General features: G+C 39.3%; 1 protein-coding gene across 7 annotated transcripts; it reads left to right on the top strand.

Moving 5' to 3' along the window:
- Positions 1–20,349: 20,349 nt before the first annotated feature.
- Positions 20,350–64,266, top strand: CTNNB1 (catenin beta 1). 7 transcript variants are annotated; one of them, XM_058184162.1, is made up of 17 exons: positions 20,352–20,505; positions 45,818–45,916; positions 46,433–46,490; positions 47,283–47,510; positions 47,587–47,840; positions 47,948–48,186; positions 48,273–48,474; positions 49,107–49,251; positions 50,152–50,255; positions 54,947–55,285; positions 55,448–55,606; positions 58,559–58,678; positions 59,831–59,981; positions 60,057–60,178; positions 61,000–61,060; positions 63,138–63,359; positions 63,519–64,266. In XM_058184162.1, exons 3-16 carry the CDS (start codon positions 46,478–46,480, stop codon positions 63,344–63,346), a joined length of 2,346 nt encoding a protein of 781 aa, XP_058040145.1. In that variant the 5' UTR covers positions 20,352–20,505; positions 45,818–45,916; positions 46,433–46,477; the 3' UTR covers positions 63,347–63,359; positions 63,519–64,266. The 7 variants fall into 7 exon arrangements, with proteins under 7 accessions (XP_058040144.1, XP_058040142.1, XP_058040145.1 ...); XM_058184160.1 differs by having other exon boundaries at positions 47,280–47,510; XM_058184161.1 differs by lacking the exon at positions 45,818–45,916 and having other exon boundaries at positions 20,350–20,505.
- The last annotated feature ends 7,823 nt before the right edge of the window (positions 64,267–72,089 follow it).

Below are 72,089 nucleotides of genomic sequence, written 5' to 3'. Positions count from 1 at the left end.
GATTAATGTTAGTTTTACAACAAAGAATTCATACTGATCAATCTGGTTTTATAAAAGGGAGGCAGATGAGGAATAATGTTAGACAGATTATTAATATATTGGAATATTTGGAAAAGAAGAATACTTCAGCGGCACTTATTTTTTTGGATGCAGAGAAAGCCTTTGATCGATTGCATTGGGATTTTTTATTTAAATTAATAGAGAAAATGCAATTTGGAGACTGTTTTATTAGAATAATTAAAGCGATTTATGGAGAGCAAACAGCACAGATTATAGTAAATGGTAGTTTGACAGAAGTTATTAAGATTGCGAAAGGAACAAGACAGGGATGTCCCTTATCACCATTATTGTTTGTTTTGACTCTGGAACCATTATTAGATAAAATACGAGAATTAATGAAAATAGAGGAATTAAGATTAGACAATATGAGTACAAAGTTAGAGCTTTTGCAGATGATGTAGTGGTTACGTTAACGAATCCTATAAATTCAAGTAGATTTTTGTTGGAAGTAATTGAAAAATATGGAAAGGTATCAGGATTTAAAATAAATCAGAATAAAACAAAAGTGATAATTAAAAATATGTCTATACAACAGAAACAAAAACTAGAGGAAATGACAGGATTTGAGGTAGTAAAAAAGGTTAAATATTTAGGGTCTATATTAGCTCATCGAACAAGAAACTTTATAAGAATAATTATGACTTGCTATGGCAAAAAGTTCAGAATGATATGAGTGGCTGGAAGAAATTGCAGTTATCCCTATTGGGAAGGATTGCGGCTATTAAAATGAATGTGTTACCTAGATTTTGTTTCTGTTCCAGATGATACCTATAATTAAAAAGGATAAAAATTTGGAAGATTGGCAGAGTGGGATTAATAAATTTATATGGCAGGGTAAAAGGCGAGGTTAAAATGAAAATAATACAGGATTCACGGGAAAGAGGTGGTTTAAGAATGCCTAACTTTAAACTATATTATGAAGCAGTAACCCTTTCAGTAATAAGTGACTGGTTTAACTTAACAGAGGAAAGAATTTTGAATATAGAAGGTTATGACTTGTTATATGGATGGCATGCGTACTTATTTTATGGAAAAAAGTGGATAGGGCTTTTAAGAATCATGTGTTGAGAAGTGCTCTTTTGGTCTGGAATAAATATTCCTATAAATTAGATTACAAGATTCCTATATGGGCGAGCCCTAGACATGCAATAGAGAATATAAATATAGAACAGAAACAGGAAATGATTACATATAAAGAACTTTTGTATGCTGAAGGAGGTAGATTGCAATTAAAATCATTACAGGTATTAAATGAAGAAGGGAGGAATTATACTTGGTTTCAATATGGGCAAATAAGTGCTAGATGGAAAGAAGATCAAAAAATTGGTATAATGCAAAGGGAGGAAAATTTAATAAAGCAAATTAGAAATCAGACCCAGGAGCATATAAAGAGATTGTATAATGTGTTGCTTGAAATAGATTCGGAAAAGGATTTGGTAAAGGATTGTATGATAAAATGGGCACAGAATATTCAGGAACCAATAATGTTGGAAACATGGGAGAAAATCTGGGTTAGAAATGTTAAGTTTACACAAGCACAGAATTTAAGGAAAATTTTTATAAGATGTTTTATAGATGGCATTTAGATCCCAAAAAATTATCATGTATGTATCCTAATATCCAAGCGAAATGTTGGAGGTGTGATTGTGATGATGCTACATATTTTCATATTTGGTGGACTTGCAAGAAAATTAAGGTCTTTTGGATAAGAATTTGGTGGATTATTCAAAATGTACTGAAGAAGAAGATAAAGTTCCTGCCACAATTTTTCCTTTTGGGAATTATAATGGATTGTACAGGGATTGAGACTAAATTGATTTTGAACTTAATAACAGCAGCAAGACTGTTGATTGGACAATACTGGAAGAAAGAAGAGATACCTACAATAGAAGAATGGATATTGAAAGTTATTAATTTGGCTGAGATGGCTAAAATCTCAGCGTTTTAAAAGACAATACGCAGGAAAGATATTTAATTGAATGGAAAAATGGATTGATTATCTACAAAACAGATATCAGATTAAGAAATATCAGATTGCCTTTGAATAATTAGAAAGTTATTTTATGTAATGGGGAGGGGGTTGGGAGACGAAAAGCTTTGGATGTGGTTATTTGGATTGGAAGGGAAAATTTTATTCTATGTTTGGTTTATGTATAACTTTACCTTGTGATTGACCCGGGAAGCCGAGGGGTGGGGGAGGGAGGGGGGTGTTTTGTTTTTTTTTTGGGAGGGAGGGGGAAAAAAGGGGGAAAAATGTTTTTGTTTTTTTTAAAAACTCTTTCAATAAAAAAATAAAAAAAACAACCCCATCTGATTACGATGGCCCCACTTCACAAGGAGGGATTCACAGCCAGCTATCTGAGGAACAGTGGACTCCCTTGGCTCCAGACTCTCTCTAATCACAACCGCCACCCCGCCACCCCTACCCCTACTTTCAACCCAGCACACATGACTCTGCAACCTGTGTAAGCAGAGCACATGGATCCAGATACTTCCTCCAGAGGAGATCTTCCATCTGTTTGAGCCAGTAATTGGGTTTGAGTCCAGCCTCAACTGAAAGTCATCAAAGCAACCAGAGTGGAGCAGATCTTTTCAAGCCTGACTGACCAGCCTTACCACCAAGCATGCCACCCAGAAGACATGAAAGAAGACATGAAAGTACAGAGATGTACAAGTAAAGGCTAAAAGACTCTTTTCAATCCCCAGAAGATAGCTGGAAAGACTATGGGAGAGGGTGGGAATTCATTGTAAGTTATTTTTTTCTTGTCTCATTTATACTGTAATCAGTTTAATGTACTCATGTAAGGATTATATTTGAGAATGGCTGGCACAGCAAGTTCTGTACACCTTTGATTTCTGTCTGGTAGGGAGGGAAATTGTCTAAAATGTTTGTATTGCCTGTATTGTAAAAGTAGCTGCATAAACAGGCACACCCACAGAGAGACATCATTCAGAATTAGACTGAAACTATTTCCTTCACAAGGCTTCTCTTAGGTTGATTTTTGCTCTGTGGCACTGAAAGCCCAAGGAGTCATATCTCCCTGGGGGAGGAGCATCCTGCTCAGGCAATTCCCTCACTTGAAGAGATAGCAGAAAAAGTGATATCCAAAACCTAAGCCCTGACTGTGACTCACAAATGATGCTGCCCAGTTGTCCAGTAAAGCAAGATATGTTGCGCTGCGATCTCATGAGTAAAAGTCCCAGGGTTCATTGTGTGTAATTTTAAAAAATACTAAAAAAAGAAAGGAAAAAAGAAAGGAAAAAGCCTGGATTGCACACTGACTAACCTCAATTTGGACTAACAAATCCTGGGTGCACTAAAGTAAGGGATACGGCAGATTCAAGTAACCATCCCTTGGAAATGGGCAGCCTGTAATTTAAAGGAAAACCATGGCTGCGAAAAATTTGGGATGTGTGCTTGCTTGAAACCTTCTGAAAGCTCACAGAAAGTGACACCAAACATCAGAAATTAATTGGCATAGAAAATCGGATACTGTAAAATTCCTGCCAGAACTTTTCCCCTGGCTGCTAAACCTTCATGGTTGAAAGCTTTTGGGAGCCACTGAAGGAATCCTTTTCTGTTGCCTCTATCAATGCCTTCCCCTTGGCATCATAACAATTAAAAGCACCCATCAAGTCTCCTTGATCTGATCAGCTTTAATCTTTTGCCAAGAATATGTGTGTCCCACTCACATCTTTAAAAAAAATGGAGGGACTGTGGGAAGTTAGTACCCACTCCTCTCCTAGAAGAATGAAATACTTTAGGAAATATTAAAAAGGCAGCATATATTTCCCTGGATGAGAAATGGAGAAACATGTTTTAAAGACAAAGCCGCTCCCATCTTCCTGTCTCCCCCACATCTTTGTCAAAGGGCCAGAGGCAGAAACCCAACCCCCCCACCTTTGTCAATGGACCATCATCTGCAACACAATAGGACCCATCTAGCAACAGAAACACACTACATGGCACTTGGGAAGATTACATCAGCCAGCAAGGCTAGCTAAGACCCCCACCCCCTGGGAGTCTGAAAACCAATCAGGATACTCTTCCTGTGCCCCAGGAAGTTCAAAGCTCAGAGAGGGCATGAAACCAAGGCATGATCAGCATCTCGCCCCTTTTCTGTTCAGGAACTCAAACCATGTGATCCTGTCCACCATTAAACCATTTTTCCAAGCAGTCTCCATTTTTCCAATATCTTTTTCCCCACTTGGAACTGAACCCAGATGGACATTTCTTCCAACACAAGGAAGATTCAAGTTATAGTTATCCATATAGAAAAAACAATTAATCTTCTTGACAGATCTAATAATTTTACTTGTAAGTACTTTTTCTTTTCAAAATACCAAGTCTTACTTTCTGCTTAAGAATTGGTTTTTGTAGCTACAGCTCAAATGGCACTGAAAATCCATAAGGCTTTCTATTCAGAAGTTGCATCAGAACAAAAATCCAAGATCTGGATAAACTATAACTAATGACGTATACTGTTCAGTATACTCTGAAAGTATATTGCAGCATCTTCATCTGTCTGAAACAAATCAGTAAGACATAAAAGAATATCCTTTAGTTCCTTTAGTTTGGTTTTATTCTCTTTCACTCCACAGTAAACTTCATTAACAGAAGAGGGGTTCAACAAATATTGAAAAGCAGAAGAGACATAAGAAGTCAATACAAATCAAATACAATACTGGGAAAATAGGCTTTATAATAAAATTAGCTTTTCTACAATTATTCTTTATTGAAGGAACTACCATATAAATTATAACAGCTCCATAATAACAAAATGGGTATTTTTTTCTAATTAATTGCAAAGCCACTTAAGACTCTGAATGATAAAGACAGAGAATCAACAGAGATACAACCCAACATGTATGTATTATGTATGTATTTTTATATAAACTCTAATTCATAAGAAGAAGAAAATTCCAGCAGCATTTCTAATGTGCTGGAACCACAGAATGGTTTCTTTCCTTGCAATAAATGGGAGACTTATTATTCATGAAGATACAATAAAGCAAACTGTTACAAATATTACTCCAGTGATGCAGCTGTGGGGAGTGGACTGACAGTTGTTATCCAGACAAAAGAACTACTGACATCAATGGAAGTTTGGTCAGATTAAGGGTTTAAGGATTAGTCTGGCAGAATGGCACAAAAAAACAGATGAAATACAAAAAGAACAATGACATGTAAAGAGCTAGCTTTAAAGTGGAGAGGGAAATGGAGATCCCATCCTACTGGAGAGTCATACGTATAGCAAGATGCACAGCCTGGAATAGAGATAAAATGGGAGGGATTTGGAATTTCCTGTTAATAAATTGAAAATCCACAAAGATTTCTTTAGGATCAGAAAAGAGCAACACACCTTTCTTGGTACAGAGAAAGTATGAATGAACCAGGGGAACAGAAAAATATACTTTTCCAAGTGCTACAAATATAATAGCCACATGTGAATTTTTGAAAAAATAACATTGTTTATTCTAATTTTTACTACCTTATTTTCAGTGAGCATACCATTAATTTGTAAATGGCTTCCTAAGCACCTATCCATTTCTTTCATTTATATGTTTAGACAGAATATGCTAGCTAGGCAATTTTTTAAAACCTTCGTTGTCAGTACTTTTCTCATTAGATTTTCCCTAATATGAAGACAGAGCTGATGCTACTGTAACACTGGAAAGTTTTTCAATGGAATATTGTTACACTTAAAAATGCTAGTAGCACTTTTGAGAAAGAGATGTATAATCCATGACAGCATTTTTTACTTCAAAATGTTAAATAATTTTTTAAGTTAAAAAATTACTTTTTAACTATTTTTTTAACTTTAAAATTTTGTTTCCATACTGCATATGTAGACAATTGATGAAATTAATGGGACTTCATCCATGAATGTATTTGTTATGTTCTTCTGGTTTTATTTAGTTTATTGTCAGGGCAAGTAGATTTCAGACATAAGTAAATAGGATCGCAACTACTCTTAACTTTAATAAATATATTATGCACATTCAGAATTTTAGACTTTTATTTTAGATAATTATCAGATGAAATCAGTCTAAAATAAATTCTGAATGTGCATAATATATTAAAGTTAAGAGTAGTTGTGATCCTATTTACTTAGCCACATTCTATTTATTTACCAGAAGTTATTATTGAATTATCCTATGATAAATACTCCTAAAAGCACTTTTCTTTGGCTGGAAGTAAAATCAGGAAGAAGTGTTATTAATATATTGCTTTGTTCCATTCTTCTGGCACTTGCTGCATGTTACAAGTAATGTTATACAGAAAGTCTGAAGTCTATTCTCCATTTCTATACTGTTCTGTATATTTTTTCCATGTACAATCATTCCAACAAAGTTCAACTCCAAAATCAGGTATGAGACAGACTTCAGGGGTAAAAGAAGTAAAAATATATGGACCTTCACAAGTAGCTGAAAATGCAGAGAAATTCATTGCAGTTTTGGAAGAACCTGATGTTAACTTTCACTTTAAATCAGGGGTGAAATTCAGCAGGTTCTGGAGAACCAGTAGCAGAAATTTAGAGTACTTTGGACAACCTGCAAATGCCACCTCTGGCTGGCCCCAAAGTGGGGTGGGAATGGAGATTTTGCAATATCCTTTCCCCAGGAGTGGGAAAGGAATGGGGATTTTGTAGTATCCTTCCCCAGGAGTGGGGTGAGAATGGAGATTTTGCAATATCCTTCCCCTTCCACGCCCACCAAGCCACACCCACAGAACTGGTAGTATAAAAAATTGAAATCCACCACTGCTTTAAATATAAATCTCTCAACACAATTAAAAAAAGAGGCTGAGAAAAAAGTCAAATTTGAAACTTTTTCTTTAAGGATATTAACAAGATTGAGGATTCCGTGATCAAAAGAGATGTTTATAACTGCTTGATAAAAACTTACAGAGAAGAAAAATATTTTACTCCCTGAAGATAATCTGGAAGAGTGACTTAAAGTTAATGAATTAACTGTAATTAGGATGGCTCTTTCTTTGTTTGATATGTGTAACTGAAAGAAAGGCTTAATCCAAAATTTGAAAATGTAATTACTTGTATGTATGTATTTATGTATATTTGTATGTATGTATGTATATGTGTACGTGTACGTGTGTGTGTGTGTGTGTTTTAAGTTTAGCACTTAAAAAAAGGTGAAAAAAAGTGGGATTTTTTCCAGTAAGGTCAAAGAATTTAAAAGAATACAATGAATTTTGTTAATAACAATGGTGACAGTTCACAAAGATTATTAGGTACAAATCGAAATATATACTATTTCCATAGCAGGGAAGATAAAGCAGGAATGGTTAAATTGATTGTTTTATTCAAAGTAGGGAAAAAATTCATTTGCATATTACTTCTGGATTTTGTGCTTGTGATTAAAAAAATGAAACTATGAGTTTGGTTTTGTTGATCAGAAAGATTTGTCATTATAGAAATAGCTAGTTATATATTAGTGTATAAAAGCAAAAAGTTGAGGTTAAGAACTATGTTAAGAGTCGGAAGTCAATGCCTTTTCCCCCCCTCCCCCCCTTGTTATTTCATACCCCCTTTCCCCTGTTCCTTTTCCTTCCTTTAATTTCCTATTTCTACTTTTTTTTCTTTCTATTTTATATAATAAAAATAAAAAATTTGGAAAAAAACATGGAGCTTCATTTAGTCTCATCTACAAGTTTCTTTTTCCTATCATAAGTTGGAGTAGGCCCACATTTCAAAAGGGGATACTGTGTTTTTTGTGTACCTTGTGTTTTATTCATTTTTTTCATTAGAATAGAATAGAATAGAATAGAATTTTATTGGCCAAGTGTGATTGGACACACAAGGAATTTGTCTTGGTGCATATGCTCTCAGTGTACATAAAAGAAAAGATACGTTCATCAAGGTACAACATTTACAACACAATTGATGATCAATATATCAATATAAATCATAAGGATTGCCAGCAACAAGTTATAGTCATACAGTCATAAGTGGAAAGAGATTGGTGATGGGAACTATGAAACGATTAATAGTAGTGCAGATTCAGTAAATAGTCTGACAGTGTTGAGGGAATTATTTGTTTAGCAGAGTGATGGCCTTCGGGAAAAAACTGTTCTTGTGTCTAGTTGTTCTGGTGTGCAGTGCTCTATAGCGTCGTTTTGAGGGTAGGAGTTGAAACAGTTTATGTCCAGGATGCGAGGGATCTGCAAATATTTTCACGGCTCTCTTCTTGATTCGTGCAGTATACAGGTCCTCAATGGAAGGCAAGTTGGTAGCAATTATTTTTTCTGCAGTTCTAATTATCCTCTGAAGTCTGTGTTTTCTTGTTGGGTTGCAGAACCGAACCAGACAGTTATAGAGGTGCAAATGACAGACTCAATAATTCCTCTGTAGAACTGGATCAGCAGCTCCTTGGGCAGTTTGAGCTTACTGAGTTGGCGCAGAAAGAACATTCTTTGTTGTCCTTTTTTAATGATGTTTTGATGTTAGCTGTCCATTTGAGATCTTGCGATATGATAGAACCCAGAAATTTGAAGGTTTCTACTGTTGATACTGTGTTGTCAAGTATTGTGAGAGGTGGAAGTATGGAAGGGTTTTCCTAAAATCTACCACCATTTCTACGGTTTTGAGTGTGTTCAGTTCCAGATTGTTTTGGTTGCACCACAAGGCTAGTCGTTCGACCTCTCGTCTATATGCGGATTCGTCATTGTCTCGAATGAGACCAATCACTGTTGTGTCATCTGCGAACTTCAGTAGCGTAACAAATGGATCATTGGAGATGCAGTCATTGGTATACAGAGAGAAGAGAAGTGGGGAGAGCACACAGCCTTGGGGGGCCCCTGTGCTAATTGTACAGGTATTTGATGTGATCTTGCTTAGCTTCACCTGCTGCTTCCTGTTTGTTAGGAAGCTTGTGATCCACTTACAAGTCTGTTCCGGTACCTGTAGCTGGTTTAGCTTAGTTAGGAGAATGTCTGGAATGATGGTATTGAATGCTGAACTAAAGTCTACAAAGAGGACCCTTGCATAGGTCTTTGGAGACTCAAGATGTTGTAGTATGTAGTGCAGAGCCATATTAACAGCATCATCTGTTGATCTATTTGCTCGGTATGCAAATTGCAAGGGGTCTAAAAGCGGATTCGTGATGGTTTTAATTATATAATTCATTCATTCACTCATTGATCTCATTAAACATGATTCAAGACAGCATATAGCCAATAATAAAAACAATATTATATCTCCTAAAATACTCTTTAAAATAAATAAAACAAGATAAATTATAGAGAACACCCATATAAACATAATACAACTATAAGACAGGTTCCCTATGGAATCACCAACATTGCTGGAAGAAAATTTTCAGACCCTTCTGGAAAGCTACAGGAATGGGGCTAATTCAATGGGGGGGGTTATTTCCAGAGAGCAGGAGCCACAGAAGAAACGTTGATCTGGGTCCAGGGGTGAAATGCTACCGGTTCGGACCAGTTCTGCCATCTGGGCAGGGAAAATTTTGATTGGTTCGGAGAACCAGTAAGGAAAATTTTGATTGGCCCTGCCCATCTGACCTGCCCATCCTCTCACCTCTCCTATATTGTTATTAGCTCAGCTGATTCATCTGTCTGAAACAAAAAGCAATTGCCACCACAGCTGAGCTAAGAAACAGCAAATGAGTCTTAGTCTCATTTGCCCTCAGCTAGAATAATAAAGGGAAACTTTCTGCGGTTTTCTTTCCTCCTCACCCCCTCAAAGCAGGGAAATGAATATTAGCTTTAATGAGATGTCTGGGTGTTCAGCCAAGAGCAATTATCACCTACTTACAATGTTGCAAACCTGCAAACCACCTTGTCTGAATTGAGTAACTGCCTCAAAAGAAACTGCCTTTTGCTTCCTCAGGAGCAACAGCAGAGCGCCTCTTCCAGGGAAGATTTCTCTGTCTTCTATTCTTCTTCCACAGCAGAACAAAAAGCCTCTTCCTGCGAAGGCTTTTCCAGTTCTTTATTCTGATTTTCTTCTGGAGCAAAAGAAAGCCCTTTCTAGTGAAGCAGTTCCATTGGTTAATTGTTCTCACTGTCAGGAAATTTTTTCTTAGTTTTAGGTTGCTTCTCTGTTTCTTCAGTTTCCATCCATTGCTTGTTGTTTTGCCTTCTGGTGCTCTGGAAAATACATTGCCTCCCCCCCTCTTTCTGGCAGCCCCTTAAAAGCCTGTTGCCTATCACATTCTTAAGCAAAGCATGTGAGCCATTTCCTCCTTTCAGTGGTCCATGAAAGTACATCTATAGTATGTAGATAATAAAGTTGAAAAAAGGTGAACAACATTTTTACAGAACTATACATATGTTGAGGCTGGGTGTAACTAGGAATGGCTGGGAGGGGAGGGGAGGGGCCAGGAGAGGCACCCCTTGATGTGAGTGACATTGAGTTGGCCTCATCCACCTGGTCACATGACCACCAAGCCACACCCACCAAGCCACACCCACAGAACTGGTAGGGAAAATTTTTAGATTTCATCACTGTCTGGGTCCCATCAGATGAAGCTCTTTAGCCAACAGGACTCCCTACCCATCCAATCTGATGGGAAGGATATACTAGGAAGAGGGAGAACATAGTAGTTCTTCCTGATTTTGTTTAATTCAGACCAAAGTTCCTCAAATAATCTGTATTCGTGCCAAATAGAACTTTAAAGATCAAAACCAGTGCCTTGATTGCACCTGGAAACAAATTGGCAGCCAATTCAGCTCGTAGAACAGAGAACATTTGCCATCCTAAAGTTTCAAGGGCAGCTCATTTTCATTACACTAATTGTCTCTGGAAGTAAGGAGAACATGTGATTTTCTGCGTAGTCTATGGTCCAGGAATATAATTTAGTTATGTAAATAATCAGCCAATTATTTAATCCATTTTTTATTTACACATGTATGGATGGCTTTGACTGAAACCCGTTGGGAAACTAAATATATGATTAAACACACTAAAACACCAATGCTCAGGAAGAGACTGGTTGGGACAAGGCCAATGACCTTCAGAGAAAAATAGATTCTTTTAAGACTGCAGCCTCCATTTCTATAACCACATTCAATAAGATTGCTCATGATAAAAGATAAGAGTAATGTGGCTTCATGACAATACAAATATAAGATTATAAGAATTTCCTGATACCCAGATCATCAGAAATCAAAATAATGAAGTCTATTAGATTAGACGAAGTCTAATCAATACATTACTAATCAATACTTCAAAATAACGAAGTCTAATCAATACATTAAGTGTGTAACAACATTAACAAGAGGTGAATGCACAGCACTTTAGTTTTTTGAAAATTTTAAAAATCCAAGTCATTGTGGGAAGCAGAGTAAGCTCTTTTAGGAAGTATAAGCCCATTTATTATTTTCAGCCCCTCTTTGAAATATAACGTTGTGGCTAATAAGATGCAGAACTTATAAACAACATTCACTAGAATAAACAACAGCTGTACAGGTTCCCTGTGGGATCCTTGTACAGGATCCCACTAGAATAAAACAACAGCATTTGCAAGAATGCACTTCCAACCAATTTGAAGTCAGAGATATTCTTGCCCTCTGACAGGACTTTATGTCATCTCAACTGGCTGAGCTCTCAAGCCCTGAACTACATTGCAATTATATAATCATCAGATGATGGAAACAGGAATCAAGAATAGATACATACAGCCCTACCTAAAAGGGCCATGTTCAGAGGGTTGTGAGTCCCAATGAATTCAACAAATCTTCTATATTTGGCCCCCTAGTTCATACTGCAGCCCTATTTCTTTTTGTCTTCCAATGAAAGATGCAATATTTCCTCATCTGAATTAATAGCTTCTGGGCAGTGATCATCAGCATTTCTCATATGTACATGTACATGCCCTTCTTGTGCTTCAGTGCATTTTCACTACCAATCAAGCTTAGAGGTATTTCTTATTCAAGGTTAGGTATATCATCCAATTTTTAAAAATACTTTTAAAATCTGCTAACTGCTTTTCCTGGGAGTTGAGCCTCCCCTTCTTTTGTTCTTATCAATGATTACAATATTCAGGAGAGATGGATATCAACAAGAAGCAGGGAAAAACAGCCAGATACCACACTTCACATTCCATTTTTATTTTGTTTATTTTTGGTTGGCACATGAGTGGGGAGCACAATTATATTCAAACAGGAAACAGCTTGGATTATGTAGTTCAGATCTCACACACCTGCAGCAAATTAATTTGTTGTACCACATTAATTATCTCATAGCTTCTATTTAGGCTGCAGCTGTTGCTATTATGTTAATATTTTCAGTACTACTGTCTACAACAGGTATATGGCAGCCTTAGACAATTTCTGGGTGGGTCTGCTTCCTGCTGCATGTGGAAATTGAGAAAAGCATGTTTATTTTCTCCAGCATTTTTGCTTTTTATTTATTAAGAGATTTGAAAGACTTTGAGCAACTGAATTCAGAAAAGGGTAACAATGAACAAAGATGGCGCGTGCAGAACTTGCAAGGGGGGAGAGAGGGGGCAGGGAAAAGAAGAAAATACTGAATACTGCAGTGTTGGGGTGATGAGTGTTCGGGGGGGGATGGAGAAAATGCCGCAGTTTCCATGAAATAATAAGGTGAAGAAGGAGAGGCACACAAAGAGTAGGTTTTTCATTGTCTGTAAAATATAAACACAGATGAATTCTGTCTTTGGTTTGTTCATGCTTTTCACTCTGCACAGCAGGGATGTTCTTAAGAAGTTGCCCTCTGCGAAATTTCACTAAATGGAAACCATGGACCTTGCATGATGTGATTATAATCACACCAGCTATTCTTTTAGCATAGTTTTATTTGAAATTCAGTAAACCATCTTGTTTCTTTTAACACCACACACACACATACACACATTTATATGGAACACCTCCACTTAATATTTTCTTGCTTTTTAAAACATCTCTATCATATATTTTTTTTGTATCTTATATGTCCTCTGTAGGGAAAGTCAAACTCAATATAATAATTTTGAGCTGATGTGAAGATATCCATTGCTGGAAATCACTGCAATAGCTCACCATGTTGCCTACTAACAGAAAGATTTTTAAAAAATCAATTTCATGGCATAGTGTGCCCAGGGTAGAAAAACTATTCTAAAATCTGCATTATTCAAGAAATGAAATAAGAAAAAAAGCATTAGGAAAAAGTTTTAGAATGCTTTGGAATGTAAAATGGTTTTATGTTTTAATCTTATCAATAATTTACTATTATTTGTAGCAGTTGGGGTCCAGAAAAGATTTTGACTTTGTAAACAAATGAATTCAGGATTTTGCCGCAGTGTACATCTGCAGTCCCAGAATCCTCTGGAAGATAATTCTCTTTGAGAAAGGGAAACCCCTTTAACCTTTCGTGAATAATAATATAAAAATGTACCACCATTTTGAAATTTAAGAAGGGAGGGGAAGACTGATGAATTCTAAGAGTTAATGATACTGACTCTACATTGAAATAAAAACTAAAATGAAAATATACTATAGATATTCTGTCTTTTGTTTTTCTGATTGCTAACTTCATTACTGCTCTTCCATTGATGGATGCCACCCCAAGACACTTCTAGCATCAATAATCATCACCATCTTGCATATGACTAAGAAATTAAAAACTAACAACTGAAATCTATGCAATCTATACACCACTGAATTGCAAAAATATGCATAATCTTGCACATTTGCTCAGAAATAAATTTCACAGACCTGAGATTTGCTCTTAATCTGACTAGAATTGCTGTTGTAGTAACAATATAGATCTAATTCAGACACTTCCTCCCCTTTACTGTCACACTGACACATTTTATTCTTTTATAGTTGATTTTAGAGCAGTATCTAGCAATGAGAATAAGCAATTGTTCTAACATTGGGTGGCATCCAAAATGAATTTATAGCAGTTTACCCTTTTCTGTTGTGGAATTACAATAATTATGAAAAAATAAGTTGGCCAATAAATTACATGAAGACTTCATATATGAAGCTCAGAATCTCCTGATTGTAGGTTAATGAAATCAAAATTTAAAAAATAACATTTTGTTATGTAGGATGCATCTGATGGAAGGAATCTGTAACTGTTAACCAAGAAAGAACTGAAGGAACAGAAAGAATCGAAACATTATTTTCAAACTTTCATTCATTATTCTTCTTTGCTCAACTTCTTTATCTATACCAGGTCTTGATATTTAAAGAGCAATCTATTTTAAAACAATAGAATGAAGTAATTGAATTAGTGAAATAAAATGTTGCTGCTTTTTGTGGTATTTGATTGAAGTCAGGTTTTTTTCTCTGCAATGCTGACTAACTACAGGAATTCCAAAATGATTTAAATAAAAAGGAGATATATATATATATATATATATATATATATATATATATATATATATATATATATATATATATATATAATGCAAAAATATTTTTCATTTTGAGATTTTGAAATGCTTGAAGGAAGAGTTCTAGCAGCATCACTTCGTAACTAGGATGTAAATGTACAAGAATCATTTACAATGCCATCAATACATCATCATAAAAGTTCCTAAAATTGCCCCCTCCTCAGTTAAGATACAATAAGCATTTTAAAGGTCTAACCAGTATTTATATTTATCTGCAAATATTACATTTTTTCTGTTTATTTCATAATATTAAATCATCTTACATTACAATGATCACTCCAAAATTAAAATACATAACTTCTAAAATACCCCATATAAAAAATTAAAAATCTTATATTTATATTTTTAAAATTGATGCACACACACATGAACACAAACATTTCCAATCTACAATATTCCAAAAGCATATTCTAGTTCTTGTTAACAATGGTTCTTGTTAAAGAACCATTATTTTTCACATTAGGCTATTAGATTGTATTCACTGCAACATGGTTGGAGACTATAATTTTCAGTGACAAATGCTGATATTCTATGGATATTTTTGAATTGTTTGAAAATAAATATATGCTTTCTTCCTTTTCTCTAGGTTTCCAGACACACAGAGAAATTATCTGGGGTTTTTAATATTCACATCAGATTAGCAATCATCTGAGTATATTTTAGATGCATGCATGTTTATATTTTGAACATTTCAAATGTAATAGCTTATGTATTCATCTCAAGTGTGATTTTTTTCAAAGAAGCTCAATACTGATCATGCAATTTATTATCCAAAAGAAAAGAACTCCTAGTAATCAAATCTCCCATCTACCTACCTGTCATCCATCTATCTATCTATCTATCTATCTATCTATCTATCTATCTATCTATCTATCTATCTATCTATCTATCTGATGATTTACTTGTACGCCAAGCTTCTACCTTATGCTCAAATATATTTCCAAACTAAGAACAAAGCTATTTTGGTTATTTGTATATGGCAAGCAAAATGTTGAAGTTCTAAAAATTTCTTTGTTGCTGAGTTTACTTCTATTTTTCATATACCATCAAAGAAAGCAATTCATGCCACCTCTTAGAATGTTGTTTTTATAGATGTGGAACTATTTTGAACCCAGAAGAGACAATTGGATCCCCAAAAAAGCTGCATTCTTATTCTATTTACAATATTTTTTTCTCAAATATGTAATATTCGACGTTAATGATACATATTTTTAAAAGCTCATTCCCAGGTATTTCTGTATTTGGAATCTGTTTTTCTTATTAGAATCACCAATTCAGTGTCTTCCTGAAATATGCATAGCTATAATTTAATATTTTCAGTCTAATAAACAAATTATGTTTATCTTAATCATAATTTTTCTGTATTTTAGCTATTGGCTTCTTGAATTTAAACAAAACTAATTTCAATAAATAAAAACAGATCAACATCTTAAGAAAAACACTTATGTTTTATTTCCTCAAAAGAATAAAAAGGTCAGTTCCTTACAAGGTATATTTCTTATTGTAAAGCTAGATTATAACAGTGTCAGAAAGAGGCTTGACACTTTTATGGGGCAAAGCTGGAGGGAAAGTAAATCTGTGCAGGGTTAAATCCACTCAACACCACAAACCTATCAAACTCTAATCCCTGAGGAAACGTCAAACAGCATTCTTATGAATACATTTTGAAAGTCATAGTTACTCATTTTTAGATACATGTGAATTTAAGCCTAATTTGCAAAAAGAAAACATAATGAATGATCTTAATTTATGTATGAATTATATTATGAATGAGGAATTATTATTTCAATTGTAAAGAGCAGTACGAATTCAGAGCAGTACGCAGGGCTACTTCCAATATTTTTATTCCCCAAATTTACCAGCCTGATCTCTATAAAACAAACAATAAAAAGCCCTAATCCAACATTTAAAAGTAATTTATAAAACAAAAGAAACACCTATTTCATAACATACACATTGTTTACATGTTAAAGTGTCCTGAAGACTATACAAAAAGATGCAGAAGCAATGATAAAAATATAAAAGGAAAGAGGGAAACGTGCCTACCGTTCCTGTCCTATTGTTTTTCTTTTTATATATATATGCTTATACCTCCTAATATTTACTCATATATATGTTTATATACTATATAATATTTTTATATGATACTTATATATATTTTTGTGACAAAATAAATAAATAAATAAGTGGAATTACTTACTGACAATGTGATAGTAATACTGCTAATGGAAGCAATATTTCTAACTGAATATCTCATATCTTTGTCCAAAGACCCCAAAAATGGATCCCTCAGCACCTCTTTTTAATGAAGTTGAAAAATGGGCCTAAGATTGCAAAGCTAAATCAGTTTACTTTTGCTCATTCAGTAGCACAATGGTAAAGCAGCCAAGGATATATTGATGCTTTTAATAAACCATCAACAGCCATTAAGGTTGAGAATTCAGAGCTGAAAGAAGTGGACAACATCCGGGGGAAATCTGATCTAGACATTTTGAGTTTCATCCTGTGTATTGCAAAATATTGGTGGTAGTTCCACACAAACGTTCCCAAAGGAGGCTTTCATCCCAATTTTTTTCCCATCCTAAGGTACTCAAATGGTTATTTGGAAGTATTAGAAAAATATGGCATATTCTTATATATATATATATATATATATATATATATATATATACACACACTTTATTGAACTTTTTACATTAAAAGCATAGAAAAAAAGGAAAAAGAAAAGATTATATCACTTAACAGCTAAAAATATGACATATTCATACAGCTATTAAAATCCAAGATAAATGACTAGTAAATTGCATTTAAAATGAGTTACTTCTCTGTTATTATTTCTAAAGCACAGTGCCTTGTTTATGTCTTCCCTTATATGATTTTTTGTTTCATGAGCGCATGCTGAAGATAACTTTGCAGAAAGTGTAGAAAGAATGGACTAGAATGGTCCCTGGCTGTCCCCATTTTGGAATATGTTCCTTTACATTCAAAAGAAATGATAAAAACATCTTAAACAGGATTTGATGCACTCTGTTGGAGGCACTGCTGTAATTGTTCTTGTACTATGTGTTTGTGGGTTTTGACACAAAACTTGCATGCCTCCTTTAAAGTGTGGGTCGATGCTCAGAACCTTAGAGTTAGGCAGTAGAAAAGTATTGCGATAGATAATATAATGGTTAGGGTACCCATTCTTGAAATGTGCTGTTTTCCAACCAAGTATGTTGATGGACAGTGATTCCCTAACACAAGTAGAAACATATTCATGTTACCAATCACCATAATCTATTTCCCATTTTTAAGTCTTAAACAATCCAGCTACAGCAGCTTTTTAATTTACAATATATTATAATAAGTCAATGGGTCTCCCAAATATATGTATTTGGGATTTCTGCACCAATTGCACTCCATCCCCGAGCTGTCTACACAAATATTAAATTTTCTTTTAATACATGCATTAAAGTTTGAACAGTTATTGGAAAACAGTTTCAAGGAAGAAATAGTTTGAGTAAATCTATTGCAAGATGTGCAAGCATTATCTCAAACTAATCAAAACAATCCCCCCCCCCCCAAGATTGTGCCAACAGCTCACAGTAATGGAATTGGAAGGGACCTTGGAGGTCTAACCCCCTGCTCACACAGGAGGGCTACACTAGGGATTCGCACCATTGATCTTTCTGATCACCAAGCTAAGCGTCTTAGCCACTGAGCCACCTAGCTAGGCTACACCACCTAGCCAACCTAAAACTCAAGTTTGTGTTGTGGCATAACAGCTGCATGACCACACACACTGATTTGTAGAAACAACAGACTGTAAAATAACTATCAAATAAAGCACACGTTGCTTAATTCTGCAAGCTAATCTTATGCCTGTTTACTCGGTTGTAAATCCCCTTGAATTCATTGAGATCGGCAACCCAGTGGCATGCATACTAAAACCGCCAGAATAAGAGAAAAGTCTCGCGTAGAAATCCAGACTTCCCAGGACAGCCCATAGAATAACAGTACATAATCAGACCATGAAAAGGTGCAAATGCAGGAGCGGATGGAGGGAGGTAATACTCTAGGCAAATTCTATTTCCCCACGTAGCTTCCCCGAGACCCTAACTTCTCAGTTCCGGCCTGGAACTCCTCGCTTGGGAACAAAGGCGGAGCCAAGGAAAAACAATAAACAGCGCCCTTGGCCCACTTGGTCCGGATCCCATCTTGTTCGAGTGTAGTAGTTTGCGTTAGGAAGCGTTAAAGTCGTGCAACAGCCCAGAAGCTACCCAGGTTTCTTTGCCTCCTTGCCAAACGCACCTTTCGTGTAAATATTTGCTCTAGAACGAATGAGGCAGCGAGTTGGTCAGTTTTTAAGTGTGGTATGATTGTAGATTCATCAATCACTTAACCCAGTGAGACTCTTGACAAATAAATGTAGGTTATGGCCAGGAAGGGGCTCATCACCCGATTGACCTGAGCAAGATAAACTCTGGTACATAAGCGAAACGTTATGTGGAATTTCCACGTGCAGTTAATTTCCATGCAGTTTACAGTTTAAATTAAAGGACGTGATCTTGGAGGAAATCTACAGGAACAAATTAGAAAACATTTAAGAATGTAGTCCCAGATTTTCAAATTAATCGACCAAAATGTCAGATCGTATTAAATATTAAAACTACGATAATGTAAAATTTCAGTTTGAAAAAGCATTTTTAAAAAGTGTTACAACGCATATAAAATTGTATTTTTTTAAAAAAGTCTTGAATCGAGAATACAGTATGTGTTTATTAGAAATTACATGAGTTCGCGTGAATTGGCTTACTCCCAAAAACGTTCGGGAGTAAGCCAAGTGTTGTAGATATTCGTATGCAAATATAGACTTCGAATTTATAACTGACATATATAAAAATCGCATATTTAACCTATGCTAGGCACATTTGCAAAATAATCTACGGAAATATTACACTTATTATAATCTAACATCTGCACCTCCACTCATTCACCCTCTGTAAATGTAGCTGGATTGTAATAGAAAAACACGTAGATTGTGTGCTTTAGTAATCGCTCCGTGCCGAGTATTGAGGGAAATGCAAAGAGCTTTTAGGACTAACATGAGAAAGTTGCCGCCACCTCCTTTCCCGAAACCCGTCCAGAACTTAAATTTAAAGGGATGCCTTATTGGGAGAGGGCGGGAACGGTTAGAGATGATGGAGATGGGATACTATTCGGAGATAGGTATTCGTCCAGTCAAACGGAACAAAAGCACTAAGGAAATCGATACAATCCCGAAGATTTCACTTCGTTCTTATTTTACTTGTCTCCAACGAGAATGCAAGTTAGCAGCAGTATCGTCGGAAACTCTGAGAAGAAAAACAGAACATTTCGTCAACAATTTCGTTTTCGCGGCTCCAAATGAGGAGGAAACCGTAATTATTCTCCCTCTATGATAAATCTTGAATGAAAAAGCACACGAATTGTACGGTAGACTTGAGCGCGAGAAGTTCCCTGAACCTTTAAAGAGGGCTTACTCTGCAGCCAACCATTAAACTTCCTCCTGCCTTCAGGCTACGAGTATCGTTCTCCTTGCCAGTCCCCGGAAAAAGTCTCTTGCTCTCTAACAGCGGTCGATCAACTCCCTGCCCTCCTTGTTCAGCCTCATCACGCCTCAATTCAGAGCTGAATCCCTGCACCCTTTGTGGCTAGTTCTTCTACAGACTCTGCTCCCCTACTTCCCCATACCCACAATTCCTCGTCTTTCCAAAACTCCTTTAGCAGCGTCTGGTAAGAGCTCCCCCCCTCGTTTATCTCCCTCCGCCTGGTTTATGTTCATGTTTTTATGTGCGCGCGCGCAAACGAAAGAGGAAGGATAGAGGCGCACTATTTCTTCTTTTCTATGTGTGTGCGCGTCCTGGGTGGGTAATCTGTGGATTGCTGCGCGCAAGGCCTGGCGAGGTGGCGGCAGGATACAATCGAGTTCCTGGAGTCGCTATAAGAAGCTCCTTGTGCGCGGCGCCATTTTAAGTCTCTCTCGTATACCCTCGCAGTCGGTTCAGCTATAGCGGCCGCGGTGGACGGCGAGAACCGGTACGAGTTCCGCAGAAAGGGGAAAGGTGGAAACTCATGAGTGGCCCGTGTTTGGCTAGAAAAATAGCAAGAGCAACAAAGGCGGTCATAGTTGGAGGCACGACCTGTGCGGGACTCTGCGCTTCGCCTTTCCGCCAGTGCTTGTGCTTCTTCGAGGCTCCTTTTTACCTTCTTCACGGAACCTTGAGTTGGGTCTCGGTGATTTTTTTCTGTCACGGGATCGGTTCGGTCGCGGGGCCTTCAGTGGGGGAGGAAGACAAAGATGGAGTATGTTGATCCCACACAGGAAGTGACTGGGTGGGGTAAATAACGCCTGTGTTGTTTTTTTTTAATGATGAAAACAAAGAATAGATTCAGATGATTAAACAAAATCAAAACAGCGCAAGAGCGGGAACCAAGGTTTCCCTGAAAGGTGGTGGGGATACACTCCGGGATCTGTGTGTCTTTTGGAGACTGGGCGGGGGTGGGTTTCATGTGCGGGACGGGGACCTGGAGCCCCTCTCCATTATTCTTTTACACTTCTATCTTCCGTAAGGCCTTTGAGGCGGCCTTTGCAGAAGGTAAACATGGGTCTCGGAAGGATTTTAGGTGGAGAAGCTTGAGATAGGCGAGCACGCTGAAAAGTGGAGGTAGCCGGTGTCCTCTACTCGTAAAACGAGGCTCGGTAAGTCCAGGTGGAGTGGGAATGGTTGCTGGAGAACCGAAACTAGCAGAGGTCCCCAGGCTTTAGGTTGAATTTGGGGTGGGAGTTTTCTATGCAGTGTCGACTTGAACTGCGGTAGGTTGGGCGCGGCGGTAATTGTAGGAGCTACTGAGACTGAAGGCATTCGTTTCAGATTTACTCGTGGCTTTAATCTGCAAAGACAAAAAGGGGGAAGCCTCGGGTTTATTTAAATAATCTGCACGGCATCGTTGCACCTAGAAACATAGGTATCTCCTGCACTACCAGCTTTGTCTTGATAAAATGTGCATATTTTGCTGGAGACGCGCTCTCGACTTAGGAACAGGGCGTTTCGAATTTCCGCTGTTCTGAATCCGGGTGTAACCGAGACATTTTAAAGAGTTAGATGAGTAACTGCGGCGAAGAATTGGAGGAAAGGTGTTTTGCTGATTGGTGTGCAGGCCGAGGCCCTCGATGTTAATAGATCCCGCACAGTTAAGATTTCTCAATAAGATATTTCAGTTCGTGTTGTTTATTGTTACTCAGAAGTTTGCGGTTTGTTTTTTTAATAAAATTCATTGCGACATTACTAAGTGTTGTTGCTTGATTATCTTTCAATGTTACTTTTTTTAACTGAACAGAGGAATAATGTAAGTGCAACAATATATTGTCTACAAATTTAGACGATTGCCCTTAATTATTTGCTAATATTGTATTGAACAATCATGGTTTTGAATCTAAATAAATTTAAAATGATTTAAGTTGGTAATGAAATGATAAGCATTTAGAATAAAATCAAAAAGTGTTTAACCTTGTCCTTAATAGAGTTTATGCAAAATTCTATACAAAAGTGTCATTGGACAGAAGATTTTTCTTTTGGTGGATGCATTTAAAAGTTTATGAACTTAATAATTTAATAGTATTTTTTGTTCAACTATAATCAATTTTTAATTCTAAGTAGCTCCTAGTTTGAATCAGAAATAGTCCCTTTATAACCTAACTAGGAGAAAAATATTTATTAGATTTGTTAAGGCAACCTGATTCCAGAGACAGATTGCAGCATTTTCTTGTACTATTAAAAGTTAGGTACAGTTTTCAACAAGAAATTTATAATATAATCCTCAAAATTTATTATAGAATGTTTAAGAGCATGTTTTAGCTAGTTTGTACATATTAGCTTAGTTTTCATTTTTATATTTTATAGCATTTTGTGCAGCTTTAGAAAACTGGTTTCTGGATGAAGAAAATAAATCTAGAATATTATGTACTGGAAAACAATGCTAGTGAGGATTAGAATGTTTGTAATACAGTATTTTAGTTTGTCCCACATGAGTGACATACCAACTTGTGTTCAAAATGAATTGTGTTTTACTTTGCTCAATTCTATTTAAGATAGAATTTAAATGCTGCCTTGTTTGTAAGCAGTAATTGATAACTGGTATTGTGACAACCATAGCACTTTGTGTATGTGATCCTTTGCTTTCATGAGCTTAGACATCAGGTAAATTAGTATTGAATTCATACCTAAAAAGCTTTTACAGTATGTTTTGCAATATGTCTTAATGAATTGAGTTTTGTTCTAAATTTCTAATTGCTGCTACAGTTCTTTAATCTTAAAAAAGAGAACTACAATCTATTTGGGTAGCACACACATCTATTCAGCTGAAGAGTTTTTTTTTGGTTTGTATTTTTGATAAGTTGTGAATTGTATTGCTTATGAGATACTGAAAAGATAGCTATTCTTAATTTTAAACTTAATCTTAAACTCAAAATTAAATGTAGAGGATGCAGTTTATTTACATGCCAAGCAGGTTACCTGTCCTTATTATTTGTGTGTATATGCGCGTGTGTTTTTTTTGAGAATAGAAAAGTTTCCACCTTAACATTTGACTGAATTGTTCCATTGTTAGCTATATTAGATTTTTGTAATTGGGATTGAGGAACTTGAAGCTCCTCAAAGGTGTAATGCAGTTTCCAACATTTATTAGTGGTGAGTCATAGTATGAATGTTATGCAGAAAGAAATGGACATGAATAAGTTCTCTCCTCTTTAAGTTGTTGAGAGAAAACTCCTATGCTAAACTATTTGAACTCCTAAAGACTCCACATTTAGGCATCTCAAACTTATCCAGCCCTAGCTGTTAGATATCTGTAGACATTGAAAGGAACTTTATATTCCATGGAGCAAATGAAGTAGTTACAATTGCAGTTGTTTCTATGAAGTAATAATATGGATATAAAGAAATCAGTATGATTCCACATTTGTAGAAGAACAAATGTTAGATTTTGCCAAATGGCTTCAGTGGTCACCAACCGGTGGTCCGTGAGAAAATTTTGGTGATATGCAGAGAAATCTTTCCATTTCTCTTGAGGAGCCCAGCCAAGGTTTCCTGCGCCACGCCTTGATTCCCAGAGACAGGATAAGGTCCTTCAGGCAGTTAGCTTGGCTGCCTGTTAGCAGAGAGAATAGCCGGAATTGTCCCTGGCTTTGCTGCCCATTGCAGACGCTAGATTGGCTCCCTGCAAACTCTCATCTCTCAAGAAGTGCTTGCTGAAGCAGCACTGGAAACTTTGGCTGGGCTCCTCAAGAGATAAGAGTTTGCAGGGGGCCAATCTAATGTCTGCAATGGACAGCAAAGCCAGGGTTGACTCCGGCTGCTTCTCTCTGCTGTAGCACTTTCTGAATGTGATTTACCGCTCCGAGCCCCAAGAACTCCTAGCCCCAAGCACCCCCTCGTCAGTCCTCCGCAGCAGCTCCCCTCCAGCCGATAGGTCAAGCCCAGTGCCAGCTCTCATATGCCAAGTCGAGCCCTTTGCCTACTTCAAGCCATCCTCCATCAGGGGGACCCCATAAAGCCCTCGCCATCCCTTCCATCCTTCTGCCCCCAGCCAGCCTTTTGGATGAGGTGGAAATACTGGTTCTTCAGAGGTTGGATGGCTACCACCGGGAAGAAAAGGAAGAAGAGCAGCAGCGGTTCCAGGAGGAGAAGGAGGAAACCTGGTAGTAGGGTATCTTTGCCTGACTTTTCCACACAAAGGCTTGTCTCCCGCCTGGCCCTTTCCCCTTCTTGCCCTGCAGCTCTTTCTGGGGGGGGGGGAAAGAAGACCCTTCCTCTTTTTGTACCCAGCTGGCACTTTCCAAAGTTCACTTTTTCAGTGTTAGCTGCTCAAATCCCCTTTGATTGTGATTTTTAAAAATTATTATTTACATTGGCCATCCCTTTCTGACATCTCCTGTTTTCTCGTTGATTTTCTCCCCCAATCATTACTTTCCCAAGTCCCCCATTTGCTTCCAACCTGCTTTTTTTTTGCCTGTGTGATTTAAAAACAAAGATTTAGAAACACCAGCTTAGAAGCTTTCAAAACTTTTCTTTGTATTGGATTGGTAGATAAATCCCAGGTATGAATATGCCTATGCATTTAATATGGGAATGAATATAAATTCTTAAAAGAAACTTAGCATGAAGCGTGGGAACTGAGATTTGTTAGTTTTGCTTTTTTGCTGCATTGCCTTGGTTATGTTGTGCAAAAAATAATGGTGCACTGGTTAAAGGCGACTGAGCCTCTCCCTCCCACCCCAGTGGTCTGCAGGATTTAAAATTATGAACTTGGTGGTCCCTGAGGTCCAAAAGGTTGGGGACCCTTGATTTAGTAAATAAGTAAATTGTTATTTACAATTTGTAATCCATGCTATGCTTAGAATTTTTACAATCATATATTGCTATTTTATAATAATTGATAGGGAGAGGAGATCTACATTTTAAATGTGCAATTTATTTTATACTATTTCCATTATAGTGGAATAGTCTTTGTGTATCAGATAAAACAGTTGCTTCTTAATTATTGCATCGGACTGGCCTCACTTTTCCTTTACAGGAATAAATAGACAGTTTCATTAACATGATCATTTAGCTCTTGGAACATAGGTAATAGATGGTAGGCCTGTTGCTAAGGTTTATCATGTAACAGGAATCTTAAATACTGTGTTTTTTGGACTATAAAACTCACTGGAGTAGAAGACGCACCAAGATTTCAAAGAGGAAAACAAGAAAAAAAAATAGTTTTCGGCCTTAGCGTATCCAGTTTTTGCCCTGCCCCGGCCCCCAGAAGCACTCTGCAGTCTTCCCAAACCCAATGTGCATCCCATTTTTGTGAAAAATTGGCCCGTTTTTTGCAAAATGAAATGGGGTTTCAGGAGGCCAAAAATGGCTGTATTCAGTGTTTAAGGTGCACCAACATTTTCACCCTCTTTTAAGGGGGAGAAAGTATTCCGAAAAGTACAGTAAACTTTTTTTAAACTATGCTTTTGAATATACTCATTGGGGCTAGATCATGAAGGTTAAAAAAGAAAACACATTCCCCTTCCCTGTTGACAGTGGAGCTTTGTAGACAACGTAATGGTGGTCTTCAGAGTTTGGAATCAGTTTTTCATATTAGGGAAAAATAACATTTCTTATGCAAGCTATTGCGGCCTAATTAGTATGCCTGGGCTATTGCAGTGCATTTTACATGGGGTTACCCTTGGAGAGTATTTGGAAGCTGATGCAGAATGTGGTGGCACAGTTCTTGGGGGCTCTAGGTTGGGCCATACTATACTACTATTCCACAAGCTGCATTGGCTGCTGGTTTGCTTCCGAGTACAATTCAAGTTGTTGATTACCATCTTTTAAAGGCTTCACAGCATGGTTCCAGGTTATCTCACTCCATTGGGATTGATTCACTGTACCCATGCCTATAGAAAGGGCATGCTGCAGACATTGTTGTTAAGGAATTTTGGCTAGTGGGGTCCACGAGAAGAGCCTTTTTCCTTTGGAACATCCTGCTTCCTTCCCAAGTGGGGTACACTTCCATCCTTCTGATCTTTCATAAGGGCCTAAAGACCTGGCTATGTCAGTTGGCTTGGAGCCAAAGAGGAGAATATCACTTTCGAGGTAGCTATTCAATTAAGAGAAGATCCCTTCATCCCTCCTTACGCACTTCATGGTCCCTTCTCCCCCTTCATTCTATTTATCTATCTAGCTCTCTATCTTTCTGTCTACAAAAAAAAATACATAACACATTGACATAAAGCATATATTTCTTTTTTACATCAGCTTCGTTTCTTTATTTTTCTCATATTTACATCCTTATTCTCCTTCTCATTTCTTTTAATTGTACTTTTCCTTTTTTTTTGTCCCATTCTCTCGTTTCTTTTTGTCTTCAATCCTATCTATCCTTCTGAATATTCATTTTCTTTCATACATTGCCATTTTTTATTTATATATATATATATATATATATATGTATATAAGCTTTTCACCTTTTTTCATCATCTAGTATTTCTATTCTCTAGCCAATTATGCAATTTGTTCCATACTATGTAATATTTCGACTCTTCTTTTTCTTTTAACTCCTTTGTTAGTTTGTCCATCTCAGCACATTCCAAGATTTTCTTTATCACCTCCTCCTCCGCTGGTATATTCTCGTTTTTCCACTTCGGTGCGTATGCTATTTTGGCAACTGTTATTATATGTAGAATTAGGTATCCTATTTCTTTACTATATTTCATGTTGAATATTCCCAACAGGAAGGTCTGATCTCCAGTCTATATGTTGATTAGTTATTTCTTCCAGCCACTTTTTAATTTTAACCCAGAATATTTTTGCTGTTGGGCATGTCCACCATGTATGGTTATACGTTCCATATATCTTTTTACACTTCCAACATAGTGTGGAGCTATTTGGGTACATCTTAGCAAGCCTTGCAGGTGGAAGGTGCCATCTATAAAACATTTTCAACTGGTTTTCCTTGAATGTCACTGACATTGTCATTTTTATATTTGTTTTCCACATTTTTTCCAATTTCTCCAATTCTATATTGTATCCGAAGTTTTTTGCCCATTTGATCATTGTTTCATTAACCACCTCATCTTCCATTTTATGTCGCAATAGGTATTCATATATTTTACTGATTAATTTTAGCTTTGTTCCATGTACAATTTTATCCAGTTCTTGCTACTCTTGATTGTATTTGTGTTCTGTCCTCCTTTACCTATGTCCAAGTGATGGCTTAATTAGCTGGCACTATCAGCTCTGGCAGCAGAATAGCCAGCATCTGCCAAGAGCCTTCGTTATCTTCCACGACGCTGGTGAGTCACCCAGGAACAAACTTCAGCTCTTAGTCAATCAGTGGACTTGCCTGTTACAAAGAGTCACAGCAGCTCTTGCTGCCTTTTATATCCTGTGGGGTGTGGCTCCATGACTCAGCACTTCCTAGGCCTACCGCACCCCTGCTTCTGTTGTTCCCTCCTCTCTTGCCTATGAAACCTAGGGTCCAACCAAGCCTGATTGCCGTCGGCTGGGTCTGCAGGCGTGGCCTGGGGGGGAAGAGTCAGGGGATGGAGGCCTCGTTATCTCTTCCACCTGGCCTGCTTCTAGCTCCTGGAGTTGAGCCAGGAAGCCAGTGCTCCCAAGGTAAGTCCTGAGGGCCCTTCCCCCTCACTTTCCAAGGCACTTTCTGGCAGCAGGCCCGGCTCCAAGTCATTTTCTGGCAGGAGGGCTGCCTGGGGGGTGGGGGCAGAGACACAACAATTTGTGTGTATGACCACCAATTTACCTCCCTGCCTATTGCTTTTTCCAATTCGTGTTTTGTTCTCAAATTTTCCTGTATATTTACTAAAATCTTGTATCTAATTATCTTGTCTATGTGTAATAAATTTGGGTGTTTCATTATTTCTGTTGGAGATAGCCACATTGGGATTCTTGTATGTTTTTGTTTTTTCCAAATCTGTATCAGAGCAGTCCTAATTATGTGTGTTTGAAAATATTTATGTGTTTTGTATTTGTCGTCCCAAAGGAATACATGCCACCCCACTTGCAAATCGTGACCTTCTATTGCTAGAATTCTTCTATTTTCCCATTCCATCCAGTCTTTTAGCCATGTGATAATTGATGCTTCGTAGTAGAATTCCCAGTCTGGTAAAGCCAAACCCCCTTTGTCGTTCGTGTCTTGCAATTTTAATTTAATCCTTTTTTCTCTTGCCATATAAATTTAGTAATTAATTTATTCAACTCTTGAAAGAATGTTTTCCCTACTTTTATTGGAATGATTTGGAACAGAAATAAAATTTTCTGCAAAATATTCATTTTAATCGTAGCGGTTCTGCAGGACTCAAGATAAACAAAAAGTAGCGGGACTCAAGATAAACAAAAATAAATCTAAATTAATAACAAAAAATCTCACCTAAAGTCAAAAATTTAATCCATGGTTGGAAAACAAAGCATTTTCCTATTTAATACAAATAGTCCCCGATTACAGATAGTACTTGACTTACAACTGTTCACTTAGTTACAATGGAAGGGAAAAAAGTCTGTTATACCTCATCCTCACATGACTGTCACAGCATCCCCATGGTCACGTGATCAAAATCACAGGGCCTCTGTGGCTCAGACTGGTAAGACAGTCTGTTATTAACAGCAGCTGCTTGCAATTACTGCAGGTTCAAGCCCCACCAGGCCCAAGGTTGACTCAGCCTTCCATCCTTTATAAGGTAGGTAAAATGAGGACCCAGATTGTTGGGAGCAATAAGTTGACTTTCTATTTAATATACAAATGGATGAAGACTATTGCTTGACATAGTGTAAGCCGCCCTGAGTCTTCGGAGAAGGGCGGGATATAAATGCAAATAAAAAAAAATGAATTGGAAGACAAAATCATAAATATAACCAAGAAAATAAAATATTTAGGGATTTGGCTTACAGCGAGGTGCTCGTCAATTAAGGAGGATAATTATGATAAAATACTAAATAAAAATAAGATTTGGATAATTGGAAAAATCTCCCTTCATTTTTAAATAATAATACATTATTATTTGTTTTATCATTTTAATGTTTACAGATTTAAATGTTTGTATGCTGCTTCTAGATTAGATGAATGCAGACAATCTAAACAAATTCCATTTAAAAAATAAAAAACAAAAGTTGTATAAGCCAATGTTAAGTATAAAAGACCATGAATAAAGCTATTATTGACCAATTCATGTTTTTACACAACTATGGTTTAAAACAATACCTACAGATGTCTGTTAAAATCAACCAGGTAAAGTTGGATAATTGGATAATTTTCAGAAATCTCAAGACTTAATGTTAATTGTGGCTTAAATGTCCTGGAGTTGCAAATTTAAGTTTTCTTTATTGTTTGTAACTGGAAACATATATGTCCTAAAGATATTCAGAATTGCAGTTTTTTTTGCATTTAAACATTTTATCTATATTTTATATATATATATATATATATATTTGTTTTCGTAGGTTTTCATGAGTATAGGTATGTAGGTCTTGGCATATTCAGGTTTTCATGGGTATAGGTATGTAGGTCTTGGCATATGTAAGGTTGAGAGTATTTTGGTGACATTTTGACGAGGTCTCACTCATCTTCAGGCTGGTGCTTTTGGCTTCGTGCTTGTGTGAGCAAAGTGTGGTCAGAGCTGCAGTCTCTATAAATACTGGTGGGGAGGTGGGGAGTGTTGCTGTGAGCGAGTTGGTTGGCTGTGTGGTTGCATCTTGATTGGTAGATGGAGTGGGTGTTTGCAGATTGGTTGGCTGTTTCGTAGCATTCTGTATGGGTGTGGTCCTAGTCTTTTGTTCCTGAGCTTTGGTGTTGTGGCCTCTGGAGTTCTGTGATGTAATGTCTTGAGCAGATGGCTGTGATGCAGCATCCCGGGTTTTGGTTTGGCTCCGAGTCCGAGGTCTTGTCATGTGTTCCTAGCGTGTGTCAGCTTGCTTTGTGTGGGGATCAGCGGGGAGCAGGCAGTGGTGCCAGCATGGTCTGGCTTCTGGATGGTGGTTGTATTTCGTCTATGGGATGGGTTTGGGTTTGAATCTGGTGAGGATGATTGGTGGTGGTGTTGTGTGTTCTCCTGGGTCCAGTGTCAATTTTCGTGGCTGGGACTCGTTTGTTGACTAAGGCTAGTTTCCAGATGTCTGGCAGGTGGGAGATATCACATCCCGTTTGTTCATGTTGTGGGGGTGTTTCTCTATTTCGATGGCTTCCATAATTATTCTCTTGTTATAGTGTTCAGTTTTGGAGATTAATTTGATTCCTTCAAAATCAATTTCATGTCCTGTGGTTTTAAGGTGCTGGAAAAAGGAGGAGGTTTTTTTCTTCTTTTCTGACTGTTCTTGTGTTCTGCGATGCATGCATTTATTCTCCTATTAGTTTGTCCAATGTATGTGGCTGGGCAGATTTTGCATGGTATTTCATAGACTCCTTGGTTTTCTAGATGGATCTTGTCTTTGGGGTTTCTTAAGATGTTGGCTATTTTTTGGTCTGTGCAGAAAGCTGTCTTGATGTTGTGTTTGTGGAGAATTTTGCTGATTTTATCTGTTGTGCCTTTGATGTACGGGAGGAGGGCGATGCCATTGTCCTGTGTCTTGGTTCTTGGGTGGTGTCTCCCTTTGGATTAGGTTGGTAATTGTGTTTCTTTGGAATCCATTGGAGATTAATACGTTTGTGAGAATGTGTAATTCAGTTTTCAGGTGGTCTTTGTCAGCTAGGCGTTTGGTTCTGGAGATGAGAGTCTTGGCTACAGAGTTGATCTGTGCAGGGTGGTGATGTGATTGTGCGTTTAAGTAGTGGTTGGTGTGTGTTTTTCTGGTAGATAGTGTGTCCTAAGGAGCCGTTGAGTTTTTTGTAGATTAGGACATCCAGAAAGGGAAGGTTGTTAGCTTCTATATCCATAGTGAATTGTATTTTGGGGTGTAGGCTGTTGAGATGTATGAGGAAGTTGTCCATTTTCTCCTTTCCATGTGGCCAAATTACAAAAATGTCATCTATGTATCTAAACCAGAGTTTGGGTTTGAGTTTAGATTTATCTAAAGCGTTGGTTTCAAAGTATTCCATGTTCCATGCCTTGGGGAACGCCACTTTTGAGAGGAACAGGATTTGATAGAGCATTGTCAATTTAGACAATTTTGACAATTTTTTATTTTTCAAATTTTGACAAAGGTAAGCAGGGTCCAAGGCGTGTGGGGTCCGACTCTTGGCCTCCGACTTCTTTTGCAGCCGCAATTAAATGCAAAAGCAGGCACGCTTGCTGGAGGAGGCGGCCTTAGCGGCACCCATGAATCAGCTGTTTCGTGAATGGTGGGATGGCCTGCTGTGACTCTTCAAGAGGCTGGCACAAAGAGCATAAACACTGAAATACTGAAAACTTATAATATATAATGTAATTATAAACAATGACCCCTTTTCCCAGATAACGGGTCAGACAGCTCAGAAAGGGGACATGAGCAAAAAAAGCCCCAAACTCTAGAATCTCTGGAACAGAGAGCATCCTATCAGAATATTTTTTTAGATCTTTACTAGAGGGCAGACAGCTCAATTCAACCTTGCACAGGAGATAATACTGCAGACGACTTGTAGAAATCAACTTTGGAGAATGCTTCTTTTATTGCAGTACATTAATGAAAGTACATATTTTAGGATTGCACTGATCAAGGTTATATCTAGAAAGGTATGGCTTGTTCTCTTTTGCCCTGGAAAATAGGATCAGAACCAATGATTTGAACCTGCAGATTCTGATTAGATGCTTTACATGTTTTGTACCAAGAAGAAAGCTGGATTAGATAGTTTCTCTGACTACTTCCAACTTTGATCCTATAAAAGGAAGATTGTTCCATTTTTATATAGTATATACTTTCTAAATTTGAACTTGCATTGTTCCCAGTTACCTCAAATATTGTATTTTTTGGTGTATAAGACACACTCCCCCCCCCTCAAAAGTGGGTGGAAATGTCTGTGCATCTTATAGAGTGAATGTTACCGAAGCCTTGCCCACCCACCGGCCAGCCTCTGCCTCCCAGCAATTTGTCTTGCAGCAAACAGCCTGATCAGCTTCAGCATAGCCTGATTTAGCACAAGCAGCTGATTGGCAGTTGGATCCGCCTCCCGGAATACCATCTATCAGCTGTTCCAGGCTGCAGGGATTGCCACCACCCATCATAGCTGTTGCTGCCCAACACTGCCACCTATCACTGCCTCCGCGCGTCCCATTTGTGGAATGGGCCTAAAATGGTACATGCAGAGGCCAAAAACTGGACACACGAAGGCAGCAATAGGTGGTGGTGGTGGTGATGGGCAGCGGCAATCTCCACAGCCTGGAACAACTGATAGGTGGTATTCCGGGAGGTGGATCCAACCGCCAATCAGCTGCTTGTGCTAAATCAGGCTGTGCTGAAGCTGACCAGGTTGTTTGCTGAAGGAGACAAATTGCTGGAAGTCAGAGGCAGATTTTTCCCCCCTTGTTTTCCTCCCCAAAAGCTAAGTGCATTTTATAGTCTGGAGCATCTTACAGTCTGAAAAATACAGTACATGTGTTAAGAGCCATGGTGCCACAGTGGTTAGAATGCAGTATTGTAGGCTAATTCTGCTGACTGCCAGCAGTTCAATTCTCAGCAGCTCAAAGTTGACTCAGCTTTCCACCCTTCTGAGGTTGGTAAAATGTGGACCCAGATTTTTGGGAAAATATGCTGACTTTGTAAAATACAGTAGGCTGTGTTAAATCTAAGTGCTGTTGCTAATCCCACATGCTAGTCAGGCTGTTCCAATTTTGTTCCGGCTTTAAAAGTTTCTTGTAGATACTTGCACATTATAATTGTGAGAACCTTTACCAAAATATAGAATGAAAGAGTTTGCAAAGAATCTCCAGAAAAGATGGTATCACTGTAAACAGTTGGGAGATGGAATACGTTAGTATTTTTTACTATTTGATATTACAGATAGTATCAAGTCAGAAGTTCAGACAAAATGAACTGCACTACCTGCTCAAAAGAGCTTGTTTGCCATTTAAAAATATTGTTGCCAATTATGAACACTTTGTTCCAGTATTTGTTAAATATTATTAAATATTTTAAGAATAGGGTAATCCCTGATTGTTATATGCATGTATTTATAGCAGGTCCATTGCTTACTATGACAGCATATCCCTTGAAAGTAGAGGTCCAAATGACATTAGAGGGTGAAGCTGATATATCTACTATAATTTTTCACTTTATTTTAAGCTGGGGACTTAGATACTGATTTGTTTATGGAACTGTTGGCTAACCATCCTGTTAGACTGTTACTCTTGATCTTAATAGGTATTATGTTCTACGATAATTCATTATAGAACCTGTCTTAGTTGAAAAGATAAGCTGTGTATTAGTTTATTGCTCTTTTTAATGCACTTTTAAAGATAAAGGCTACAATCAGGTGATGTCTGATCAATATTAATCAGACATTATGATCTGCTGTCCAGTTTATGAACACTGAAAGATGAAGTTAGTGGTTTAAAAAGCAAATTAAAAGTTTTAATTCTGTCACATACTTGAGCTTTTTCATTTTCAAATTTTGATGTTTTCCCATTGGTTTTACAAGTAAAATAAAGTCAAAATGTCCTATCTCAAACATAAGTGTCATAATGTGGAGTTTAGTGGATTTTTTCTGTTGCCATTTTTACCATAAGTCATGGGGAATATTAATATTTGTTGTGGTTAATTTTCTGGGACATGTAAAATTTTATATCGCCTGCTTTTTTCAAATTGTAACACAACTACAAAGCAGAACATTTTTGCATGTTTGTCTGTAAAAAAATCAATGCTTAGTTTAAGCAAGCCATTTATAATGCATATTTTTAAAGACCATCTTACCAAATTAAAATATATGTTATTAACTTCTTATTGGCCATACTATTTATATAAATGAAATACCGGTTCTTTACTTTAAAAACTCCATTCTGAAATATTTCTGACAGAAAACATAGATTAAAATAACATAGAATTTTTAAAATTAGAACTTACATGTAGAACACACTGCAATAACCCAGACATGTTAGTTATTTTGAATTAAACTATTTTCATTTAAAAATTAATATAGATTTCCTGAAATCTGAACTAACCAAGACTAACTAACTCTTCATCAGCATCAATATGTTCACTTTCCTAAACTGAAGGTCATTCTTCAGTTGAGAGAAGAAAGGGAGCTGGAGACAAAATGGTTTGCCAGTATCTAGTCTGGGAGTGGGCCAATCGTATTCTTTAGCCTAACTACCTCAAGACAATTATATTGAGGAACTCCTATATAAAAGACAGTATATAAATTAAAAATACATTTATGGCTAAAGTAGTAGATTTGTTTATGTCTTTTGAATAATGTGCTTGTAACTGATGAGGAAAAGTTTTTTTGAAATGTTTTGGTTATGTTAGCCTTCATTTAAACAATACAGTGCTAGTGAATGACAATTTGAAGTAAATTAAAATAGAAAACTACAATATTTTTTCTTAAATGAAAATGGCTTGTGGAGAAAGGGAGTAAAAAAAAGGCATAGTTACTAATGTTTACATGGGTGGAGAATTAAACAGAATAGTGTTTGATGATGTAATCCATTAGTTGCCTCTGGTACTTGCTCAACCAGTTTGCATGGTACTTAAGAGTGCCACAGAAACCCTATGTGTGGTGAATGTTTTTTATAGTTATGTCTGCAGTTAGAAACTAAAAGCGTTATTGCAATGTCTGCTTGGGCCAGAGGAGAAAACTATGGTTTATGTGGAGAATACATGATTATTCTGAGAAAAATTTAAGTTTATTGAATAAAAATTCCAAATGACACTTAACAATTTCCAAGACTTTAGCTCACATATCTCACAAAGCCATGTATCATGATTTACAAATATCCGGGTTCAGCTGACAAACTACCAAGTAAAAATATTACAGCATAGTATGAGTGAAGAACTTAAGCAGTACATTGTAAATAGTGATAATTTAATCTTTAAACATTTGAAATTTAATGTGAAATTATATGATGATGATGATGATGATTGCATTTATATAGCTGCCATCTTAAATTAGGCAGGGTACAATCCAAAATTAAAATGATACATTCATCACTAAAAACAAAAGAAATATGCAAGATATAGGTTACAAGCATTTCAGTAAGAACTTTGTATATAATAAAACTTATATATTGCATATGGTATCACCAATATGTTATTGAAAAGTTACCCAATTATAGTTTATTTAGCTTAAAAAAATTTTCTTGCCTTGAACAGTTTTTTTCTAAAAATGTGACAAATGGTGATTTTACCTAACTGGTTAAATTAAACATAACATAAGTGTGTTGCTGATAATTTCATACTGAAGAAAAGATGTCTGGAGTACAGTCCAGGAACAGTTGAATAAAGAAGAGTATTTTAAACACTAGTCTAGTATTGAAGAAAACTAGACAAACTAGTTCCTAATTTTTTTCTTTTTCTTTCTTTCTTTCTTTCTTTCTTTCTTTCTTTCTTTCTTTTCTTTTCTTTTCTTTTCTTTCTTTCTTTCTTTTTTTTTTTGAAAACTTAGGTTTATAATATTCAAAGTTGTAAATTGAAGCTTCATTTAGGATAGGTCAATAATCAGATATGGCTGCTGAGGTTCTTACGTTGAAAATCTGGATTGACTGGTTAACAAATTAGTGAACAGGTTTAGTTCAGTTGTTTTTCAGGATTTTCTTGTTAGAGGGCTCCATGTAGAACAGGAGTGTCAAACTGGATTTCTTCGAGGGCCAAATCAGCATTGTAGTTCTCTGCAGGTGGGTGGGAGACAGGACAGATGCCTCCTGAAGCACCCTCCTGGCCAAAACAGGGTGTGGGCCCCCGCGTGCGGCACCCTCTACCCCGTTCTTGCCCTGAACAGCCTCCTGCACCACTTTACTGGCCAAATGGGACACGTGGAGCCGCATGCGGCCTATTTTAGCCGGCAGAGGCCCAGCGGGCTGGTCCTTTGATATTTTCAGGCTGGCCCCATGGGCCGGATTTAAGCACCCTGTGGGGTATATCTGGCCTGTGGGTCTTGAGTTTTACATCTCTGATGCAGAAAAGTCAAGTTTGAATATTTGAAAGCTCTCTGTGTTTGCATGCACGCATGTGAAAGAGATAGAAATCAGAAGCTAATATCTTGCCAACATATTTGGAAGTGACATGAAGCATAAAATATAGGCAAAATATTCCACAAATCAAATTAACCAAGTTTGATGTAGTAGTTAAAGCACTGTACTAGAAACCAGGAAGTTTAGAACCTGGGAGACCATAAATTCTAGTCTTGCTTTCAGAACAGAGCCACCTGGCTGATCTTGGGTTCCTTCCTGCCTGCTAGCCTCTCTCCCTCCACTTTAGAAGTAGCAAAGCACTTCTGAGAATCTTCCCATGAAAACTGCAGGGACTTTTCCAGGCAGTTGCCAGGAGTCAAAAACTGACTACAGATCCATTAAGATAAAAATTGAGCCCATAATCTCAGTTGTTGCACAGTAGTCATTAAATGAAATGCTATGTGACATTTTTGCTCAACAGCTTTCTCCAGTTCTCCCAGTTTGGTTGTTAAGTCACTATGCAGGTTTTTATGTGGAGTTCTAGAGAGAGAGCTAGGGCCTCTTGTGTGGTGGGGTAGGGAGAGGACCCAGGCTTCTCGCTACACTGGAATATCTGGACAGTCTCGCCACCCTGTTGTGCTTGGGTCCACTTAACTTTTGCATTGTTCTTCAGCTGCTGACTATCAGGTTTGCCTCCTCCATCCTGCCCCATTCTCATAATGGTTTGGAAGGCTGTTTTTCCAAATTGCATTACCTGATGAAAACACTAACAAATTCCATTGTCCTGGAAAGCTGAGAAGAATGTTGTTCTCTGGTGCATGGCGTGAGAGTCCAAGCAGTGGGTTTAATCTCGTCTGATTGGCCAGAGACTGAGTTAAAATTTGCATAGATATGCCTCCTTCCCTCTTGGAGCCCCAGTTTATTAACTCAGTCGGCCAAGAGAGACTTAATCTTTTCTTCGCTCCACTGCTTGGACTTTCTAACTAACTAAATTCAGTAGATTATTTTATCATCTACAATTTTATCATCTGCCTTCTGTGAATGTGGTTTTGGGGCGCTTCTTGCTCCAGCGCCGCTCAGCTAAGCCGTGGGGCTTCAAACGGCAGTTTTCCTTTTTTCTAAGGAATCTGTTACGTCCTCCTCACCTCCGTCTGAACGATGGCTTAATTAGCTGGCTCTTATCAGTTCTGGCAGCAAAAGAGCCAGCGTCTGCCAAGAGCCCTCGTTGGCTGCCAAGACGCTGATGAGTCACAATCTTCAGCTCTAGTCAATCCGTGGATTTGCCTGATTCAAAGAGACACCAGCTCTTGCTGCCTTTTATATCCTGTGGGGTGTGGCTCCATGACTCAGCACTTCCTAGGCCTGCCCATCCCCTGCTTCTGTTGTTCTGTTCTCTCCTGCCTACGAAACCTGGGATTGAGCCAAGCATGATTGCTGTCAGCTGGGTCTGCAAGCGTGGCTTGGGGGAGGAAAGGAGGCCTCGTTATCTCTTTGCTTGGCCTGCTTCTGGCTCCTGGAGCTGATCCAGGGAGGCCGGGGCTTCCGAGGTAAGTCTTGATGGCCCTTCCCCCTCACTGTCCAAGTCATTTTCTGGCAGCAGGCCCAGCTCCAAGGCCCTTTCAGGCATGGGGCCAGGTTCGGGGGTGGGAGCCACAACAGAATCACTGTCAACCGGGCCTTTGAAGACTGCTCTCCGTGAATTATTGCGTCCGGTTTTCAAGCCACGAGCCTCGGCTTCGGCTTTCAGAGCTGGGATTTATTTCAGCTGCCCCTATTCACTTGCAAAGCCTCAGAGCACAAGGAATTGCAACGCGTCCCGGCACAGGGTAAAGATTACAGCTATCACTCCCTCCAGCCACTTGCTGTAGCGCGATGGGCCGTGGTGTCAGCCCAGCGCCATTTTACCCAGACAAGCTTTCCAGCTGCTATTTGGGGTGCATAACGGACCGTGGTATCGATCCGGCACCATTTACCCCAGTCAAATTTCTGAGGCACATGAAGGGGCGTGGTGTCGGCCCAGCACCATTTTAACCCAGAGCAATTTTTGAACCTTGCCTTGGGGTGTGCAACGGGCAGTGGTATCGGCCAGGGTCATTTTCATGCAGGATCCCTGTAAAATTGCCACTGCTCCCAGTGTGAGAGGAACTATAGCTTGGGCCCAGAGCCATTTGGCCTCAGCCCTCATTTATCTGCCGCGTGGGTTTTTGGCACGCAAATGGCCATGGTGTCGGTCCTGTGCATTGTAAGGCCTCTTTTATTTCAGTTGGCCTGGCACTTCAGATCCTTGGTGTCGGTTCTGCGCCCTTTGCCTGCTGGGTGGCAAATTTCAAGGCTGCAAAAGCACACTGAAGCAGTGGTGTTAGCTTAGTGCCCGTTCTCCTTGGGCTGCAGGCTTAGCAGAGGCCTTTCTTCTCACAACTGTCCGTGGTGTCGGCTCAGCATTTATTCACCCTGAAGGAATGTTAGTCTTGCAATGGTAGGCCTGAAGCACAAAGAGCTGTGGTGTCAGTCCTGTGCATTGATTTCTGAACAGGATCTGTGGTGCTGGATTCCTTGTTCTCTGGCTGAGGAGTGCCATTTTGGGCACAAACTCTGTTCTGGCAAAATCCGCCATTTTGTCTAGCCTCTTTCACATTAACAATGACAGCCTTTCTTCAATATCCAGAGCTGTGCCATAGGCTTCTGTGTTTTTATTCTGCCATCCTTTGGTCATTTGGGCTCCTCACCCGACCTACAGACTTGACAGGTTTGCCTTGACTTAACTGAGGTGACCTTGCAGCACAGGAGGCATCGCATTTCTCTGCTGAGTCAACATCGCTTCAAACATCACCTCAACTTTCAAAATGGCATCTTGCAGTCGTTCTCCTTCTTGCACATCCTCTTGTGCATCGGCAGCTTCCTCACACAGATCAGGCAGATGTACTTCCAGGAGAGCCCATTCTAGACCACAATTATCTGCTCCAGCCTCCTCCTCAGCTACATCTGAAAAAGATGCACAAATGCACATTGGAGAAACAATTTACTTTAGCCCAAAAACGGGCATTACAGGCTGTGCGCTCGGCCACACCTGAGGGCCACAGGATTCCCGCTGACCCTGTAGACTCAGCAGGCACTAACACAACAGCCTGGCTGGTCCCCCAATGCTTCACCAGAACACCAGACCTTGAAGCAGGTTCTTGAAGCATGATCCCTACAGTCATGTAGCTCTTCCCTTGCCTCGGCCACTTATACACCCACTGCGGCAGTGGAGGAAGCCGAGGACTACTCCCTGTTCCAGGAAATGTCTGCATTGATTGCACAGAAAATTGCCAAGAGCACTGATGCGGCCCTCAATCAACGGAGTATTGTTGGCCCACCACAAGCTGCTCCACCCCCTTTATGGCCTATTCCTCTTTCAGGCCCGGTGGTCAGAGAGGACAGGTCTGAGACCTGCTCTCCTTCTCCCTCACAATATTCAGACAGGCCATATGTCTGTGACGAGATGACAGACTACAATCTCTCAGAGGACGAAACTTTCTGAAAGACCCTCTACTACAGGTCTGTTCCGTCATGACCTTTTTCATTCCTTACTGTACAGAGTCCCCTCGGGTCTTTATGGAAGTTATTCAGTGCCAATGGAACCAACCGGGATCTATCGTGGCTCCCAGTTACATGGACTGGAAAATGTTCACGGTAGAGCATGACCTTGAAAAGCTGTTGAAACTGCCCACCGTGGATGCTCCGCTGGCCAGTCTGGCTTCCCATAACGTTCTTCCATCTGATTCAAAGAAGGGTTTACAAGCAGAGGATCGCAGGGTAAGACCCATCAGGCTGCATCATGGGCCATATGATTGGCCACCACAGCATCCATTTTGCTCATCTGGCTTTGTCAGATGCAGACAAGGGCATCTGACGAAGTCTGCCTAAATCAGGACATCAACAAATTGATTGCTGCTGCTGAATTTTCTGCGGATGCCACCCTCACATCTGCTAAATTTACATCTAGGGCCTTAGGGTCGAATGTCACATCTCGGTGCCTCTTGTAGTTAAGGCATTGCCAAGCAGGCATGAATTCCAAATGGCAACTAGCAGCAACGCCTTTCAAAGGAGGCTCTCTGTTTGGCAAAGCCTTAGATCCTGTTCTAGTAGAACCTAAGGATAAAAAGAAGGTTCTTCCGCAGACATACAGGAGGTCAGACAGGCGGTCTACCTTTTCCTTTCGTAGACAGTTCTTTCGTGCTTCGACCCAGGGGTTTCAGAACCCAGGCTACCAACAATCATTCAATCCATCTACGGACTGATCATTTCACAGATAGCTCTTTGGAGATCACTTTCGGCAGTCACAATCTAGATGCCCCTTTTGCGGGGCTGGCCGCCGACCATACTGCCATCCCAAGTGACTGCCCCGAAGGAGGCCCTATTGGCGCTCGCCTTTCCCGATTCCTTCCCACCTGGCAAAGAACAACCACCGATGCCTGGACCTTACAAACTATTTCCCTTGGCCTTACCTTAAGAGTTACTTATTTATCTGCGCTGGCCTGGGTTAGTTTTTAAATTTATGGGTTTTTAAATGGGTTTTAGTTTTAAATTTTAATTGTGGCCAATTTTAATAAGTTTTTTAAGTGTATTTTAAACTGTATTTATATATTGTCTATTTTACTTGGCTGTGAACCGCCCTGAGTCCTTCGGGAGAAGGGCGGTATACAAATTTGATAAATAAATAAATAAATAAATAAATAAATAAGAGTTCTCTTCCGAGCCTCCTCGACATTTCATTCAGTGTTCAGGTCTTTGATAAAAGCCGAAATCCAGCACTTGTTAGCCATTCAAGCCATAGAACCGGTACCCCTTCACCATCAGGGATTCGGCTTCTATTTGATCCTTTTTCTGGTTCAAAAAAAGTTAGGAGGAAGCAGAGCCATCCTCGATTTGAAGAAGCTCAATGTGCACATAAAATACAGACGATTCAAGATGCACTCCCTGCACACTATTCTGGGCTGCATATGGCAGGGAGATCTTCTGAGATAGATCTGTCTGTGGGAGGCTTATCTCCATGTGCCCATCAGACCATCACACAGGAGATACCTCCAGTTCTGCTACGCAGGGGCCCACTTTCAGTACCGGGCGCTCCACTTCGGACTGTCTTCCTCCCCAAGGACATTCACAAAACTGCTCGATGTTGTGGTTGCCCATTTGCGGCACAGCCCGTCCGTCTGTTATGCTATCTAGACGACATATTGATCATGTCATCATCCCATCAACAAGCACTTCTGGACCTTTAACTCATGATCCGAACCCTTCAAAACCTGTGAATTGTTCACTGTGAATTGGGAGAAAAGTCACCTTACACCTTCCACCTCCCTGGTCCATCTAGGAGCACGAATCAACACTCAGACCTGCTTTGTATTGTATTTCTCTCCAAGGAGCAGCTGTTCAGCATCCGTACCACTGTGAGACAGGTCAAGGCCTGTCCAAGGGTTCCCTTGGTGCTCCTATCTCAACTGCTGGGCTAGCAATTGTACCTTGGGCGAGGCTTCACTCCCGCCCCCTTCAGTGGCTTCTTTTACCCAGCCAAAAGACAGGCCTTAGCAATGCCACTTCACAAAGGTGCGCAAATCACTGGACTGGTGGACTTCTCCAGCCATGGAGAAGGGGAGCTCCTTCCAGGAACATTCTTGTCTCATTCTAACCACAGACGCCAGCCTATTCAGGTGGGGGTGCCCATTTTCAATCCCAGATCACCCAGGGTCATTGGTCCCCAAAGGACCTGCTCAACGACATCAATTAGCTGGAGTTGAGAGTGATCCATCTGGCGGTACGCCATTTCAGACACCAGCTGTTGGCCTACCATGTGTTGGTGCTAATGGACAACATCACCTCCAAATCGCACGTGAACCACCAGGGAGGGACATGCTCCAGAGTACAGATGGAGGCCGAAGTCCTGACCCTGTGGGCAGAAAAGCACCTCTTACTGCTGCAAGTGAGTCACATATCTGGGGTTGCAAATACCCAAGTGGATTGGTTGCATCAACCATGTAAAATCCACATCTCTTTCACCCACATCTCTTTTGTCAGATCGTGGACAGATTCAGTCTTCCAGTATGGATGTCTTTGCAAGTCCATCCAGTGCACATCTTCCACAGTTCTACACCCGGTTCCAGACACTAGGGGCTGAAGGCACCAACGCCCTCAGATGTCCGTGGCCTCAGGGCCTATTATATGCTTCCCCTCTCCGATCCCACTCATACCGAGGGTCATCAGGCAGGTCTTGGGGACAGGCGCAGAGATACTTCTCATGGCTCCTCACTAGCCCCATTGATTCTGGTTTGCAGACCACATGAATCTATCAATCTCTCCACCATGGAGGATTCCCCCAGACAGGATCTCCCTGTGCCAGGGGGCCATTGTACATCCAGTTGGCCATCTGGCATTTGAACGGGAGATCCTACAGAAGGACCATTTCTCTGGAAGTGTAATCACCACCATTTTAGCTTCTCATCACCCATCATGTTACCACATGCCTCCCACCGACCCGTACGCTCCCATAGAGAGGGACTTCTCAGGGTGCCGTCCGCCAAACAATGTCGGCTGGCGGCCCCCAGGGGAAGGTCCTTCTCTGTGGGGGCTCCCACACTCTGGAACGAACTTCCCCCGGGTTTACGCCAAATACCCGACCTTCGGACATTTCGTCGCGAACTCAAGACTCATCTTTTTATCCGCGCAGGGCTGGCTTAAATTGGGATTTTAATGTTTAAATTTATTAATTTTAAACGGGGTTTTCTTAGTATGGTAAATTTTAATCATTGGGCTAATTTAAAATAAGTTTTTTAAATCGTATTTTAAACTTGTATATTGTATTGTCGGTTTTATTATGCCTGTACACCGCCCTGAGTCCTTCGGGAGAAGGGCGGTATAAAAATCAAATAAAATAAAATAAATAAAATAAATAAAATCGACATCCCGCATCTACGATGCCACATGGGCTGCATTCTGCCACTGGTGCCTCCGACAGAACATCGCTCCATCATCAGTGGCCATTCCACACATCCTGCAATTCCTTCAGGATGGCTTAGACTGCATTAGCAGTCAACATGCTTCGCAGACAAATTGCAGTACTGGCAACTCTTCTGTTGTGTCTTGCCCGCTCTCACAGCAGCCGGGGCCTTCTTATCTGCTCCCGAACACGGAGGAATGTATGCCTCCCAGCCCCAGTCCTGGCTCCATGCCCAGACAAGCTGAAGAGGAGGGGGCACCTCCCAGTCCCAGCCCTGGCTCCATGCCCAAGCAGGCTGCAGAGGAGGGAGCACCCCCCGGCCCCAGCCCATGCCCAGGCAAACGGAGCAGCTAGACCCCTCCCCCTCCTCCACAGCATGTGAGCCTGAGGAAAGTTTATTTCCAACAGCTGTTGATTGGAGTGACCCTCGCATCAGAAGACTGGATAGGCGGAGGCAACAGAAGGAAGGGAGGGGCAGGCCTTAATGAGTGCTGAGTCATGGAGCCACACCCCATGGCCTATATAAAGGATCTGCTTTCTGGCAGTCTCTGAGTCAGGCAAAGTCGAACTTATCTTGCTGAAGTCACTTTCTGGTCTCCTGCCTGCTCTGAGGACTTTGCTAGGACTTTGGGCAGAGCTGCAAAGGCAAGCCTGATTCGGATTTCCCTGACCCGGCCATCAGCGGAGGAGTGGGACACAACATCTTCTTCCTGGGATTGGAGGCGAATTCCTCGCACCACCCAAGGGTGTGTAGTTTCCTGAAAGGTGCATCCAATCTATGTCCTCCGCCAGTACACAGATATCCATCTTGGGATCTTTCCCTCGTACTACAGGTTCTTACCTCACCTCCGTTTGAGCCCATGGATGCTCCCAGCCTTAAGCCGTTGACCTTCAAGGTCACATTTCTGGTTGCTATAACGTCTGCTAGGAGAGTTTCAGAGTTAGTGGCCCTATCTGTCCGCAAAAATCTGTTTACCTTTTATCCCGACAGTGGTGCTCCGCCTCGACCCCACATTTATTCCAAAAATCAACTCCTGGTTCCACAGGGCCCAGGAGGTTATTCTCCCTGATTTTTGTCCATGACTTGAACGCCACAGGGAATGGCAGTGGCATTCCTTAGACATCTGCAGGCTCTATGCAAATACATCAATCAGATAGCTTCTTTATGATGATCGGAGTCATTATTCGTCTTTTACCAGCCTAGTTCCTTGGCGCTAGAGTGTCCCCTTCCACCATCAGCTGCTGGCTTAAAGCCTGCATATCAATGGCCTACGATCAAAAGACGAGGCCTCGGCTGTCTCACATCAGGGTCCACTCGATGAGGAGCGCAGCCACTTATGCAGCATGGACCACTCAGGCCTCCATCCTTGATATTTGTTGAGCAGCTACCTGGACTTTGCCCCCACCATTCATCTGCAAGTGCCGAATTGACAAATTTGCCTCTGCTGATGCTGCCTTTGGGCAGAGGGTGCTACAGCAGTTCTTCCCACGGAAAGGACTCTGAACACCTCCATCTCCCGCTCTAGGGATACTTAGTTTGGGTATATCCCACTGCTTGGACTCTAAGCAGTGCACCGGAGAAAGAACGCTGTACTTACATGAACGTTCTGAGTGCGCTGCATGAGAATCCAAACCCTCCCTTTCTTAATTCCATGAGGGAGGGTCTGGGGGCAATTTTCTTCTTTCTTATTACAGGTTTCCTCCTCTCCAGATCCAGACCTCGTTAATAAACTGGAGCTCCAAGAGGGAAGGCAGCATATCTATGCAAATTTTAACTCAGTCTCTGGCAAATCAGACAAGATTAAAACCACGTAGTGCACCCAGAACGAATGTTCACGTAAGTATAACTTTCTTTTGCTACCTTTTTCCCTTTCCCAAATGCTAGCACACCATCTTTCTGAATGCTGCCATCTTTCGTAATCTTTTTCAGGAAACTAATGTTTTTCTGAATTTTTCGGGAGATTTGTGTTTTTCTCTCATTAATTGTGAGACAGACAACAGAGAAATTGCAAATGATTATCCCATGATTACAGAGTACTTGGCGACTGGTCATAAACTGGTTGCCAAGAACCCAAAATTTGGTCACATAACCAGGTTAGCAGCATGACTAATTACAATGGTCGGAGATGCTTTCCTTCTGAGGTTGTTGTAAAATGAGTCGTAAATCATGGATTATCTATAATTTAACTCTTTCTTTCCATAAAATTTTATTAAATTTATATTCCATTTTTTGTTACATTTTAGGGAGCTCCTAAAAATGTATTTCTATGCCTAATACTATTTTGGAAAGGCTACAGTTGGTGCTAGTTTTTTGCCGGAGATAAAAGTTTTATACTGTTGCTGCTTTACTCTTAAATATATAATGATTTTAGGTGTCACCTTGCTTGATTTTTAAACTTGCTTGATTTTATCTTTGTAGACCAGTTTACATAATCTACTACATGTCCTGGATTGGAAAACAATTTAAGAGATCCATGATATGCTAAAGTTATTCACTAAAGTTATTCAATGCTGTGCTCGGGTTATTCATAGCTGAGTTTAGAATGAATTCTTACCATGGCTTGTGAATAACTTGAGCATGGCACTGATTGAAAATTTATTGCATAATTACTACAATGTAAATAATGCTCCCCCAAATACTCCTAGAGTATGGGAGGTAGAAATCTGATAGCAGGGAAATTATTTTTATATGTAAATTGTTTCAAGGGCATATTAGAAATATATGCTTTTTTTGTACATAGAATGTGAATATCTGAGTTTCCTATACCAATCTTTTCTATACCTTTTCAAGTCCTTATCCTCCCCCCTTTTTTTATTAGCAGTAAGCTGTTCCATGATGCACTGTATTTGGACTTGGTTTTCTTTGGAAGGAAGCAAAATAAACTTAACTTGAGAAACGGTTTAAATACAACACCCAGGCAGGTTCTACTCCTTTAAATGAAATCTGTATAAAATGGCAACTCCCCAAATGGCTGCTAACTTTGTCCTAGCTAATATTTTTGTATATATGACAGTCTCTAAATCATAGTTTTTTTAATAAGAGGTCCATAGATGACAACTTGGATAGGAAAAGAAATTACTATTTTATTTTTTTTACTAAACTTTAACTGAATTTAGACTTTAATTCAATAATAGGCAACAAAGCAATTTATTGTCTCTAGATTCCAAAAATAATAAACTTCAATATATCTTATATAAAATATTTTGATAACTCTATTTAGGCACAGTTATTCCTTTAGAACAATTTATCTCTTTATTACTTTTTTCCTTAAGGAGTCAGCTTTCACCAGATTCTCAAAGGGTCTTTGGCTCAAAAAGATTAAGATCACTTTCTTGAAATAAATTGTGCTGCTTTTTAAGTAAACATTTACTTGATTTTATCATTAGAAACTTAAAATTGTTAACTTAATTATATTTCTGTCTTTCTGATTTAGGGTCTGAAGTGGAACAGACCACAGTTCTGGGAATATATTAAAAAGATGGCAACTCAAGGTATGGATTAGTATAATCCAGATGGAAATTAAATAGATTGTGATCACTTGGATATAACCGCCAATTTTTAGTTCTTAAAAATAATAAGAAATTGAATTTATATATGAAATTACATATAAAATCCTGCTATCTTACCTTGATTTGATGTTTAATGATGAACAGAACAAATACTTGTTCTGCTTTGCATCTTTGCAGAGGTGCTAAGCCATTTAACCTTAAGTGGAATTTTTAAGTAACTCATTTAAAAACTTCTTTTTTAATGAAACGTAGGTTCATTTAAAACATAGGTTAACATTCAATGAGGAAAAAGCTGTTTTGGATATGAAACATATCATAGTGTTCCACATATTATGCCACATTATTTCAGATCAGCCATGCTTTAGTAGAACTGAAATCTAGAACCATCTTCAGTTCTTATTTCAGATAAAATGAAATATGGATGGGGCAAAAAGGGTAAACCTCCTCCTTCTCGCTTGTACAGTGCACAAATTAGTGTATCAGTCCATCAACCCCATTTTCTCACTCTTTTTTTTTTCTTGGCCATCACCATAAACATCTCAGTGCAATGTATTCATCTGTTATACCCCGAAAGGAAATCGCAAAATTTATCACAAAAGTTTTTTGTAAAGTAATATATATTATTTCACTGTTAAAAGAGAATTTTTCCACTATCTTAAAGAAAATTTATATCTAGCATGTGATTTGTGTCTCTAAATTAAAATTGTAATAAAATTTTGCCAAATGTTTTCTGTTACTTTAGCAACTTGTTTTTAACCAATTTATTGCCAGCAGCTGATTTAATGGAGTTGGATATGGCAATGGAGCCAGACAGAAAAGCAGCCGTCAGTCATTGGCAGCAACAGTCATACCTAGATTCTGGTATCCATTCTGGTGCCACAACCACTGCTCCCTCTCTGAGTGGCAAGGGAAATCCTGAAGAGGAAGATGTTGATACCACCCAAGTTCTGTATGAATGGGAACAGGGATTCTCTCAGTCTTTCACTCAAGATCAGGTGGCTGGTAAGTAGAGTTCTGTGATTATATTAATCACTCAACTGCATATCAGTAGATTAAAAACAGTTTACTCTTGTTCCAGATATTGATGGACAATATGCTATGACCCGAGCACAGAGAGTACGTGCTGCCATGTTTCCAGAAACATTGGATGAAGGCATGCAAATCCCATCAACACAGTTTGATGCTGCACATCCAACAAATGTACAACGACTTGCTGAACCTTCCCAGATGTTAAAACATGCTGTGGTTAATTTAATAAACTACCAAGATGATGCAGAGCTAGCAACTCGTGCCATCCCAGAATTGACCAAATTGTTAAATGATGAGGACCAGGTATGTGCAAATTGATTCAGCTTATATTTATTGCAATTGCTAAGAGGCATCACTTAGTGGACTTACTTTTGGATTTTGAAAACATTAAATTTCAATGTATTTATTAGGTTGTGGTGAACAAAGCAGCAGTTATGGTTCACCAGTTGTCCAAAAAAGAAGCTTCTCGTCATGCTATCATGCGTTCTCCTCAAATGGTTTCTGCCATTGTGCGTACTATGCAGAATACAAACGATGTAGAAACAGCCCGTTGTACTGCAGGTACACTACATAACTTATCTCATCATCGTGAAGGCTTACTGGCAATCTTCAAATCAGGAGGTATTCCTGCTCTGGTTAAAATGCTCGGGTATGTAAATTAATTGATTTGATGTATCTATGCATTATATGTTTGCCTTGCCTGGGATATTTGTTAATTTGATTTTCTCTTCATAGGTCTCCAGTGGATTCTGTGCTTTTCTATGCGATTACTACTCTGCACAATCTTCTTTTGCATCAAGAAGGTGCTAAAATGGCTGTCCGCCTAGCTGGAGGTTTACAAAAAATGGTTGCCTTGCTTAACAAAACAAATGTTAAGTTTCTGGCGATTACAACAGATTGTCTTCAGATTCTTGCATATGGTAATCAAGAAAGTAAGGTAATACTTGAAATTATATTATGTAGTGAATAAGTAGTAAATTGGACAATTATGGGACACATAAAATTTTGTACTAATCTAATCCCATAACTTTGTATATTGTGTAATATCTTGTGTATATGATTTGAACTTCAAGAATAGTTACATTTATGTCAGTAATGAAACACAAGGTTCACATGCAGATGACCTCAAATTCATGCATACATAGTGCCATTCGAAAGAATTATTGTCATTGGTATTGGGTGATTAGCCAGTGGTCTACAATATAAAATACTTATTTATTATATATACATACGTATACATTTCTCTCTCACACACACATGCACACACACACACTCCCCACTCAGAAGAGTGGGGAGTGTGTGTGTGTGCATGTGTGTGTGAGAGAGAAATGTATACGTATGTATATATAATAAATAAGTATTTTATTTATTCAAGGAGATTCAAGGAGAAAATGAAGTTTTCTACTTCAGTATGCACAGATATGTTGACAGCAGGACAGCATAAAGAAATTGCAATTCCATCTTAAAAAGTTTATCCTGATTAACCTATACTTCTCTTGTATTAAATTATTATTATTATTATTATTATTATTATTATTATTATTATTATTATTATTATTATTTTGGCAGCTAATTATTTTGGCAAGTGGTGGACCCCAGGCTCTAGTAAACATAATGAGGACTTATACCTATGAGAAATTATTGTGGACCACAAGTAGAGTCCTGAAAGTGCTATCGGTCTGTTCTAGTAACAAACCAGCAATTGTGGAAGCTGGTAAGTGTTTTAGTTTTCATTAAATCAGGACTGTTTTTGTTTTGGACTTAGGCAAAAATTACTAAGAATTTCCTTTGTGGGGAGTAGGTAATAAAATTACTCTTTTATACTGTAAATTCTACAGTATTAGGATATTATTTCTACACTGGGAATATTCTACATTGGGTGGAATGTATCAATAATGAGGCATTTTTAACAAAAATGGTACCAGCTAAGTAAACTAAAAACTATTGATACAGCAGACATTTTTCCAAAAATTTCATTCTTGAAATTTTAATGGCTGTTAAAATGTATTTAGTACATTTTTGATGCTACTATTGTAGTTTTTGTTCTTAACATTTTTTAGTAATTTTAGTATGTCTAAATGTTTGGATATATTAGACCCATAAGACATCGTTTTATTTTGTAACTTCTTTTACCATGGTCCAGTTAATGGCTTAGTAATTTGTCAAACATGGAATGTGTTACAGTCAGAAGTATATGCCTTATTTTGAGAACTTATTGCATGTATACATGTGGAATTGTGAGTAAAATTAGATCTGAGATAAGAATTGCTCTACACCAGGGGGTCACTATGGTGTCACATGACGTATCGCGACTCCGCCCCCTTTGCTAAACCAGTGCGTGACTCATCTGGGCCTGAATTTGACTGCCCTGCTCTATACAGTTCCCTGAGCATTTCATAATGGTACATGAATACAGTAACTGGCCCTGCACTGAAGTAACCACATTAACAATATTTCCTTCATAACAAGAAGTTTTTTGTTTTTTTTTTTGTTTACATTTATACCCCGCCCTTCTCCGAAGACTCAGGGCGGCTTACAGTGTATAAGGCAATAGTCTCATTCTATTTGTATATTTAAGTTAAAATATTGATAGTAAATCCTATTTGATCTTTAGGTGGAATGCAAGCCTTGGGACTCCATCTTACAGATCCAAGCCAACGTCTCGTTCAGAATTGTCTTTGGACTCTTAGAAATCTCTCAGATGCTGCAACTAAGCAGGTAAAGGTTGGGAACGTCAAAAGATTATTAATATTCTATTATAAACTGATCTTGGTATTTGAAAATTATTTTTATTACATTTAGTTGATATACTGTTTTTGTAGTATTTCTCAAAACTGAAATTATGATCTTTTTAAAAGATAGTTTGAAATAATGTAGTTCTAGGGAACAATTTAATGGTAAATTCAGACAAAATGCTAAATTAAGATTTTCACCATAATCTTAGAGGTCTTCTGTAATTTCCTGTTTTCATGTTGAACCAGATTAATTAATTAAAGGCAAATTATAATTTCATGGATTTGATTGAAATTGCAAGACACAAATGTAAATACTTAGTATCCATAATAAAAATACATCTTTGGACTCAAGTCACATGGTTATGACATAACATCAGGACTTATCTCACATTGAACAATTGAGACTGGAGTATAAAGATGTTAAATTATTAATATAAGGGTTTTTTTTCTTAAGTGAAAAGATAACTCTGATTAATTTGAAATGTGCAAGATCAGGAAAAACAAATATATCAGTTTCCACTTCTGTGATCAATTCATTATTTGGAATCTTTATGCCCTTATAAAAGCAACTTCCACAATGATGTAAGCATTTCCATAGTAGTATATATAAATTAGATATAAATGAATTTAAAATATTCTTGAAAAAAGAGGCTTCCCTTATTAATTTGTTCCAATCATGTTAGAAATAAACATTTACCTTTACGTTAAGTATTCCTCAACAATTCCTTATCTTTGTAGTAACTTCAAAGTAGAACAGCCCTTAAGTGCCTTTATTTAGAAAACAGTGAGGACGTATACATATGAGAAATTATTGTTCTTTGAAGGACTGCTAACTAATATTGCTGATAAAACAAAACAAAAAAAGCTATCTTTTTGATAGAAGCAGTGGTGGGATTCTACCGGTTCTAGACGGTTCGGCCAAACCGTTTGTTAAATTGCCGGTTCGCCCCGCCCTTTGCCCCTCCCCTCCCCACCATTACTTACAGGTGTCTGTCGGCCGCGTGGCGCTTGGATCGGGTGGGCTGCGAGGCCGCCGACCGAAGCAGGCCTCCATCCAGGCGTCTCTCTAGCCAGCGATTAAAGCGCCTCGCTGGCCACGTGGCCAGCGAGGCGCTTTAATCGCTGGCTAGAGAGACGCTTGTATGGTGGCCTCGCAGCCCACCCGATCCAAGCGCCACGCGGCCGCCAACAGACACCGGTAAGTAATGGTGGGGAGGGGCATCTTCATCCCAGCTTTTTCCATTCAATTTCCCCCCCACAATTTAGCAGCCACTTCCATCACCCTGACAAGCAGGGAGCTGCTGCAGCTTCTACATTCCGCTAGGCTGTGAGCCCTCAGCACGGTAACCCCCCCCAATTCCTCTCTCCCCATAGCTTTCGGCGCCACCGGGCGCATGAGCAGCTGCTCGCGCTCCCTCCTTCCCGCCCCCGCCGCCGGTTCCCCGCCCCCTTCGCCTGTTAAGATGTGTTCGGCTTCGTCTCCTTAGGTGGCGGACCCGGCCTTGGCGTGACGGGGATGAGCTGACTCGGTCATGGCCCAGCCCGGGGAGACCCCGGCTTCGGGAAGGGAAGGCCGGTGGTGGTGATGGGGGCGGAGGCGGGGGAAGGAGGGGGAGCCGGCGCCAGCCTGAGGCGCGGCCTGCTAATTCTGCCTCGACCTGAGTGCAAAAGGGGGACATGGGAAGCGGAGAGGAATGCAGGCCGCAGAGGGAGGGAGGGAGGAAGGAAGGGGTGGTGGGCATAGAAGGAGCGAAGCCCCTCGCACTCCTCACCAGCCACCAGCGCTTCTTCCCTTCCCCGTGCCTATCCTGAACCAAGCCCTCCCTTTTCTACCGTTCGTCGCCCCTCTCCTCGCCCCCCTCCTTTCGAAGCAGCTGCCTACCCCCTGATCTATACAGCTCTGCCCTCCCGATCCGAGCCCCAGGCAGCTGCTGGCCGAGCCTGCTTGCATCCAAGCGTCTCGCTGGCCAGCGAGGTGCTTCAGTGGGCTGGCCAGCGAGACGCTTGGATGCAGGCAGGCTTCGCCAGCAGCCACCTGGGGCTCGGATCGGGGGGGCAGAGCGGCATAGATGGAGGGGGAGGAAGGAGGGGGTGGTGCATAGATCGGGGAGGGGGGAAGGGAGGAAGGAGGGGGTGGTGGGCATAGAAGGAACGAAGCCCCTCGCACTCCTCCACCAGCATTTCTTCCCTTCCCCGCGCCCATCCTGAACCAAGCCCTCCCTTCTACCCTTCGTTGCCCCTCTCCTCGGCCCTCCTTCAAGCCCCTTCGCTATTTCTCTCCTCCTACCCAGCCCCTCGTCCTCCTGCCTCCCCACTTTTCCTGCTCTCCCCACCCTTCTCGGCCGCCAGCTCCTTAGGCAGCATCACTTTTTGCAACGACTTCTGGCTTCAGCCACCCATCACTCACTGCGGTCTCTTTATCTCCCTCCCCATCGTAGCCCTCCCCCCCTTCTCCTGCATTTCTTTCCTTCCGTTCTTCCCAAACAGCTGGTGCTTCTGCTCCCTCCGGCAACATGAGTTTTCTTTCTTCTCCCTTCTTATCTTTGTTTCTTCTTAACCCCCCCGAACTATTTGATTCCTTGCTCATATTTCTCTCCCGCTAACACACACACCCTTTAGCTTTCTCCAGCTTCGAGTTGTAACTGGATGCAAGTAGGTTTTGGGGGGCTCAGAATGTGGCGTGAACCCAGCCAATTTATTGTTCAGAAACTGAGTTAACTTAGAGGCCAGGTTATAAATTCAGCCACAACAATTGTGGAAGAACTGAGATGACTCTGGGCAGGTGTAATTGACAATTACTATTTGCATTTTAAATAAAAAATCGTACATAACTGCTTGATTGGGAAAACAGGGTCATTTTATGAGACTCCACAACAGGATTCATATACAGGAAATTCTCAGGCAAGAAATGTTAGAATACCAGGGTAGGGCCAGCCTACCCTATCCCATTTGGAGAAAGAGTGATGGAGAGAAAGAGGGGGGCAGAATATGATGAAGGAGAGAAAGAGATGAAGGAGAGAAGGCGTAGAAAGATGAAGGAGAGAAAGGGGGGGAGAAAGATGGAGAGAAAGAGGGAGGGAGAATGGATTTGTTCTGGTAATTGGTTTAACAAGCATGGCACTGAAAAAGTGACATGAACATTTTTCACACTTATGAACATTGCAGCAAACTGTCATTAGGGCAAAGAAGCTATGTTACATGACCACCTGGCCATGTCCATCCGGTCACATGAAGCACCGCAGTTGTGACATGAGTGACATGGCTATTAAAAATGCTGCAACAGGCAAAAATGATGACCGGTCATAAGTGTGAGGACTGGTTAAAAGTGTGAGAACCTGTCAGAAATCACTTTTTTCAGTCCTCTGGGTAGTCCCTATGTGCATAGGGACTACCGAGAGGGCTGAAAAAAGTGATTTCTGATAGGTTCTGACACCTTTGAACAGACCTCGCATTTATGACCATCTTCACATTTATGCCTGTTGCAGCATTCTTAACCGTGTCACTCATTTCACAACAGCTTCTCTTCACTACGGTTACAAGATAGGGTGCAAAACGTAAAATGTGAAGACAGTTGTAAGTATGAGGACTGGTCAAAAGTGCGAGGACAGGTCAAAAATAACTTTTTCAGCCCTCTGAGTAGTCCCTTGCGCATAGGGACTACCCAGAGGGCTGAAAAAAGTGATTTCTGACAGGTTCTCGCACTTTTGATCAGTCCTCACACTTATGACCGGTCATCATTTATGCCTGTTTGCAGCATTTTATGTATAGGGACTTCTCAGAGGGCTGAAAAAGTTATTTTTGACCTGTCCTCACACTTTTGACCGGTCCTCACACCTACGACTGCACATTTTACATTTTGCGCCCTATCTTGTAACCGTGATGAAGAGAAGCAGTTGTGAAATGAGTGACATGGTTGCTAAAAATGCTGCAATGGGCATTAATGTGAGGATGGTCATAAGTGCGAGGACCAGTCAAATGTGCGAGGACTGGTCAAAAATGACTTTTTTTTTAGCCCTCTGAGTAGTTTATGCCTATAGCCACACCCACCCGGTCACATGACCAGCCAGCCACACCCCAAAATAAGCCACGCCCACAGAACCGGTTGTTAAAAAAATTGAATCCCACCACTGGATAGAAGCCACAGGTGACCAAAGAACCAATAATCTAGGGTGGGTCAAGCAGATCTAGAATGTGGTAGAGATTATATTTCAGGGTTATTACAGGTAGTTCTTGCTGTATGACCAATTGCTTAACAAGTGTTCATAATTGCGATAAGACTTCAAAAAAGCTACTTTACATTACCACTGCCAAAAACAGTCATGTGATTGTATTTCAGATGCTTGGCAACTGGCTCACATTTACAACCAGTTGAATCATCTTGTGGACACATGATTATGATTTCCCTTTTTTTTTTTTTTTTTTGCCATTTTCTAGCAGAAAATGGCAAAAAACATCCATTAGATATGGTGATTCACTTATTAACCATGTAATTCATTTAATGACCATGGCAATAAGACTTTATGACCATTGAGTTATGTGATGATCCATTTAATGACGACTACAACTTAGAACCAAAATTCCACGCTCAATGTGTTCACAAGCCAGGACTATTTATAATTGCATACAAAATAGTACACGATCTTACAGAAAAGCTGATATTAAATCTTCTTACAGGAAGGCATGGAAGGTCTTTTGGGAACACTTGTGCAGCTTTTAGGATCTGATGATATCAATGTTGTGACTTGTGCTGCTGGCATCCTTTCTAATCTTACTTGCAATAACTACAAGAATAAAATGATGGTGTGCCAAGTTGGTGGAATTGAAGCCCTTGTGCGCACAGTTCTCCGTGCTGGTGACAGGGAAGACATTACTGAGCCAGCTATCTGTGCCCTCCGCCACCTCACCAGTCGGCATCAGGAAGCTGAAATGGCCCAGAATGCAGTGCGCCTTCATTATGGTCTACCAGTGGTGGTTAAACTCTTGCATCCACCTTCCCACTGGCCTCTTATAAAGGTAATGGAATTATCAGTATTATCTTTTATTTGAAATGGAGAGGATACACAAAATCTAAATGGCTTCTAAAAATGTTACTTTAAAGGCTTGAGTTGTGGAGCTAAATTTTGCAGTACTGTGCAACACGTAATTTCTTTCTAATTGCTTTCCTTATATTTACAGGCAACTGTTGGCTTGATTCGTAATCTTGCTCTCTGCCCAGCAAATCATGCTCCATTGCGTGAACAAGGGGCAATACCAAGATTAGTGCAACTACTAGTTAGAGCACATCAAGATACTCAACGTCGAACTTCAATGGGAGGTACACAGCAGCAGTTTGTGGTATGTGATTCTTGATACAGAATGTCATTAATTAGTGTTGCAGGGATTCGTGGTAGAAAATATCTCAAGTTCTATTTACTTTAATCAGCCAAGTATTTTTTCAACCTTAGTTATTGATCTACTTGTTACAAATTAGTATATCATGAAATAAAATCTGTTACATTTAAAACAGCTAAATTAATCATCTGATTGCCATTAGTGCCCTTCAGTAGGAGGTCTCAAAGGTGAAATCCTTGCTTAATGTACTGCTGTGATTTGCTTAACTGACAACTGGAAATGCTGGAATTCCCATTGCTAAGCAGTATGGTCATATGACATTGCTCTGTACAATTGCATCACTTAGTGATAGAAATTCTGGTCCCAGTTATTGTTGTTAAGTGAGGCCTACCAGTCAGAATGATTTATTTTATGAAATTAGTAGCTATATAAAATTCTAAAATAAAATAAATGGCACTTTATAAATACTATAATATCTATGATCTTGAGGCTTAGTACTCATCATTCCCATATATTGTATAAGATTTTTTAAATTATTTGGGTCATGATAACCTTAGACCACAATATCCTCAATACATTTGACATCTCAGTAGTGAATGAGGTTTAGATGTAATCGTCCATGCACCTGTTCCTAATAAGTAGACAGTAGTACATGAAACTGGGGCTCTTAAGTACATAGGCTATAGAATTCCAGATGACCATCAGGTGACAGCAAAGAGAAAAATTTTGTTACTATTGGATAGTCTTATAGTTTTTCAGACTTTGTACAATAACTCTACCAAAATTCATAAACAGCTTTTGCACAATTGGTTTATGCTGAGTTAGTGTGTGAATATATGTTCTGGCATAATATTCATAATTTCCATTTTGTAATAAATGTGTGCACTCATTACAATAATTCTGATATGTATTGCAGCCAAAAAATACTAGCCTTTAAAAACATGGTTGTTATCATGTTTGAACTACGGTCTTATAGATTTGATATCTCAGTGCTTAAATTCTTACTCTTCAGCCAAAACATCTACATAGGTAAACTTTAGCAGCAGATATCTCCAGTTCGGATAGTATCTCCAGTTTTAGAAAGAGCTGGTAATATTCCTAAGGATTAGAATCATTATTGCAAAGTAAAAATTTAAACCATTTCAGCTGGTTTTCCTTTTCAAAACTTGATCTTGTAGGAGTTTTACTTATTAAAGTATTGATAACTGTTAATGTTAATTCTCTAGGCAACCGAGAACAGTTTAGAAGTAAATTTCTGTAAGGGTAAACCAAGTATATGGTCATGATGAGGATGAAAGTATTCCAAAGATTTGTACCCAGAGCATTATAGGTCCACATGATTTAAGTTCATTGCAAATGAATTCACAAGTTGAATTGCAATGTGGAAAAAAAGAACATTGATGTTTATTGGCTTAATGGACTATATTAGATAGAAGTTCTTACCCATAGGCTCTGTGAGGCCCAAATCCATGTGCATATCTCCAATTTCCCATAAATAGGGTATGAAAATTTTGATGTCTTATTTGTTTTGGGAGTAAGGAGCTAATAGACAGAATATTTGTTAGATCTTACAAAGTTCATTAAAACCATTAACAAATTTGGCTGATTTTTCCTCTTAAGATTTTTAAGTAGAAAAATCAGCCTCTCAGTGTTTCAACTCAGAGACTTCACTTTTCTCCCTTAATTGTCCTCCTCCCAAATGGGAAAAGTAAGAATTGTGAACAACAACAACAACAACAACAACAACAACAACAATAATAATAATAATAATAATAATAATAATAATAATAATAATAATAATAATAATAATAATATTTTAATTTTTATACCGCCCTTCTCCCGAAGGACTCAGGGCGGTTAACAGCCAAACAAAAATACAATACAATATACAATAAAACCTATTTAAAAACTTATTCAACCTTGGCCAAATTAAAACTATAAAAGACGTGATATAAAACCCCGTTTAAAATCCAATTTAAAACCCATATTATGCCAGTCCTACTCGGAAGAATAAATATCGCGGCGAAAGGCCCGGAGGTCGGGAAGTTGACGGAGTCCAGGAGGAAGCTCATTCCAGAGGAATAGCCCCCACAGAGAAGGCTCTCCCCCTGGGGGTCGCCAGCCAGCATTGTTTGGCTGACGGCTCCCTGAGGAGACCCTCTCTATGGGAGCGCACCGGTCGGTGGGAGGCATATGGTAACAGAAGGCGGTCCTGTAGATATCTGGGTCCTATGCCATGGGGCGCTTTAAAGGTGGTAACCAGCACCTTGAAGTGCACCCGCAAGACCACAGGTAGCCAGTGCAGCTTGCGCAGGAGAGGTGTTATATGGGAGCCACGAGAGGCTCCCTCTATCACCTGCGCAGCTGCATTCTGGACCAACTGGAGCCTCTGGGTGCTCTTCAAGGGGAGCCCCATGTAGAGACCATTGCAGTAGTCTAGGCGAGAGGTAGAAGGCTCTCCTGGAGATGGTCGCCAAATGCTCTTCAAAAGACAACCGTCCATCCAGGAGAACGCCTAGATTGCGCACCCTCTCCATTGGGGCCAATGATTCGCCCCCAACAGTCAGCAGCGGTTGCAGCTGACTGTACCGGGATGCCGGCATCCACAGCCACTCTGTCTTGATTATCCCTGCTTGTTGCTGTGTTAGGTATATCCTTAGAAAGGCAAAAATATGTTACTAACCAGAAAATCTTTCTGATAAATTGTATGACAGCAGCTGAGTAAATGAAAATATTTATCTGATGAGGAAGATTGTTAATATTGTGATGTTAATAGTGATCAACCACTCTTGGCTTATGACACTGGACATTTTTAAGAAAATGTTGGATAACCATTTGTCTGAAATGGTGTAGGGTTTCCTGCCTGGGCAGGGGGTTGGACTAGAAGGCCTCCAAGGTCCCTTCCAACTCTGTTGTTGTTGTTATTAATATTAAGTCTATTATGTTTTTGTACAGGAGGGTGTGCGTATGGAGGAAATAGTTGAGGGCTGCACTGGAGCTCTTCATATCCTAGCTAGAGACGTCCACAATCGGATTGTAATTAGGGGTCTAAACACCATTCCACTCTTTGTGCAGGTAGGTGAAGTCTTCTGACAGATACTAAAGCTAGTTATGATCTAATGAAAATGCATTGCATATGCTTTTTAAAACCTGATCTGAATTGAGAGATTAGTAATCAATACAAAAGTTGTTGTTCCCTGTAAAAAAATTGAAAATATGCTTGAAATCTCCAGTGGAAATAGGGTCTCAGTAGAGTTTCCTAAGGAAATATAGATAGTCTTCAACTAATGATCATAATTGAACCTGCAATTTTGGTCAGAAGTCATGATGGTCATTAAATGGATCACCATGTAATTGTGCCCTATTTTACCCTTTCTGCAGCAATTATTACAGGAACCCATTGTTTGTTCTGGGGTGGGTTTGCCAGAAACTTGAAGTAAATGCTGGTGTCCAGCAAAAACATTAATTGCAGTCACGTGACTGTCAGGTGCTGCAAATAGCTGCAAATTCAGGCTGGTTGCTGAGCACTCAAATGCAGTCATGTGATGGGACAGCAATTGGAACTTCAAATCTGGAGTTTTAAGTAGCTTTTGGGATCTGTCGGATCCTTAATGTGATACTGCCATTCAAATGGAGGGAGGGGGGAGCATGGGGATAAGCTGTGTTTTTATAATTTTTTTCCTGGTCCTGCAGTATTCTCACCTTCTTTGGAATGTAATAAGGAGGGAGGGCCATGTGGATTGTTTTAGTTTTGTTGAAAGTGGTGGGAACAGCTCCTTATCTGTTTCTCAAGACAGCCGTTACAATAAACATCTTCACACCTGGGGATTGGCTGAATCCACATTTGGATTGGAGGGAGGGATTCTAAAGCCCTATTTCAAACTATAGTCTCGGAGAGAATTTAGAGTCTGCTTTGCCTGTCTTGCTATCACTTCTCCTCAATAAAAGGTTCCTTTTGAAATATCATGTTTCAAGAGTTTGTACTTTCTTAGGAAAGGAGGAGAGGCAAGGCCTGACAGGGTCCCTCATAACTTCAAGTTATATGTCAGGACAACCTGCAGGGGATTCATTATTTATTTGCTCCATTGCAATTATAGTCTAGTTGTAATATTCAGTATGAAGGGTCCTACTACAGCTTGGATTCCTGATAATAGCCAGACATCAAGTTATTAATGATTTGTGTTTTAAAAACACCCCCAAATTTACTATTTTTCTTCCTACTGCTAGTTGCTATATTCCCCAATTGAGAACATCCAGAGAGTAGCTGCAGGTGTACTATGTGAATTGGCTCAAGATAAAGAAGCAGCTGAGGCAATTGAAGCAGAGGGAGCTACAGCACCATTAACAGAACTACTACATTCTAGAAACGAGGGTGTGGGTAAGTGAAATAGATAGAGATTCACTTTGCTTTGATTTTAAATTCCTCTGCTAACATTCTTTTTTCCTTGGACAGCAACATATGCAGCTGCGGTATTATTCAGAATGTCTGAAGATAAACCACAGGATTATAAGAAACGTCTATCAGTGGAACTAACCAGTTCTCTTTTTAGGACTGAACCAATGGCTTGGAATGAGGTGGGTTAGAGTGCTAAATTTTCTCCATTTAACTTTCTTCCTATTCATACAATTCTCTTTTAGTTTCATACCAAGTTTCAGATTAAACATTTTAATCAAATATTACATGTAAATAGCAAACATTTAGGGGCCGGGATAGCTCAGGCAGTAGAGAAGCCTGTTATTAGAACACAGAGCCTGCAATTACTGCAGGTTCGAGCCCGGCCCAAGGTTGACTCAGCCTTCCACCCTTTATAAGGTAGGTAAAATGAGGACCCAGATTGTTGGGGGGGGCAATAAGTTGACTTTGTAAAAAATATACAAATAGAATGAGACTATTGCCTTATACATTGTAAGCCGCCCTGAGTCTTCGGAGAAGGGCGGGGTATAAATGTAAACTAAAAAAAACAAAACAAAACAAAGTAATCAGAATTTAGATTGAGTTCCTAGTGCTTATTATTTTCATCTGTCTTTGGCATATTTGCCAGATGTTTCTTTATATTCTGTGTAGATTAATCTTCAGTGCAAAGTTAAATCACTGGAATACTTTTCAAATGATGTGCCTATAAAATTTTTATATAAGAAAGCAAAGCATCCAATATTAGACCTTAACTGTGTATGACAAATATGACAGGAACAATTTTGCATGGAAAAGGTAATGTAGAACTTTTTTTAACAAGGTATTTTGGCTTAACCCTATATAGAAAAGTAATTGGAACTGCCCATTCTATTCCTACATAGAAATAATTTATGTTTTTGAAATTGTGGACTAGTAAACCAGTTTATAAAACTAAGAGATTCAGATGTCATATGTTCAGATGTCATTTTTCATATCTTTACAGAGTGCTGATTTGGGCCTTGACATCGGTGCTCAAGGAGAACCTCTTGGCTATCGTCCAGATGGTACGTATCAATTGTGCAGCTGACTTGACTCAGTCAAACATTAAATGTGAACTGGCTGACCACATTATGAATTTAGTTATTTGTGTTGTTTGGTGGAACAATAATAAATGCTAACTTACGATGGCAGTTCCGGTTCCAGTCAGTGGGGAAGCCAGCAGGATGTCAACATGACTTCAACTTGCAACATCCTGCTGGCTTCTCTATTAATTTTGCTTATCAAAAGTGGGTAATGGTACAAATGGTAATCACTTGATCATAGGATACTACGACCATCATAATTGTATAACAAGCACTAGCCATAAGTTTCCTTTTTCATCGCTTTCTTTGAAAAAGTGGTTGTTAAGTGATAACTATACAACATATGTTAGTGAATACTTCACCAAGACAATACTAGCTGCTCGTATTCTAACGTGAAGAGTACAGATTTATTTATATCAGCAGCATATTTTTAGACATGTCAGTTGCAAAAATGTGAAGAGCAAGCCGTATGTTTATCTGGTATCATATTTAAAACTCTGTTTAAGGTTTGTGTACTAGGTTTACAGTAATTTGCAGACCAATGGCTAGGCTGAAATTTGCTTATACTTCTGATAGTACCAGGTAGCATGCTTTATCTATATAAATCTGGTCTAGAAAATGACCAGTGTGGCTAGGTAGGGGTCGGCAACCCCTTGGCTCTGGAGCCACAAGTGGCTCTTTGGGCCCTCTGCTGCGGCTCCCTGTCCCATCACTGGTTCGCCACGCCCCTCATTTCTTTTTTGGACTCCAGCCCGAAGTGGCAGGAAGTGAAGGCTGCCTTACGCGCAAATGTGGCGTGAAGGCAGGTACAGGGCAGCTTCGCTCCTGCACTCTCCTCCCCCCACCTCGTAACCCCCTGGCCGGCTGTGGCTGAGCCGGAGGTGTGCGCACGTGCAGAGAGACCCTCCTTAAGCGAACCGCTGCCGGCCCCATGCACGCCTTTCCTGAGCTTTGGCGCTCACTTGAGGAGGGTCTCCCTGCGCGTGTGCATGCTCCCGGCTCAGCCATAGCTGGCCCGGGTATCCTGAAAGGAGGATGGGGAAGAGGGTCGCCGGAGAGTGCAGGAGCAAAGCTGCCCTGTACCTGCCTTCGTGCCACATTTGCACATAAGGCAGTCTTTGCTTCCTGCCACTTCAGGCTGGAGTCCAAAAAAGAAATAAGAGGGGTGGGGCCAACCAGTGATGGGACAGGAATGGAAACTCCTCACTTTGAAATGGCAATACAAATCCCCAAGGTAATTACTATTTATGTTATACAAGAGAGAGGGTAATATACTGCTTTGGCAATTCTCATGACTTCCTAATATGCAACTATTATACATCCACATGAACTTTTAAATTGCCTCAGCAGAGTTAAAGTTACACCCTCAGGAAAGACACATGCGTGTTCTCGCTCTCTCCCTCTGTGCTCAGCTAAAGAACTGCTGGGGGTGGGCAATGACATGGCAAGGCAATGGCCGGAGCATTAGCGCAGGAGAGAAGCCACGTCCTGTTTAGATCGTCCTAAGCGAGTGGCCACCCACCCTATGCAGGCCTTTGCTGCGCTTTAGCACTTGCTTGATGGTCTCCCTGTGCGTTTGAACACTCCTGACTCAGCCACAGCTGGCCAGGGAGTTACGAGGGGGGGGGAGGAGAAGGACAGTCGCCTGAAGGGGGGGGGAGACACACACACACACACACACACACACACACACAAAAGAGACATAGACACAGAGTGATACATAGAAGGTGAGAGGGGAAGAGAGGGAGAGGGACAGACACAGATACAGAAAGAGGGGGGAGAAAGGGGAAAAGAGATATAAGAGAATAGTTTTGTGGCTGGGTACGCATGGCTAGGTGGTCATGTGACTGGGTGGGAGTGAGTGACATCGAGTTGTCCATGCCCACCCAAGTTTTGTGGCTATGTTTTTTTTCTGTAGGGGATGGGTCCAAGTGGCTGCTTGAATGTTTAAGGTTGCCGACCCCTGGGCTGGGTTATGAAAGTCAGACTGATACCTGGAATTTCTGTTGCATCTAACATATTGACAACTTTTTCCCTCTGCAACCTTAACTTTTGTTAGATCCTAGCTATCGTTCTTTCCACTCTGGAGGATATGGTCAGGATACCTTGGGTATGGACCCAATGATGGAACATGAAATGGGTGGCCATCACCCTGGTGCTGACTACCCGGTTGATGGACTACCAGATCTAGGACATGCCCAGGACCTTATGGATGGGCTCCCTCCAGGTGACAGTAATCAGTTGGCCTGGTTCGATACTGATCTGTAAATCATTCTTTTAGGTAAGAAGCTGTATCTGCAATCTGAGAGGTTGGCTGGCAGGGAGGAATTGCTTTGGGTTAGTTCACATTGATCAGAAATAAGAATATCAAATTTGAGGTGTAAATATGATTAACATAAATATTCATAATTGTTCTAATTTTTTTTTTTTTTTTACACAGCTGTGTTTTCTGATCTTGCATTGTGATTGGCCTGTAGAGTTGCTGAGAGTGCTCGTGGGGTGGGCTGGTATCTCAGAAAGTGCCTGACACACTAACCAAGCTGAGTTTCCTATGGGAACAACTGAAGTAAACTTTTTGTTCTGGTCCTTTTGGTCAAGGAGTAACAAATGGATTTGGGGAGTGACTCACGAAATAGAAGAATGCACAAGAATGAATCACAAGATGAAATTTATCAAACTCTAGCCTTGCTTGTTTAAAACTTTTTTTAATTTTTAAATGACTGTAATGGTACTGACCTTGCTTGCTTTCAGAGTAGTTTTCTCTTTTGCAGTAATTGTAGAGTTTTTAAGTCTCTGTGTTTAAGTTATAGTGAACATGCTACAGCAATTTCTGATTTTTAAGGATTGAGTAATGGTGTAGAACACTTAATTCATAATCACTAATTGTATTCAGAAAAGTGTAACATTGTGTAGCCCTTTTGTATAAAAACAGTTAGACAAATAGAATGGGCCAATTAGTTTCCTTTTTAATATGCAATAAGCAAGTGGATCTATTTCCTGTTTTTGATCAAAAATTTTATCTGGAAATGCTGGATAGAGGCCAGTAAAAACTGTTGTATGGAACCTTATATTGTTCCTTATATAGTTTACCAATTGCCTTTTATCCAGTATTGTAGCCTGCTGTGATACAGATGCTTCATGAAAATAGTTATTCAGATGGTTCAGAATTAAAGTAAACTTTTAATTCATTTTGTCGTGTGAAAAAATTATTTCAGTCATGTGCACTGCGATCTTGGTAAAATACAAATTCATATATTTTTTGCCCTAATGATGCTATAACAGTTCTTAGTTATAATTTTATGAATCAAATCGGGTAATTTAAGTAAGTGCAGGGATTGTAGCCATCTATTTATTTGATGTTTCCACCTCTTTGAAAATATTGCTGAGTAAACCTGATTCTCAATTTGTACTGTATTTTTCAGATATAAGATGCACTCCCCCCCTCCCCAAAATGGGTGGAAATGTCCGTCTTATACAGCGAATATTGCAGTGGGGAGAGGGGGTTGATGCGGTGCTAATCAGCTGTTCTAGAACAGGCCGCCGCCGCAGCAAATGGGCTGTGGCGAATGAGCCAGATGAATACCGGATGGATGCTGGGAGGCAGAGGCAGATTTTTTTTTGTTTTCCTCCCCAAAAGCTAGGTGCATCTGAAAATACAGTATATAGGAAAATCCTTAAAAGAAACACTTTGACATGAAATGTCTTTATTACTTTTATACAAATAAACAGCCGTGGGCAAAGAAGATGGTATGGAGAAAAGTAACACTATAATAGAATTCTTTTCAGGGCCATGCAAGAGAAAGGGGATTTCCATTGTTTTTTAAAACAGAAACTGTATAGCGGCTCCAAGTATAGGATAAGTTCCCACCACTAGGACAGCATTAAATTTTTTTTGCTCCTTAAATGTTGCACATGCATGAGTGCTTTTACAATGTATTCATTCACTTCTTTTTTTCTATAAAAAGTTTTTTATTTTGAACACAACATTTATATACATATCACTGTTTCTTATCAGCTATTCAAAGCGGTCCTTTTTTTCCTATTTATACATATTTTAATTCTATCTTATTCTACTTTTATATTATCTATCTTCCTTCATTTCAACTACATTTCATCTACATTCATCTATATTTTCTTTATTTCATCTACATAAAGATTTTACCCTGTTGTTCAATTTTCATTATCTTTCCTATTTTATAACCATTCATACCATCTACATCAGACCTTATAATATTCTGTATCCTCTTTTTCTTTGATTTCTTTTGTGAGTTTATCCATCTCTGCACATTTTATTATTTTCTTAATTAAATCTTCTGTTGGTGGATTCTCCTTCTTCCAATTTTGTGTAAGCTGCTGTTATTTTTTTTTATTTATTTACATTTATATCCCGCCCTTCTCCGAAGACTCAGGGCGGCTTACAGTGTATAAGGCAATAGTCTCATTCTATTTGTATATTTACAAAGTCAACTTATTGCCCCCCCAACAATCTGGGTCCTCATTTTACCTACCTTATAAAGGATGGAAGGCTGAGTCAACCTTGGGCCGGGCTTGAACCTGCAGTAATAGCAGGCTGCTGTGTTTTAATAACAGGCTCCTTACAGCCTGAGCTGTGTTAATATGTGTAGTATTAAGTATTGTGTATCATTTGTATAATTTTCTGTTGGAATCCCTAATAAGAATTGCTCTGGCTCTCCCTTTATTGATTCCTGTGTTATCTCTTCTAGCCACTTTTTGATTTTGGCCCAGAATTGTTTTGCAACCGGGCAGGTCCACCAGAGATAATAATATGTTCCATAGTTACTCTTACATTTCCAACACTTCGATGAGTTACTAGGGAATATCTTTGCTATTCTAGCTGGTGGAAGTATTCATTCACTTCTGACCAGCCTTATGAAAATCACAGAAGTAGCATCCTGTGATTTTATGCTAGATAGGCAAGGTATTGAGGGTTTCATTTTGCACTCACCTTTGGAAGGGAAGGTATGAAGCAGCGGCTGGAGTATGTGGCTGCTTCAATCTTTCACTGTTAGAAGAACTAACTTCAAGTGGATTCAGAAACTAAAATCCAGGAAACTAAAAATTGACAGGTACAACTTTGAGAAGAGGAATTCTGTCTTAATTATGGCTTTCCCAATATGTTTATCTATGCTATTCAGTCTAATTGAGCTGTTTTAATAGGAGTAGTGGTAATCACAAAATATATGGTTGAGTATCAGCCTTGGCTTCAGTCAGTCATGCTGCAGTTGTTTCTTGGATAATTTCTGATAGGAAAATAGAAAGCTTGAGATTCAAAACAAAGGTGATAACACTGTAACTACTGTTACTAATTAAATACAGTTAAAATGTTTTGAGGCAGATTTAGTCTGTTTTCTTTGAAATTATATTGCTTATCCTAACAGTTGTGATATAATTTCTAACACACAGGTAAAACTAAATAACTTGTCCATAGAACCCATAATCCATTCAAATTGAGTGAATGCTGATTGATAAAGAGAAGCAGTGAGTTGCTTTACCTAAACCACTTGCCAACAGAGGTACTATTTAAATTAATGGGATGGGTAGTTCTTGAAATTAGAATTCAGTGGGTTCTGCAGTATATCTTACAAATGTGTAAAATAAGTCTGAAAATTGTCCTAAGAACACTAGAAACTTTCATATCACTCCAAATGTCAAAGATGGTTTTGTACCAAATTGTATCCCTTGTCCCTCACCAATCACAATATAGTATAAAAATTTGTGTCCCATCATAACTTCTTAGAAACAATATTTAGACGTCTTCAGAGCCAATTTGGTCCATTGAGTGGTTTTGCACCATGCTAGAAATGGGATGTTCTTGTTCTACTTAGTAATCTACTTAGTCATGAAAGCTGGTTGTGTGATCTTAGGCCAGTCATTGTCTCTTAGCCCAATTCATGGTGGTTGTAGGGAAAAGAGGAGGGAGCATCATATATGTTCACCACCCTGACTTATTTATAATAATAATATGGGAAGATATAAATAACTTATTGTATTGTTACTAAATTTTAATAGCTTAGCCAATGTTTCACATAACTATTTTCTGGATTTCTACAAAATATTTTATCCTGCATTTCATAATAATACTGATGCTGTGCTGTTAACTGGAAAACAATAATTGGCACTTTGAACTGGACTCGGAAGCCTTGTGGTAAACAATGTAGCAATAACAAAATCACCGTTACTTCAGTCTAATGGAGTTATGTTAGAAATATAGCTGCTGCATTGTACATTGCTATTCCGGGCCAATCTGTAGCTGCTAGCAAAGTCCTTTGTGGAGCCCTGAAGTTCATGAAGTTCTGGATGGGCCAAAATAAATTCAGATTAAACCTTTCCAAGATATTGACAGCTATCAGTAGATATTGGAGAGACCTAATAACATTAGCTCCAGTACTGTGATCTATATGGGTTCATGCACCTTCCCTGAAAAAAGGAAGAAAAAAAAAGATATGTATCAGCTGTCCAAGGTAGCCCAATATCGAGTGTATCCAGTGGCTAATTGTGATCCAGACACGAATTCCAGAGCATTTTGTTCAGGTGAACTTGCTAAAGCTGAAGATGGGCTTCCTTGATCATAGCCTCTACCTGCTGATTAAGAAGGATTTTTTTCTTCCTTTTTTCAAGAAAGATCCCAATGAGGTTATGAACTAGCAAGATCAATTTCCATTTCATAATCAACTTTAAATCCTGACTGAAAATGCCTGTGATAATCCATATTTGTGGTCTTCTGTAGTTGATTTGCAACCATCTCACCAACTTTATAGGGAAATGGAAATTGGAAAAGCAACAGTAACTATTTTTCTTGGAGAGGGAATTCAGATTCATGGTATACTACTGTCTCAAACAAAAGTATTACATATTTTTTCAGACATACGTTAACTACTTCCCACAGCTATCCACATAAACCACTGATCAAGTACACAAGTGGCGGCATTCAAACAACAGGACTTTAACTCATTTCAGATGCTACTGGGAGAAAAGAATCCAAATACAAGGCATTGCCAGTAAAACATACAACCTAGAATGAAACAGGTGGCTTGATCTGTTAAGGAACCTGCCAGTTCATCTGGTGTGCATGAAGGGATTGGTTGTGTCCTGTTATCTTCAGTCTGAAGAGGGTTGCCAGGAAGCTAGACATACGTGCAGAGAAATGACATGTTGCTGCTTTAATTTCCATGTGTAGGTTCAAAGATAGAGCTCTTAAATCAGGTTTCAGTTACTACTTCTGGTTTTCTGCTATTGTACCTAAGTTGCCCAAGCTATAATCAGAGCAAATGTAGTGGTAGTCTAAATTGAAATGATACAGGATTTAAATTTCCTAATAAAGAAGCCATACCCTTTGGAAGTCCACTTTTACAATTTTAATGGAAATTGTCAAATCTTTATTTAAGTACAACTCCAATGCTTAATGTAAAACTAAATCAAAAGACCTTGCATGAGAAAAAAATTAGGTAATATTGAGTCTAGATATCATATAAAAAGCTTATGCCCAACTGTTCAGCATGATGTTACTTGAAATTGTGATGATTTATGTTTCAAATTTTAAATATTGGTTTTAGTATTTAAGTACAGGATGCATGTGCTAAGCAAAAGCTATTCAGCTAACAGTAAATATTGCAGAGAAATGAAGACTTGTCAACATGCTGCATTGCAACAATTTCCTATTAAACTAGGGAGAATTTAGCCCTCTGTTTATGGAATTTCTTCTTGTTCCTTCCAAGGGATTGGAATAACAAATCAAAATCATACATATGAAAGACAGCATGTGGGCTGTATAATTCCAGTTAGCACTACCACCTTCTCCTTTAAATGAGAAATAAATGAAACAAAATAAATTTTATTTAAAAGTCCAAAGGAAATATAGATGCAAGCTGCTAATAATAAATTTTCCTTAGGATTTCAGAAGCCAAGGAAGCAATAACTATCAGCGTGGATGCTGAGGGAAAGAGAGAAAAAAATGATTATTGTAAGTTAAGGAAAAAAACATGGAGAATAATTTAAGCAGATTTATTGAAAAACGCAGACCTCATTTTAGCCACTTACAAAAAGGATTTTTATATTTTCTCTCATTCTGGATGTAGATATCTTCATTATATCCTTAATCTTGCCATTTATTTGTTGAGAATTACTATTTATAGAGAGCCATTTGACCCTTAATCTCACATGAGAAACGCTGGCTCTTTTGCTCTAGCAAGTTCATATGCTATAAGGTAAAGGTTCTCCTCACACATAAACGCTCATATATATGGGAACATATATATTGTTCCCGACTCTAAGGCGTGATGTTCATCTCCATTTCAAAGCCAAAGAGCCAGCTCTGCCTGAAGATTTCTCCATGGTCATGTGGCAAAGGTGCATAGAATGCTGTTACCTTCCCACCAGAGGTGATCCCTATTTTTCTACTTGCATTTTTTACATGGTTTCAAACTGCTAGGTTAGCAAAAGCTGGGACAAGTAACAGGAGCTTATCCTGTTTCGCGGCACTAAGGACTCAAACCACTGAACTGCACTTTTCAATCGACAAGCTCAGCATTTTAGCCACTGAGCCACCGTGTCTCATATACCATACTACAGGAAAATTTAGCAACAGCTGCTTTAAGTTGGCTGCTGTGCATATAGGAACCATAGCTGCCATTTAATTCAAATTTTCAGTACAGTAGAATTTTACTTGGTTTCATTCCAAAGTTGGTAATATACAGATTGATCTACAATACATTATGCTTGCATCTAATCAGGTCTAGGAATTTCCTTGTGGAAAATGGCAACCACATTAGTACAGAGATCTGGCAGGCCATGACAATTCAAACGGAGTAAACCACCCAAACAACAGTCTAAGTTATAGAATCTAAGTTACCATATTTTTTGGACTATAAGACACACTTTCCCCCTCCCCCAAAAAGGTGAAAATCTGGGTGCATCTTATACTCCGCATGTAGCCCTGCCCAGCTTCTCAAATGGAGGTTTCAGAGGCTAAAAAAAGCATCTGAAATGGAGCTTCAGAAAAAAAAGCCCCAAATGGAGCTTAGAAAAAAAGCCCCAAGTGGAAATTCAGAGGCTTTTTTTCTGAAGCTCTGTTTTTTCTGAAAAATTTTTTTTTCTGAAACAGTGTTTCAGAGGCAGAAAAAAAAGCAAAATACAGAGCTCACAACCAAGGAACCTGTTGCTAAAATTCACCTCTGGGAACAGCTGATTGAGGGTATTCCAGGAGGCCAATCTACCTGCCAATCAGCTTTTTTCTTTTCCTCCCCAAAAACTAAGGTGCATCTTATACTCCGGTGCGACTTATACTCCAAAAAATGTGGTAAATCTAAGTTAAAGGCCATCATATATGATCAGCACCAAAAGAAAATTACATAAGAATCTTGATTGGCAAAATATTCTGAAAAAATGTCACTGCTATTGTAAAAATAACTCTATCAAAAATCGAGGACTATGTTACATTTCAAATCACTTGTAGGAACCCAATAATGGAAACTTCCTTAAAAAGGAGCTTATGTTTTGAGTTTTATACTGAACTCTGGAACATCCTAGAATCACCACCCCAAATCTCTATACATACCATCACCTTGACTAATTAATTCAGTATCAGATCATACAGTTATTGACAATGACAGTTTTAAAAAAGAATATGACTGATTTGAAGCTAACTGTTATTCTACATTACACTTCTGACATCAGCCACATTTACATCATACGGAGAAGAAGCTATAGTTTCTATTTTGGAGGGTAAAGCTTTGACAGGAAACCTTTGTGGGAAGACAATGGCAAAGCAAACACATAATCTGACATGTATGTGTGGCTTGTATTGTGGCAAAACAGTCTGGAAAGAAATTTAACCAAGAGTTACCCTAGGTATTTGGAAATGCTCTGAAAAGTGGGAAAGTTATCAAGAGATACTTCACAACAAACGTTTCTTACAAGAAATCTTGTAGAATCTTAAAAAAGAATCTTCAAAGGTGTCATTTTGAATATTGATTAAGTAATCCCACATGTGTGGCTTGTACTGCGGCAAACATAATTTTTGGAAAGAAATTTAACCATGAGTTTAGAGCAGGCGTGAAATCTACTTACCTTACCGGATTGGAAGTGCATGCGCCACGTGTGCACATCACATGCACGTGCAAACCTTTTGCGCATGTGCAAAACGTGTGCATGTGCAGAAGGTAAAAAACTCATTACTTCGTGGTTAAAACCAGGAAGTAATGACACCAGGGAGGGTGGGTGGGCGGAGTTTTGCTCCGCCACTGCTACCAGATTGCCAAAATACTGGCGGTGATCGCTACCGGATCAGGCAATCCGGTCCAATCCGGTAGCATTTCACCCCTGGTTTAGAGTTACCTGAAACTTCCAGTTTGTGGGCAGAGCAGGACAGCCGTGGCTTGCGGAGCTCCAGGAAGTCCATCTGATTTCTGCCTTCCTGGAGGCTCTTCGGAGGCAAATGTCACCTTGTAGGGATGTCAAGAAAGGAAGGGCTCCTGTAGATTGGGAAGGGTTCACTAGATCCGGGAAAATCTTCCTGACAGGCGGAGAAGAAGACAGCCATTAATAGCCTAACTGGAGCTTTGACAGCCAGAACAAGCAAGCACGAAGAAAAGCAGAAAATAAAAGTGTACTGGATTGGGATAAGGATTGCCTAATTTCTATCCAGAACCTAAACTTAATTCACCAAAATAATTTTGTAAAGAAGGGAGACTCCAGAGAGAAGGAGGGAGGGAATTGTTACTCTTTTTCCCCTCTGGAAGTGGTGAGTGAAAGTTCGGAGCTGATTATACACCTGCTGGAAGTGAAAGTGAAGCAGGGAAATAACTATTCATAACTTGAAGAGAAAGACTGGACTGAATACCTTAATAAGATTCTTTTGAAAATATGATGTATTAGTTATTTTTCCTAAACCTCCTTTTGGCTACACCTAGTGAAAGTTCTTTTCTTCTTTACTTTTCTTTTTCCGGACTTCTAATTTAGAGTGGAAAGGAAAAAGAAGGCGAGGCTGCCATCT

Source organism: Ahaetulla prasina, chromosome 4 (assembly GCF_028640845.1).
Source record: "Ahaetulla prasina isolate Xishuangbanna chromosome 4, ASM2864084v1, whole genome shotgun sequence".
NCBI classification, from domain to species: domain Eukaryota; kingdom Metazoa; phylum Chordata; class Lepidosauria; order Squamata; family Colubridae; genus Ahaetulla; species Ahaetulla prasina.
Note: the sequence above shows the minus strand (reverse complement) of the source record. Positions and strands in the feature narration are given on the sequence as shown.

What these genes read in the sequence shown, in the direction of transcription:
- CTNNB1 (XM_058184159.1), top strand. An exon ending in TGTTAAATGATGAGGACCAG is followed by an intron (nt 47,841 to 47,947) that starts GTATGTGCAAAT and finishes TGTATTTATTAG; the next exon opens with GTTGTGGTGAACAAAGCAGC. An exon ending in GTACACAGCAGCAGTTTGTG is followed by an intron (nt 55,607 to 58,558) that starts GTATGTGATTCT and finishes GTTTTTGTACAG; the next exon opens with GAGGGTGTGCGTATGGAGGA.